The sequence below is a fragment of the Anastrepha ludens genome, chromosome 2, assembly GCF_028408465.1.
Source record: "Anastrepha ludens isolate Willacy chromosome 2, idAnaLude1.1, whole genome shotgun sequence".
NCBI classification, from domain to species: Eukaryota; Metazoa; Arthropoda; class Insecta; order Diptera; family Tephritidae; genus Anastrepha; species Anastrepha ludens.
In genome coordinates, this window is record NC_071498.1 from 30,661,008 (window position 1) to 30,733,096 (window position 72,089).

Genomic DNA, 72,089 nt, shown 5'->3' on the forward strand with positions numbered 1-72,089 from the left:
TCAAGTACTTGATAATCATATTGAAAATTTTCAAAGTTACTCATACGCAACGTCTAACTTCTTTAGTACCATGTGGCCTACCGAATTTTGCTAAACTTGGGCTTTACGAGTACTACACACCAGCAATGGACTTTTTTTTGTTTTTGTTTTTGTAACACGCATCTGATTGCGTTTGATGTGATATATGCACTTTCGAGACATTTTTTTGTTTGTTTTTTTCGTGTTTTTTGTTTTTGCAACACAACTTCAGAACGAGCAAATCGTGTGACAGCCAGAAGTTAGATTTTCCCGCTGCCATTTACCACAAATCTAATATACTGAGTTCCGTTCGTGAATTCTCGCAGCATTGCTTCGGGGAGAATTCAAGTCACGTTGCACACTGACCCATTTCACGCCAAAGCAAAAGCTGTGTCCCGCATTTAAACGGATTTTTCGGCATAGACCCAGCTTAGTTTCGCTTCGTCGAGACTGTGACTGTCCTTAGCATATTCAACGTGTTGCCGCACAAAAAGAATTGAATTTTTTATGTTGGTGCGCAAAATGTGTGCGAAATATGGTAGTCAGTTTTGCATTCTACTAGGCAGTAAAAAATGAACGAAAGCAAATAGAAATTTCACTTGTTTGGAAACAGTTTAACAGATCAAACGCTTCCGTGGGCAAACATGTATGCATGTTTAGCTGTACTCGTAGTCGCCTAGAGGCATATAAATGTATAAATGTCGGTGAATGTGGGGCGTAAAACAATTTCAACCATTGCCCTTGGAATTAATTGACTGATGGTCGTTACTATTTTCAGTACTGAAAGTTTTCAACAAGTCGACGTTGACATTTTGGTTGAAGGTTTTGCGTGATTAGCGGTTGGTAGGGCGTACATATAGAAATTTTAAAAAGAGCGACGTGAACTGGTTTTTCATAATGCATACTTACATAAATACACCTGGCGCTTACACTCTTTTTGGGTGTTTGCTCGAGGGACCTTTAGTTTTAAGCAGCCACCGAACGGCAGATGATTTTTTATAAGGAGATTTTCCATGGCAGAAATACACTCAGAACGAAAGCTGTTCGAAAAAAAAAATTTCGCTCAATTGACTTTTCATGTCCGGTGTTTCGAGCCTGTGCAATTTTGAAAGGTAGTCACGCACCACCTCATTTGGCTACGGCGGTCGCTTTTCGGTGGCACACTCAAATTATGTATTGAAACTATAAATCAAAGAGGTTTATTTAGGCATGCGAATTTTTTTTTATAAGATGGCGCAAAATTAATCACCTTAACGAAAGATTTAAAATGTTTGCAAATGGCATCGTACGTCAATTATATTTGACATTTATGATAAACAGATATGCAGTGGAGCGCTTAAAGGTCCAAATAAATATTCCATCATAAAAAATAAAATTTTCTATTTAATAAAAAGATTCCTCAAAAAATAAAATTGGATGATTAATTTTGTGCCACCTTGTATTTTATACCATATATGCTGCGCGTAATTGTAGAAAAATATATGTACATGTGCACATACCCACTCAAATCTGTTTGCAATACCTTCTTCTGGTTTGGCTTTCATTTAAGCTGGCCATATAAATTCCATAGCATTACGATATGAACCCGATTCAGCCACATACCACCTCATTAGCTTCATTTCGTATCGTAATATTGCATATGTGTGCGGGATTTTTCTATTAAATACTACTTAAACACAAATTGCATCTCCTTAACTAGCATTATTTATGTGTATGTGTGTGTGTGTGTGTGTGTAAATATTTACTTATGCGTAATACTATGCATGCAGAGCGTGTAACTATCGCCTTATGGACATGGTATTCGTTGGAAATTGCGGTTTCATCGAGCCGCTACAGAAGCGTTTGCATGTGAGTCGCCAGAAGGCCGCCCGAAAGTCAACACTGTAAAATGCATAAATGAACGGATTTATGGCGCTATTGAACCATCCCAGCCAGGTGAGTCCCTTCGCCAGTGTCCGGCTAACTTGATGCTCCGCCAGGAAGGGCGTTATCAGATAGTAGATGAAAAATGGCAGCCAACAAGCAATGAAGCCACCTACAACAATACTCAGCGTTTGCGTAGTTTTATTCTCCTTCTTTAGCGAGGTAATGCGATTCGAAAAGGATTTGTGATGATGATGATGTTGCTGCTGCTGTATGCGACTTTGTCGCGTCAGTGCAGCGACTTCGGGCTGCAAATTTGGTGAGGTGGCCACATTGCCAACCGAAGTGTTCGCACTGATGCCAATGCTGCCACCCGAAGTGCCAAAGTGATGATGATGTCGGGCGCTGTGTGTACGTGTGGGCCAATTTTGATCGCTGGCGTTTGTACTGCCAATTGCGGCGACATTCAGAGCTCCGCTGGCGCCGCCACATGTGCCGCTCGTGCCACCACAACCGCTTGTCATGACTGTCAAGGTGGACGACGATGTGGGCGTACGTTTCAATGATGAGGGGCGCGTCAATTCGTAGCAACTATTCTTGGCATTCGCTGTGGACAAAGTCAATAGTGAGTGGCAATATGAAGAGGAACCGCCGCCATTGCCCCCGCTAATTGCTGTTGCTGCATTGGCGGCGCCAGTCTCAGTTTCGGACAGCACCACGTCGTGTAACTCCTTGCCAATGGTTTGATTGGAAAAGGTTCGGGCAGCTGCCTGCTTTCGCTGACCCGAACTGAGCTCCTGCTCAGAGAACTCATGGTCAATGTCATTGTCGACGTCGGCGGCTGTGTAGCGCTTGAATTTCTGCAAAATAGAGTGAATTGCCATATGAAAGAAATTTTGTTTTTATTATTTTTCGTGAAATATTTGGTTGAATTTATGTTGCTCTAAAAATTTTAGTGATTATAAATATGAAATAAGAGATTTACAAATTTTTTTTCATGCGCGTTGGGCGCACAAAGTAAAGTAAATTTTTTTATTAGTGATTTGGTTCACTTTTTCTAATACATTTCGCAATTTTTTTTACTTTTTTATTACTTTTTTGATAACATTTACTTTTACACGACATTTTTAAGAATAATTACCATAAAAAAACAACAAAACTCCGCACATTTTATCGCATATGCACATATATATTTACACTAGGGCGGGTCGATTTTTAATGGAATACATTTTTTTCAACGCCTTTCCAAGAATTTCAGATTCTACAAGAAATTGTAGGAAAAAAGTGCATTGGACCTAGCTCGAAGGACAATTTTGAGCACGCAAAATTTAAAAAGCAGCTACACTTTTGGTGACATAATTAAGCTACTTCATCTTTTCACAATATTCGCAACATTTTTCATGGAAATTTTTTTTTTTTGTAAATTCTTTTTAAAAATACAGTAAACAAGAATATAATAGTAAGTATAATATAAATCTTATAAATGAAAGTTCGAAACTTAGTACAAAATTCACAAAAAAATTAACAAATTTCAAAAATGATCACCAAAATTTTCCACTCTTAATACGAATTCATTATTTATGTATTTAAATGAAAAAAAAAAACAAATTAAAAATTAAATTAAAAATTATGTTGTATCTTTTTTTTTACAGAAAAAGTCGCAAAACGGCGCTAAAAGCAAATTATACGTAATTTTTCAAATTTATAATAGCAAAAATGGCTGTATTTAGTTTTTTATATGTAAATCGAACTCAAACTTAAAAAAAAAAAATGTAATATTAAACCAAAATAGAAAAAAATTAAATTCTTCGTAATTAGAAACTATCAAGCACAACAAATTAACATACAAAATTCCTAAGTAAATATTAATATCCCTAATAACCCTTTAACTGCTTACTGCTTAAGTTTGTTTCGAAAAACTGTCTCTGCCTGCTTAATTCTTTTCCAGCGAAGACGAGTATACTCGACATAAACAGAGTAAAATGTTTATGCCTATAAAAGTTGGCAATTGTCACTAAAAATAAAACGTTGAGTGTTGGCTTTTTAGAAAATATTTATTCTTACTCATTGTTAACAAACAAAATTTATTTCTTTGATGAAAAATATATCACATAAAGATAAAATATTAATGCAATATAAGAAGGAAAACAGAAGCAATAAAAGTCCAAATGAATTTCAAGAAATCTAAGTTACAATTCCTTGTAAAACCAGTACCCAAAGCAATGATACGACGCATTTCATTAACAGTCGATGGAAACCATTTTTTAAATCTTGAATTGCTTTTAAATTGCGAACAACTTTCGAAAATCCTTGTGGCATATACATAAGCCTGATCACCTATTACTTTCATTAGGTCATTAAGCTAAAATTTTCCATACGTTGTAAAATAAAGGGTAAGATGAAGGAATATCGAAGCGCTTCCCAGGATTAGATAAGAACCCAAAACGTTCTCGTTCTCTACCCACAGCAGCCCATGTTGAACTTATTTCTGTTATTTTTACTTTTTATTTTTTTGATTCATTGATTTCTCTTTGAAATTCATCCCTATCGTCTACAACTTGAGCACTGCTTCCTACATCTCCATCGCTACTCTCGTCAGAAAACGACAAAATTACCATTCCTTTGCGTTTTTTTCTGTTTAAAAACATAATTTCATCATTATTATAATAATTCATCTGGTAGGGATAATTAAAATTATGTATTTCACAGCTCCATTCCTCAAAGGAATAAAAGAACTTACTTTTTATGTCAATAAAGTCCACAAGACTCTTATAACCTTTACTTTCGCAGGCTCAACTGAGAAATGAGTTTTTGTTAAAAAAAAAAACAGTTTGTACGGTACGGTACTTTCAAAGAATTTGTTATTTCAGCTGAATATAAGCTATTTTGCATTAAAATAAAAAAGGCTGCCAGACTACCGAATATTCTAAAATAAAAATAAATAAAAAAAAAAATCCCCCCCTGCATCCGAATTTGCGAAGAACGTTGTTAGAAAAAAATTAGCCTACCCTAATGACATACAACTGTGCTAATGTTACTAGCCGCGTGACAAAATTTTCACTAGTTGTTTATTTTTTATTTAATTTTTAAACTTTTTTATAGAAATATAGCTCCTACTACAACAAAAACCATGTAAATTCAAGTTTCAAACTTTGTGCAAATTAAAAACAAACACATCAAAAAATATTAATAAAAATTGTATAATTCTTAATAAGAAATTAAAAAAGTTTTATAAAAATAGAACTCTTACTAATAGGACTATGAATAAGTTCGTGCGGGTTTTTTTCGAAATTTGAAACTTTATTGACGTAAAATGGTTACAAATTTAATATTCAAAATATTGTCCATCGCTTACTACTACTTTTTCCCATCTTTCTGGCAATTCACGGATTCCCTTTGTGAAAAATTCGGTCGGTTTTGCCGCAATCCACGAATCGATCCATTTTTTGACTTCATCGTAATTACGGAAGTGCTGGTCAGCCAGGCCATGTTGCATCGATCGGAAGAGATAGTAATCGGATGGCGCAAGGTCTGGACTATACGGCGGGTGGGGTAGGACATCCCATTTATTATTTTTTTATTTAATTTTTAAACTTTTTTTATACAAATTTGTGCAAATAAAAAAAAACGCATAAATAATGTTCATAAAAATTTTACAGTTTTTGATCAGAAATTTCAACAGTCTTATAAAAATAGAACTCATATTATTTTTTTATTTAATTTTTAAACTTTTCCTTATAAAAATATAGCCCATACTACAATAAAAACCATATAATACCATGTTTCACACTTTGTGCTAATTAAAAAAACATTCCGCAAATTTTCTTCAAAATTTCACGCTTCTTAAGGAGCTCCCCCACTGTGAAAATTCAAAAAAAATTATTTTTTTTTTAATTGTTAGTATATCTATTCAAAAAAATGTGGTAAAAATTTTAAAGCGAAATTCGCTTTATTCCCGAATCTATGTGCACTTCCGTGAGCGCCCGTCGGTTCGGCCCCGTAGCGCTTACGATACGATGCTTTATTTCAAACGCGTTTTTCTTGAAACGACTTTTTTTGATACGGTGGCAATGATTTCTCGAAGACTAACTAAGACCGATTTTAATTTTCTTTTTTTCAAAATTTTTGTTATCGCATTGGCTATGGTTGTACGTAGCCGATTTTCAAAATTTTGAAAATAACAATTTTTTGGGCCTGTTGAAAATCAAAAAAATGGCGAAAAACACACATCGAAATTCAAATCACCACCATTTTGTCAGAAAAAAAACAAAAACAAAAAAACGGCTACGTACAACGATAGCCACTATTGTGTAGATTAATAAAACTTTTGGTTTGTTGATTTCAGATGATTATTCATTGCTGTATCGCTGCCACAAGAAGACGTCGTTTTTTTTAACTCGTTACGTTTATTAACATAAATGTGTCAATTTTCAATATTTTTTAATAAAAATTTGAATCAAGATAGTTTAATACAATATATATATATAATAAATTGCCTTTTGTCCGATCCTCGAATAATCATTCCTACTTACAAAAATAAATTCCCAAAAATCGACTATTTTTTGACCCCACAGAGTGGCGTTCCCCTTAATCAGAAATTAAAAAAAAAAAAATTTATTGTATAAAAATAGAACTGATGCTACAACATTCATTTCTTATCACAATATCAATTTTTTATCAGAATTTTTAAAACATTAAAAAAATTGTGAGCTGTAACTTTATACTCCATTCACTTTCGGTATAATAAAATTCAAGTCTCAAATTTTGTACCCAAACTATAAAAATTTCACAAACTTACTATCCGAATTCCACGCATCGTAGTTAGAATTTTTGGAAAAATGTGTGGTACGGCAGTTCTATAGCTCATTAAATTTTAGTACAATAAAATTCAAGTTTGAAGTTCCTAGAAAATTGCGTTGATTTTTTATCATTTTTTTCTTCCACGGTGTTGCGCATTTTTTTCACATAAAAAACAAATTTCCTTAATTTTCTAAATTTTATTTTAATAGAGTGCAAGCTCCAATTTTCTCAAAAATCTCGTTGATTTTTGATTATTATTACTTTTTTTTTGCTGACAATATTTGGTGCTTTCTTGCAAAAGAAAAACAAAAATGTCGAGCATTTGGTATATGGAGCAAAATGCATAACAACGTTAAAAAAAAATATCTAAACTTGAATGTGCTACCAAACTGCATACTCAGAGTTCTTCTACAAATTTTCACTAAAAAATTTAAATTTTTATTGACAGTTTGCTGAAAATTTTGAAATTTTTTGCACAGTTTGAAACTAAGTTGGTTTCTGCAAAAACAAAAAATAAAAAATGATAAAAAAAATTATTAAAATTAAACAGGAAGCAGTTAAGTAGGCAAAACTTGTCAAAAAGTCCCAGCGCTCTAGGTATTTAATGCAGCGTATAAAAATATAGATTAGCGAAACCAAAGCAAAAGAGGAGTGAGCAAGCAAAAAAAAATTAAGGTATATGTAATATTTATGTAACTGTGGAACATTCAACATTTCCTCACCTGCTGTCACCCACACACACACAACTCTAATTTGCTTACTTCTCACTCACCTTGTTATGCACACTAATGTCAGTCATGTGGTCATGGCGTGATGCAACGACACAAGAAATTCGCGCATAAACATAAATCATAACGGCCATCGGAATGAAAAATGAGCCCATGGCGGAGAAAATCACATATCCTTCATTCTGGTTGTACCGGCATTCATTCAGATCTCGGCGACCCGGCTCATACCTGTGATGCGGAATAAGAAGAAATAGAATGAAATGTTACCTAAATTAATTACATGAAAGGAAAAATGGACGCGAAAACAGAAGTGCATATGTACGGGGTCCTCTAAGTGCGACTTTTTTTTGTCTTTGGTTCTAACTCCATACATATTTTGAAAGGGATTTTTTGTTTATTAAGAAATGTGAAAATGTAATTCTAATCTACATTTCATGTATGATCTTCTTCTCGATTCATTTGGGAAGCAGTTTGATGAAAAAAATATCGGGAATTGTTCATTTGAAAAGCGCGCGTTACACATGTCTAATTTTTTTTTGCTGAAATATTGGTACAACTATCCCCTATAGTGTCACAAAGTTTGAGCGTGATCTGTCAATTAGTTTGTTTTTGGCATTTAATTATATCAGTCAACCGCAGGTGTGCTCTGCGATTTTCACTATGGATGAAAATATCGATGGATGAATTTCTCTTAAATTTTGTGTTTTGAACAGGACTTCGTTTGCCGAATCATCATTGAAAATATTGCAAAACCTATGGCGAGTGTGCTTTATCAAAAATTCGGGTCCCTGAGTGGTATAAGACTTTTCCAGAGGGCCGAGAAGTCGTGGAAGATTTGCTCCGATCTGGTCGCCCATCACATCAACATCTTGAACTGATGAAAACGTCGAAAAATGGTGCTGGAAAACCATCATTTCAGTATGAGGGAGGTAGCTCGTGGCCCTAGCGTGTCTCACGAATCAATTCGCAACATTTTACACCATCAATTGGGCATGAGACGCCAAGACGCGTGGCTGCTCAACTCGTTCCAAGAGAGTTAAATTTCTTTCAAAAAATTGATCGGAAGAAAGTGGCCGAAGGCATGCTTGAGCAAGTGACTTGGGACGCATCATAACAGGTGATGAGACGTAGGTATATGAGTTTGACATGCAAACCAGCCAACAGGCGGCTGAATGGCGCTATCCACATGAGCCGAAACCGAAAAAACCACATCAAAGTCGGTCAAAAGTGAAAGCCATACTACTAGTTTTCTTTAATTATCATGGTGTTGTGCACTCTTCGTTCTAAGTTAGCGACATTTGAGAGAGAATGTGCGTGAGAAACGGTCCAATTTGTGGAAAGTAAACTCATGGACCGTTTCCTAAGGCTCATATTGCGAACACTTTTTTGACCAAAATCTCGACAAATACCATCGAACAACCACCGTACTCACCAGATTTAGCCCCCTGTGACTTTTTCCCTTTACCAAAACTTAAATTTCCACCCCACGGACGCCGCTTTGAATCAACAGAAGCCATTAAGGAGAATATGCTGAAGGAGATAAAGAAGATCTCTTCATATGCGTTTAAAAGGTACTTTGATGACTAGACTAATCGTTGGCATATGTGTATTGCTTCGCATGGAGCCTATTTTGAAGGCGACAAAATAAATGTTGATGATTAAACAATTATTTTGCGTTTTATTCGACAACTCCCGGTACTTTTTTAGCAGAATGTATGAAGATCATTTCCATTCGAATTGCAGACACAATTGGCGTGTTTGGCCATTGGAAAATAAATTCGAAAATAAATGGCAATATATTAAGAAGCCTTTAAATTCCTATTTTTTGGCGCGCTAACAGATTAAAAAAACATAAAATAAATAAAATCAAGCCAGCTGTTCTACTGCCGCAGCCCGCCAAATTTGGCTTAGCTTACTTTGAATTTGTTAAAGAAACTCGAACTTAAAATACCCTGCGACTACTACCGAGATGTCCAAAAAAGTAATTATGGCAATCAATGCACAGCTTCTCAATTTCAATGAAAACTCATTTCCACAAAATAGACCAGCTTTAAAAAAGAATCCAGTTAGTCTGGTGAATTGAGATGAGTTTCGTTGAGCAACACAGGCAATTTGTGAGTTGTTCTATTTTGATGTGGGATTTCATTTATGGCAATTAATTTTGGATCGATTAAGATGATTTAAATATATAAAAGTCGCTGTGTCGCAAAATTAATCATCCAATTTTGTATTTCACATTTTTTTTACTAGTTACTTTTGAGTAATGAAAATCTTTTGATTGATTAATGGAAAATTTTGATTTTTAAGTACTTCTTTACTTATTTGTTTGTATACTGCAGCTGTTGTACACTGCCATTTCCAAAAATTAGATAGGGTGATTGATTTTGCTCTACCTTGCATTTAGGAAAAAAATTCATTAAAGATATCTTCTACTAATCTCGCGCCTTCTTCAAGATTTCAATTTGTTAGTTACAGTTCTTGGGTCAAAAGCGAAATGAAGTCAATAGGCTATAATCAGTGGATTTGCTATACTATGGTAGTAGACTTGAAGTTCGAGTTTCAAAATCAACATTTGAATGGGTTTGTTACATACAAAGGGTGATTAGTTTAGAGGTATCGGATTTTCAAGTGAAATAAGACGACGAAAATTCAAATTGATTGTGTAATCTTTATTATTTTTATGTAGAACCATTCATGATGTTTATTTTTTAATGATAATCCATTTTAAATTTTGGCCGCAACTGCGCCGTAATTCGGCCATTCGTAAACACCAATTTTCAATGACTCGCGACTCGCTGGAGGACTTTGGCCGGTATCTCGTGAGTAACTTAAGCAATATTGGCTTCCAATGCCGCAATCGAAGTTGGGGATTTACACTTTACATACCCATACAAATAAAAGTCCAAATATGTGATATCACACGATCTTGGTGGGCAATCCAATGGTCCGAGACAAGAGGTAAATTGCTCACCGAAACGACAACCCAATGAATTCATGGTTCACGAGCTGTATGGCAATTAGAGTCGGTTTGTTGGAACCAAATGTTGTGGAGATCACAGGTTTCACTTTCTGGCATCAAAAAGTTATCTATCATGGCGCAAGAGCGTTCGCCATTTACCAATCATTATATCTGCACCATCCTCGTCTCTGGAGAAATATGTGCTGATGATTCCTCCAGCCCATAGGCCGCACCAAACGGTTGCTTTCAATGGATGTAATGACTGCAATGGCTGTTCTTGGATGGCTTCGAGTTGCTCTTTAGCCCTAATAGGGCAATTTTGCTTATTGACGTAGCTATTAAGCCAAAAATTGGTCTCATCGCTGAACACCACAAGTTGGCCTGAACGCGCCATAAACAAATTTCACAGATCGTCGATTTTCGTACTAGAATTGCACGATTTGTAGACGTTGTTGAGGCCTTAAACCTTCCATAATGAAATGTCAATGAATACTGCACAAAATAATGTATTTAGTTTGACAGTAGTCACGCGTGATCTGTCAAAAAACCCCTATTGGGAAAAGTACCGCCAATCTCGTCACCCTTTACATTTTAATTTTAATTGCTTACGGTTAAACAAATTTCGCTGACGGTAGGTGACAACATAGAATTAAATGATACATAAATTTAAAAAAATAATCTAATAAAATTTCGCTGGAATTATTCAGTTCTTATCAAACCTCGCTGTACCAGTATTAGTACACAAAATTGTTACGAAAGTCCTTATCAAAAATATTTGCAACTGTATTGAGTAATTTCCATAGCTTTATATTTTGGCTATAGAGTTTGTACAGGCAGCCAACAATGGCCCTCCCACCGCCCAACGTACACGAAGCGCAAAGTCCGCATGAGTAGGCATTATTTTTGTTTTGGCGCCAGGCCAAGTTAGTACTAGAATAAAAATTAAGTGAGTTATTAACGTAGGCAGAAAAATGGTTGTCAGATGAAGGAGCATTTGCGTATAAAAGATTATTCACCGAAGGAACAAAGCTTTTTTTTCTTTTGCGCTTTCACTACCTTTCCCAACTGCCCACGTCAATTACTATTATGGTGGCATTATGTTTGAAAAACAACAATAACAACATAAAAATTAAAAGGCATAATTTAAATAATTCATTGAAGTCATTTAACATCCATAAAATGATTCTCACTTCTTGCGTTCCCTTTGCCTTAATTTGCCATTATTACATTTTTGTGATTTATTTCTTGGGATGATATTTTGATGAAATGCTACAAACGTACACTGTTATGTAGTGCTCCCTTATGATATTTAGCATTTAATGAACCAACTGTTAAATTTTCGTAAAAAGGTGCATACTTACCAACCCAACATCGGCGGACATGTAATGGCCAATGCCAACACCCACACAACCAAAATCATGCAGAAGGCCAAACGCTTTGAACGCCTTTTGCGTGAATATGTCAAAGGTTGCGTAACTGCCAAGTACCTGTGGCGAAAAGGACAGAAAAATATAAAAAAATCACAAATAAATACAGTTAAAGACTAGTGAAAAATGTGTGCACTTTCTGGCAACTGATGCAGGAAATTTAGCTCAGAATTTATTGTTAATTGAAATTATTTTACAGGCGTATTCTTTTCGCATTTTTAGTTATTAAATAAACAACCAAATTTAAATTTGTTAAGAAATTTTCAGCAGCTTTCTGTTGTACTTACCTATCCACGCTAATCGCGCAAAGACTCAAAATGGACGCCGTGCAGAGCAGCACATCGAGAGATATCCAAATGTCGCAGAGCACCCAACCCAGACGCCAGGAGCCTGAAAGGAGAGAAAACGGAAAAGACAAACATTTTCAGATGCCGCCCGTCAAGAAAAGTGTCAATAAAATGAAATTAAGAGTACTCGAATGCGTTTGTGTGTGTGTCCTTGCCGTGCTGCATTTCATAGGAATACAATAATTTTCAGTTGAATAAGCAAATAATAGCAGAGATGATATTGACAAAGTAACGTTTTAAATTCGCTCTAGGGAAAAGCTTTAGAAGGGTTCGTGGTTAGTAAAGCTGCATATTCAAAATATCTTCAGCTAGGTAGATTGGATGGCAAGAGAACCACGGGTACACTGTGAGCAGCGCTAGAGTGTTACCAAGAAATTACCGAAAAGTTACAAAACTTAGAGGAAGAAAAAAATCATCTACAGACATCCAGTGCTGTTGATGTGGTGGAGTAGAGAGGTTCTATGCGGAAGAACTGTCTCAGGCTATCCCCAAAAGGCACACTAAGGAACTTCAAGCGCCTAGCCGCCAGACCCGGATATTTGCAAAGAAAGTGTTCAACAGTCCCTTTATCTGCAGGCTCCTCACAGCTTCTGCAAACGGGTTTGTACGAAAGTTCAAGCTTCTCCGCATGAGCTACGATCACGCAATAATCGGTCAACACCGCCATGAGTTGGGAAATTGATTGGCGGAGGATCCCCAGCACTTAAAGCGTCCTGCTTCTGTTATGCTGAGGCCAAAGTGTTTTCGAGATAGCACACGTTGAGATAGAACTCCACCCTTTAGAAAGAAATTTTGAATTTTTTCTTTAAAAATTTGTCAAGGTGTCCCCCAAGGATATCTAAGATGGGGAGAACTGAAACCGTTTCTGTCGACGTCTTCCTAGCAAGCTCTTCGGCAATTTTATTTCCCTCTATGCTCCTATACCCTGGAATCCAGATAAGAGATATGTTTCCTGCACGTTCGAGACGTTTGATCTCCTCCTTATAGGAGATGACTAGAAGAGAGCTGCTTCAGCTAGCAAAGTATAAAAATTCAAGGCTAATATTAAGTTTTTATTCAGCTGCAAAGGTGAGGTGTTGATTCATTTATAAAATTAAGTTTTAGAGGCGCCAAACTTGATCCAGCGCAGAAACGACCAGCATTGCAAGGTTGCTCTTAAATTTGTGGCCTAAATGGAGCCCTAGACAGAACACATTTCCATTGCCATTAGTTGGTACTAATCGCTGCTGGAGTACTTTTTTACAAAACCTTCAGACATAGCTTAATATTAACGCAGGTTGCACAGACTTCGAGACTACGCGCTTTAATTGGAAGAATTTTCATCCTACAATTGAAGAGGACGAATGGCACGAAGGCATGAAGTCTGGCTGTAGGACTTTTCATATTTACACAGACAACTCTAAAACTTTGTACGGAGTGGGAGCGGATATTTACTGCTCAAACCTACGCACCAGGTAGCCAATCAAGCCACCGTACCAGATCAGTATTTTCCAAGTGGAAGCTTTTGCTGTTGAGAAAGCCGCGGAGCTAGCCTACACAAAAATTTGAAATAGCTCAATAATTAAAAGGTCAGGCCCAAAATAAAAAAGACTGGTTTGTATATACCATATTTCCTATAAATAATAATAATAATAATAAACAAGACTGACGTCATACAAATTTTTTTAATGGCGCCATATTTTTGATGATTTGGTGCGTTGGAAGTTACAGCCCTAGCTGACTTGCAGTGCAAGCTTGATGATATTCGGTCTAGTGGAAGCCAAGTTATTGCGTCTAAAGTGTCAGTATGTTTGTGTCATTGGTACAAAAATGAGTATCGAGCAAAGAGCTAACATCAAATTTTATTTTAAAATCGGTAAAACGTTCACCCAAACATTTGAATTGATGACAAAATTTTATGGCGATGATTGTCTATCTCGTGCCAGACTTCATGAGTGATTTACACGTTTCAGAGATGGTTGTGAGGATATGAATGACAATGAATATACGGACTACCCAAAATCAGTAATCACCGAAAACTCCATCGAAATTGTTCGTAAGTTTACCAAAAATTAACCGAAACCATCGTTGAAGTTCATGGAATCGGGGTTGAATATCTCCAAAACATCGATTTATCGCATTTTGACTGATCATTTGGGCTTACGAAACGTCTGCGCTCGTTTCATTCCGCACAACTTAACTGAGAACGAAAAATTGCTCAGAATTCAACATTCGAAAGGATTCATCAAAGAGGCGAGAAAAGACGAGAACTTCCTTTACAACATTGCAACTGGTGATTAAACGTGGTGTTTCCAACATGAACCTGAAACTAAGCGTCAAAGAGTTGAAAGAAAGGCTCCAGACGAGCCACCACTCAAGAAATTCGTTTGAAGAAGTCAGAAATCAAGTCGATGTTCATTTTGTTTAACGATTCCAAGGGAATTGTCCACAAGGAAGTCGTGCCAACAAACCAAATCGTCAATGCAATTTTGCCCATCCAAAAGATTTGTAACGACATCCCGAGGGATATTCCGGTCAATGACCAGGAACACTCTTTCGAAAGGCTTTTAGATCGCGCAGAACAGTGCATCAAGGACAGAGGGGACTACATATTGCAACTTGCACAGACTTTGTGCGTACTTACAAGATATGTATAGCTAGCAACGACAAATGCAGGAAGTGCATTGGAAACTTTAGAGCACCTTCTGTGTCTTTGTCTGGCGTTACGAAAAACGAGCTCGAACTACCTGGAAGCCCCACAGTTTGAGGCCCTGGAGGATATCTCAAAAATAGATCTTCCAGCGTTGCTTACATTTGGTAAAAGCGTTGACATCCTATGTGATGTCTATTTTAAATCTTAGTAGAGGTCAGTTTCCATCTGGTATCGGAAGGGACGAAAAAGTCTATGCGTGGCTAAATGCCAGCCGGGTTTACCTAACCTAACCTATGTACGTACATATACAGTGCTGGGCATAACTGAATGCGTGAAGGTTATTTTTTTTTTTAAATTTAAACAACTTTTCAAATTCATATTTCTTTCTTATTTTAATTAAAAAATATTGCTCGTTTGGAAATTAAATAAAATTTCTTTTTGTTCTGTATTTTAAGTCTGAAATTTTAGAAAAAATTCGGGTATGCATTGATATGGCCCATACGATTTTAGTAAAATAAGTGCAAATTTTAGTGGCTTAGATATTTAATATTTTTTTCTAACCACACTTTGCAAATTCTTCATATAAAACCGAAGCAAATGCTACAAAACCGCATACTTTTTTAATACAAATTTTTCTGAAAGTTCACATTAAAAAGTTCAAAATTTAGATGTTTTTTTTTAATTTTTCTAAATTCTGTATTAAGTTTGAAAGCTCTACTTAAGGAATGCACAATATCTTTTAAATAAAATAACAAATAATTTTAACTGGAAAAGCAAATCATTACGCACTCTGGTATGCTTGCCACTACGTATTTATAAATATAATATTAGAAACGGGTGAATTATGGCCGATAATTGCTGTTTGCAGCTTTCCCATTTGGGAAGCAAACTTTCTAACTGAAAACATTTTAGTTGACTAAGACTAAATGTTGATGAGCTGAGATGTATAAAACTTGCGCGCCAACTGGTGAAGGGCTGCTGCCTCACTTCCCAAACATACACAACGCAAGTGCCAGTTGTCGAAATGAACTCGTAATAAGCGCATCGCCAGTAATTCGCAGCTAAACTTAGCCAATTAGACAATAGCTATTGTATACATTCTACTCTTGGATATTAAGAAAAACGCTCTCGATTATATTTTTTATTTACCTTTTTTCTTGTAGGAACTTCTCTATTTAAACATTTACTAAAGGATTGTAATACTTATTCCATTATTTTAGGCTAATTGCCTGCAAGTTTCAGATTAAGTTTGTGTTATTCTTTTATATTTACAAATGGTTGAAAAAACATACTCGAAGAACAAAAAATAAAAAATAATAACAGATCAAATAAATTATTACTATGTCAAGGTAGGTAGGATGAATGTCGCAATGACACACTTAGACCCTTCGTAGGTCCATTGTGATACCACTGGAAGTTATCCTTACCCTATGGAGTCCTTTTCAAACCAACCGGTAGCTTTAAAAAACGATCAAAGCTTCGTTTGTTTTAGATGCGCTATGTCCGCTACATCAAATGCCATGTCAAGAGTGCGGAGCCTTCTTGTCCTCTTCGTCTGTATTAAGACAGCTTCTACAGGAATCGAAGTACGGGAGCCCTAACCTTCTAGCGTGGCTGCCTATCAGACAATGACCTGTTAATACCCCTATCAATTTTCTTATAGCTTCTCTGTTAAATCTTAAAAAGCTTTTTGATCGACCGCTGTTCCATTTCGGCCATGTTTTGGGCAGGTTTTGCCAGGTAAATACCTTGTTGATGGTTTTCCTATCTACAAGTAGCTTACAAGTGACTATAGGCATAGATATCACCGTCTTATCCACTTGGAGATCAAGCGTTGTACCAGTTCGAGCAATTTCATCTGCCTTGGAGTTCCCTGCTATATTCCTGTGGCCTGGCACCCAAATAAGGGGTACTTTGTATGATAGTATTTAGATACGTCATTTAGAAGCTTAAAACATTCTATGACTGTTTTTGTCGCGTGTGTTTTAAATTCTGCTGCTTGACTCTCCAAGTATATGAAGACTTGTGGATAATACTCTCGGTTTTATTACCGTAAGTCTTTCTTTTATAGCAGTGACTTCCGCCTGAAATACTCTGCAATGATCAGGTACGCGAAATGATTGGCTAACCCCGAGCTTATCGGAGTAAGCCCCTCCACCAACTCTGTTGTCTAGCTTTGAGCCATCTGCGCATTTTCCTCTAACAATAAGCCCGTTATCCTATTCTTCTTTGGAAGGAAATACTGTGACGAAGGATTTATTTAAGTTGATATCCTTGGCCTTACAGAAATCCATTGTACCAGGAATGTAGGGGAATTTTTCAAAATTGAAGAGTGCCATCTCTGGTTCGTTCTGAGTAGACCGATTTTTCTTAATCTGAGAGCTGCCTTGGCAGCTGTTTTCTTACCGAATTTCTCTATTGGTAAGAGGTTAAGCATAATATTTATTTAGTGCCCCTGTGGGTGTAGTCCTGAGGGCTTCGCAGAAGCGAAGACTGGCCATTCTTTGTACATGTACCATGGTTTGTTTGATATATAACTTATCTAAAGCCGGCCACAATACTAGTACCCCGTGTGTTAGGATTGGTCTTACAATTGCTGTGTAAGGACAATATAACAGTTTTTTTATTCTTAAGATTGTCTAAAAACGACAAGAATGCGTCACAGGCTTGACTTGGCAAAAAAAAAAAACAATACCGCAAGACAAAGTACATATCCACTCGGAGTGTATGTAGATATTGCGGATGCAAATCTATTTCGAATTGAGTCATGTAATTGTGTAAGTGTTTGGCGGCAAAAAATTTATTTTTTTAATAAAGAGACGTAGAAGTCTCTCAACTGAGTCGTATCCATCGACAACTTGCGCGTCATAAGAAATCATCGACCTTGAGCACGCATCATCGATTTTTAGTTTATTTGAAGTGCAGATTCGAGAATTATTAATGTAATTATTTAAGCCAAGTAGCATTGATAGCGGATTTAGAATCAGCGAGCTGGAGATTTAAGTGTTTCGTATAAGAGAGTTTGTAGCGATGACGCTTATGTATCATATTTGAGCCGAAAAAAGCCTCTTCGCATTATGCTAGAAATAAGTTTTTCGTTGCATTTCAAAGTCAGTTTAAATGTGAAACAATTGACGTCGTATCAAAAATTGCCTTAAGGAAATTTCTTCTCTTCAAATTGCCTTCAAGGGAGCTTGTTGCCTTCTAATTCAAAAGTTCCATTTTGACAGAAAGCCTTTTTTCGAAATTCATTAATATAAAATTATTGTAATAAATGTGATTTAACTAAAAATTATGCACTTAAGAAAGGTTAGCTAACATTTTTTAGGTATAAAAATAAATAATAAATACTTTGGGCGAGCTCCTCCTCTTATCTGTGGCGCGCGTTTTGATGTTATTCCACTAATGGAGAAGCCTACACTTTCATGCCATCTCCGAGCGGCAGATATTTTTTATGAGGAACTTTGTCGTGGCAGAAATACACTTGGAGGTTTGTCATTGCCTGCCGAGTAGAGACCGCTATTAGAAAAAACTGTTTCTATCATTTGGTATTTCGTGCACGGGGATTCGAATTTACGCACTCCCGAATGATAGTCACACACCAACTCACTCGGCTTATTTGTTTTCTTACCAACGTTAAAAGAATTGTTGTTAAGTTCATCAAGGTCAGCTTCACACTCGGGACTTTCTTTAACATGAGTTTTAAAGCTTTTTATGCTGCGCCACCGTTCTCTTGAGGGCAGTGATGGATGAAGTTTTAAGTATCTATTATAGCGTGGGCCACGAAAAATATGCTTTTTGAATCGGCTATAAAAAAAACTAATGAATATTTTTTCTAACTTTTTTTTTATTTTGAAGATTTCGTGTTTTAAAGCATCAATCGTCTCTGGATGGTTCACATAGCTTTTGTCCTTAACGGCTCCCCACAAAACATAGTCCAACGGGCTTAAATCACAGCTCCGAGGCGGCCAATTGAATTGGAATTTCGGCTGATTATTCGGTTTTCAAAAACGGTAGCCAAAAGTTCGAGTGTAACTTTGGCAGTGTGACAAGTTGCACCGTCTTGTTGAAACCAAGTGGCGTCCATGTCATCCTCTTCAATTTTTGGACACAACTCGTTGAGCATGTCAGGGTAACGCTCGCCATTTACTGTAACCGCGGCTCCTCGCTCATTTTCGAAAAAAAAGGCCTGATGATGCCGCCAGACCAAAAACCGCACCTAACAGTGACTCGTTGTGGATGCATTGGCTTCTCTACAGTAACGTGTGGATTTCCTGAGCCCCAAATCCGACAATTTTGCTTATTGACGTAGCCACCGATGTGAAAATCAGAAAAGAAGACGAAGACTCACCACTTTGGACATAGGTTTTCAATATTTCCCAACTTTGTTTAAGCGTATAGTGTCCCATTTCGTAAATGTCAAACCTTTAAGTAAATTATGAATACATTTGACATGTCATTGGTGTTACCATTCTCAAAAAAATAGGTGGTTTAGAAAGCAAACGCTATATCCCAGCCTGTACAACGCTTCGTTTCCCTTATTATACCAGTAGTTTCGTTTCGGATTTTCTTGTACCGGTGCCAAGAAGTATCCGTCTCCAGAAATATTTTTCTCAATTTAGCATAAAATTTGTTGCGTTTTCTAATGGCAGATCAAACAAATTAAAACATTTACACAACAAAGTGGGTCATACACGTTGAATACCGAGGACAATTTATAGTTGAGGAAGTCAAGTTTATTAGCAACAGTACTAAGAAGCCAATATTCATTAAAACTCATAAAACTCATATTTGAATACAGAGAATTAACATTCAACGATAGCACATCTCGACACTTGTAACTGGCACCTAAATCTGAACGATTCATCACAATATCTAAAGTACAAATTATTAAGTCGTGGTCGGTGATAAAACCAACTCATTTCACTTCTTTAGGGTTATCTATATTTTATACTTAAATAATAATACGATATTGAAAGTCTTCAGGCGCATATATACACAGCACAAAACAAATATAAAACATTTTGTCTGTACAAATTCGTTTTGGGAAGGGAAAAGTTAAGTTGCCCATTTACTAGTCAAATTTTAAGTACAAACTTTTCTACTCGATTGTCAGTTGCACTACTTGAACATTTCGCCGGCAACACTGAATAATTACATACATACATATACGTATATACATGTATGTATGTGTGTACACTTTATACTTATATATTATTAACTCAGCGCCGGCTCGCACGTTTTCGTCACAAGCCTTAAAAAGTTTCCTTCAGTGGATGACACCCTCGAGAAAAACATTGGAAATAATTAAACGCAAACTTATTTATTTGTATACACAGCAAGTTTTGCAAAGTTTTACACTTTCTTGTAGTGCAAACCATGGCTATTATATTCGTATTTACATATTTTGTTATAGGAATCTTCCGGCGACGGTCCAATCAGTACACTTCACGTGTAATTTCTCTGCAGTGTGGAAGTGTAGTGCAGCCCAATAAATGAGTTGCCTGGAGGAGCAAACTAGAAAAAAATTCAAACATGTTTAATAATTTTGCTGTTGGTATTTTGACAGCTAAAATCTATTGTGATTTTGTCTAACTTGGAGTGGTTTACGCTGTTAGCGCTTGCTTGTTTGCAACAACAAATTTATATCGACTTACGTTTCGTGCTGAGTAGTAGATTACTTGCGTTTCTTTATTCATTATTTTGTCTTGGTGGTATAAGACACGACCTTGAAGTATTAAAAGTTTATGAATGGAATATGAAATTCGAGCTTTTGCTTTAAGTATGCCTTGGCAGCGATTCGATTGGAATGCCGCCCATTCATTTCATATACGAGCACAAGCTGACAATTTAGCGGAGCAAAGGATTGCAAGCACTGAAGCACTGAGTGGGCCATCGGCATTTGAATTGCTGCTCTGCAACATGAAACCACTTTGTAGTGATGTAGTGATGATGGAGTGCTCTCATTTGGCATTTAAACTTAGTGCTAAGTTGATTGATGGGTCACACAGTTGTCACAGAGTTTTTAATTTTCCTTAAAGGTTGCACCTTTCCGTTTAAACAACCTTGCTGTTGTTTTTGGCTAACGAAATCTTCTATTTACGTATTTTGCTTAAAGACTTGTACAAAAGGAAATTTATAAAACAAAATACCGAACCTAGACAGACATCTTTTTTTCTAAATAAGAAATATATAATATACCGCCATAATTAGTTAGAGAATTAGGACGTATTGACAAGTTTTATAAATTCATTTCCTTTTTGTTTAAATCTAATAATTTTTTTCTTGAAAATATAAACCCATCTTCCCACAAAAACTATGTATATATAATCAAGTTTCAAATTTTGTGCAAATTAAAAAAAAAATCAACAAATTCTAATCAAAATTTCACGTTATTTAAATAAGAATTTTAAGAAAATTTTCGAATATGTAGCTTTATAACCCACTAAATTTTAATATATTATAAAAAAGTGCAAGTTTCAAGTGTCTCAAAAATCGCATTGATTTTTAATCATTTTTTCGCTGGAGGTCTCGTGCATTTTCTCCATATAACAACTGCTCGGCATTTATTTTATATGAAAGAAAGCATCAGCAGCAAAAAAAAATTCTTAAAAATCAACGCGAATTTTAAGCTACTTGAAACTTGCACTTTGTTAAACTCAACAAACTCAATGATCTATCAAACTGCATACTCAAAAGTTTTCTTAAAATTCTTATTTAAAAAAGTGCAAATGTGAACTTTTGTTGAAAATTTGTAGATTTTTTTTTTATTTTCAAAAAGTTAGCTTTTGTAGGAGAATAAACTACATTTTCATAAAAAATGGTTAAAATTAAATCAGCAATAAATACCTTGTCAAAACTTATCAATGAGTTCTTGCGTTACAGTTATTTAACGCGGTGCATTCATTGCATATTCCGCAATACTCTGCGCTCGTAGATACTGGACAGCACTTCGATGCAGGACGAAGAGTAAGGGACCCGGTATAAGCCGCTATAAAACTGAACTAATTATCTTTATAAAGAAGCAAGGCTTCCTATGATCTCCCCTTATTCAGATTTCATGGAAAGCAACTACCATTCCCGTCTGCCATAACCTTACTGATTCCATGCCGAAACATATGGTTCAGATTTAAACCATCGAGAATTCTCAACAAAGTACTAAATAATTCATAAGTGGAAATAAATTTCAAGTAATAAGTGCCAGCCAACTGAAGAAGAGCTTAGGTAGAAGGAAACAAAGGGTTGAGACTGACAATGGCGCACTCGATACATAAAAAAATCAAAAACAAGAATAAATAATTCGCGCGTGCACTTCTGTTAGTTGTTTGGCCGAGCTGCTCCTCCTATTTGGGGTGTGCGTTTTAATGTTTTTCCACAAATGGAGAGACCTACAGTTTCAAGCTGACTCAGAGCGACAAATGATTTTTTATGAGGACGTTTTTCATGGCATAATACAGTCGGAGGCTTGCCATTGCCTGCCGAGATTCTATGGTTTGGTATTTTGTGCTCGGACATTCGGAAGTATACGTACGTTTCCGCTACACACCAGCCGTTATATTAAAAAATGAACCAGCACTAAGAGGCGTAAGCTGAATGCCCAACAGTCGCCATCTCGCTACGGATGGAAAAGCAACAACTTGACCGCAAGGTGAACTGTAAATGGTTGATCCCGGTTGCTTACTCTGGACACATATGCAATGAATTCAATCATCCGGTCAGACTCGGAAAACGGTATGTGAAACCATTGGTTGGCTAAAGGCTTCAGAGAGAAATATAAGCGATTTCCTCATGCATCATTTCATAACTAACTTCAAAATTTATATCTCCTCTATACCTGCAAAGTTTCTCCTTCAATCTTTCATTAAACGGACCAGTGTGGAAATAATAATTTTGTCAGCTCTTTCGGGGTCAATTTCGTTTGTTCTTCTTTCACAGCTTTTTGTTTCTTTGGTCCATCTGGCTCGCTTGTTTTGGGTGAATGCGGAATTCTCTTGCAGGCGCCCGGTTCACACTTTCTTGGCCACAATAGATGAATCCAAATCATTTTTTATATTTTTTCAAGTTATGTATCCCAAATATAGTAAGCTTTGGATAACCAAAGTGGTGTGATCTAAGAAAGCGATAAAAAATAGTAGCCAAACATGGCACTTAAAGGAAGAATCGGTAAGAAAACTACAGTCATTTGTATTTGTCATTTCGGCATTTGGTGGCCTCGAACCATTTATAACCAACGTCTATTGTAATTAACCAAACCGGAACCAATTGAAAAGGAAATAATGCGCAGAAAGAGCAATTGGAAAAGGGCACACCCTGCGCAAAAGCCCGGACGAAATAGCTCATTCAGCTTTGTAGTGGAGTCCACAAGGCGCCAAAAATAGGGGCAGCCCTAAATTGACTAGAAGAAGGTGTATTAATGAGGAGATTAGCAAATCAGTCAAAGAACACAAAAATATGTAGCAAGAAACCGTGATTTGTGGAAATCTTTTGTGGATAGACTAAGTTCTTAATTACAACGTGGATTGCAATATTGGATATTGCAATATCTTCATCTTCCTGTATATTTTGTATATGCCGCTTTTAATGATCTTCAGACAGTTTTTTCGTGAACGTTTAATGCATTCTCAAGGAACCCAGCTTTAATAAACTTCCAAAAGTCACAACCATAGTGCAAGCCCAATTAGTTTGCTATCCTGGCAGCCTACACATTTATGCCTCAAATACCAAGAAAGCTCACGTACATTATTAATATTTAACTACATACATAGGTACATATATTTATACCATTTCAACTATTCTGTTCAACAACTGATTCCTTTGATTAACAGCTGTAAGGCATTGAGAATGAAAGCCACTTGAGATGCTTCATTGAACTCACACAAAGAATGATTCAGCACAGCCGCCAAGCTGACAATCGGTTTAGAATTGTCTATGGTCAACTGTTCTGTATTGAATATTCCTTTCACGCTTCAAGTGCTAAAAGATTACACTGTACGAAAAAATTAAACTTTTTACAAAATAAGCAAAAAATACTGGCGATTTCAGAGTTTACTTCATTCTCCGAAGTGCCAAAGATTTCATCGCTTTGCACATTCTTTGGGTAAATCGGCACAGAAAACAATGAGATCCTTAGATTCTAGTTCTATGATGTGTTCGGGAGTTTAATGCAAAAAATAACAAGGAACATTTTTGTGCAATATTTTAACCCTCTAACTCCTCAATAAGGGGGACCTTTTTACCTCTTTCTAGGAAATGAGTCAAAAATACCCATAACAGTGGTATATAACGGGTTAAAATGTACTACAAAAATATTTGTCATAAAATTCTACTATAAGTCTCTAAATAAATCAAAGCGCAAAATTCAACACAAATGCCAGAAATAAGTCGAAACGGAAAGTGTGAGTTAATTGTTTTATTTTGGTAAATCATGATACTAATTAAAGGGTGGTTAAATTTCAAGGGCCGATGTTGAATGTGAACCACATCTAAACGACAACGACACCGTTTGACTTCGTTCTTTGGAGTTATTTGAAAAAAAAAAAGTGGACGTCGATAAGCCAGCAACAATTCAAGATCTAAAGGATGAGATAATTCGGCACATTAACGGCATAGAACCTCAATTATGCCTCAGCGTCATCGAAAATTTGGACCATCGGATGGAGGTGTGCCGCCAAGGCCGCAACGGCAATTTGGCCGATATTTTGTTCCATACGTAATTGAGCCATACCAATATTATCATAATAAAGAGAAGTGATAATAATTTCCTAAAAAAATTCGATTTTATTCAAAATCAACACCGGCACTTAAAACTTAACCACCCTTTATAAAAGGTAATGAAGCAGCCACCGTAGTCGAGTGAGCTTATGCATGCGTAGGTTCATACTCTTCCTTTTCCGGATCTCTTAAGATTCATCAATGAATCTAAAATGTTCACGAAAGAGTGACCTCAAACCAATTTTTCCGTCTTAACCCCCATATTGTATCTATCCTGTCTCTTTTTTATTTCCATGTAATCTATTCGGTTGTAGTACTATGGTCTTCTTGACTGAGTGCTTGTACTTGTCTGACCCCCAAAAATCTAATTTTATCTAATTTACCATTCGGTACGATATGAGTTCGAAACCGGTTCTGGTCGTTCGGAGGCGGTATGGAACTGTAGGTTCCTATATTTGTGGAAGATCATCTAGACGCGCAACACAAATTGGAGGAGGACCTTCGCCAAATACCTAACGAAGGATGAACCCACCATATACACGCTGAAGTTGCGATCTGAATTCGTATGCTGTAAGTGACATACGAGGGTCGTTTGAAAAGTACATGCAAAGTCACAGAGATTGCACTATTGGCGCGTACCGAGGTTATGTTTAGTTAGTAGCATCTCTTGGGAGAGCACACGCCAAGTTTCAGCCATATCGGACTATGTATTTCTTTGTGCTTGGCGTTCGTTTGAATCGAGGAAGTCGAGTGATTTTCGTTGTCCTTCGCGACAATGCACCAGCTCACGTCTAAGCAGTAGTGGTCGCAAAATTAATGGAAATAGGGTTCAAACTCATTGCACATTCCGTTTCTCTTCAGCCTTGGTTCCCAAGGTCTACATTTGTCCTACAATTTGAAGAGATAACTGGCGGGAAAGCAATTTTATTCAAACGATCAGGTAATTGCGGTAATGAATGGCTATTTTCCAGACGTGGACAAATCCTATTATTCTAAAGTGGTCAACAAACTAGAACAGTGTTGGACGATGTGTATAAGCCTAAACGGAGACTGTGTCGAAAAATAAAAAGAACAATACGACGGGCTTTGGATGGGCTTTTCAAACGACCCTCGTTCATACCTTTATTGAGTTATCAATACTATCACTTACCTATCAAGTGAACGGCAACCGCTGGCGGCATCACAAATATCCCCACCAATAAATCAGCTACGGCCAAACTCATCACAAAACAGTTCGTGACCGTCTTAAGGCGGCGCGTTGTTATAACGGCCAATATGACGAGCGTGTTGCCAATAATGGTGACCACAATGAATGTGCTGAAGACAGCAATTAGACAAATGCCCTGCCACGACAGCATTAAATCGTAAAAACGCACCCATTCCTCGTCCGCATCGATGGCAGTCGTAATGTTATTCGTGGTATTGGCCATAAGCAACGATGGCGGAATGTGAATGATGTTGCTGGGCGGCGTTGCGTTGTCACTGACAGCTGTTGTCAACAACAATGAGCGATTGATGACATCCAATTCGGTGTCACCATACACGAGCGAGCTGTTCGATCTCGAATAAGTTGAATCTACACCAGCTATGGGAGTGCGTGACTGCGACTCTGACCCATTGTTGCTATTTTCTATTTGATTATTGTTATTGTTGGCGCTGTAATACATCCCATATGGCATTTTTAGAGCTGTTTTATTGAAAATTGTATTCCGCACATTTGCTGCTTGAGAACTATTCACACTTTTGTGCGATGAGTTGATGATGCCGGCATTCTTAATTCCAGCTGATATTGTCCAGACGGTGGCGTATAAGTCGTCGTCGGAATTTATAACGGAAGGTCGAACAATCATCATTGAATATCATTGGTGAGCTTTTGAAGCTGTCACTTATCGATTTATCTGCTATACTGCAGCACTTATTGTAATTGTGAACCGCTTTACTGATTGAGGCTGAAAGTAAAAGAGAAATCATTAACAATTTCAAATGATTTTAAGATGGAGATCAGCGTGTGCATTGAATAACGGTAGTTATGTTTGTGGGTAACACCTCCAAAAAAATCAAAAATTCGTTTGTATTACTTTTATAGAAATATTTGAAAAATTATCAAAGTGGGCTCAAGAACATTACCAGGTCCTACCACCTGCGGACTGGACTGGTTAATATTCTGTATAAAAGCGGGAAAATTTTGCGAAAGGTTCCTAAACCGCCAGAATATTTGTTCTTGTATACTTAAAATCACCCAACGGCAGTCTCCAAGACGGAGACTATATCGGCCGTAGCTTACAAAAAAAAAGTGCCCTAATTGTCAACTTATAATATTTTATACAAGTACGCCGCTTTCACTTTTGTTTTATGGAAAAAGAAACACGGCAGTTGTATAGCAAACGAGGAGAGCACATCAAATGCTCCAGAATCGAGGCCAACAGGTAGATAGTGGGCTATTCTAAATATTGTAAACTTTGTAAATCGGAGCTTCAAATTCAGTAAAAATTACAAAATTGAAAAGAAACTTACTTTATAATACAGTTATACAGTATAAAATATACAAATTTTTAACCAGTATTTTAGAAACCCTCTGGATATGCAATTCTATATATTGTCCATTCAATTTTAGTACACTGAGGTGTAACGTCTTCGATAGGTAGGACAAGTATCATACCTCGAATGGAAGACAACATAATTGCAAAGAAGACTTTTAACTCTCGCTCTGTGGGCAGCAGAAAGCACTGATGGCCGCCAAGAAGGCTGATGTGGAAGACGATCTGCGTAGAATGAACCTAACAAGAAGGCAAGCAATGAACTGAGTCGTATGGACTGCAATAGTAAAGGAAGCATTGGCTCAGCCCCAAACTGTACGAATGTCATTCAATAAGTTCAGAGAGATGGTACTGCTGGCGTATATTGAGATTATGTTTAGTTAGTAGCATATCTTAGAAGAACACACACCAAGCTTCTGCCAAATTGGTCTATTTATTTGGCATTCGTTTGAATCGAGGAAGTCGAGCGATTTAAAAAAAAAAGGGGCGAAAAGTATTTCATGTGTGGAATTTCACGCCTCAGTTGTTGTGGTGGTAAAATTAATGGAAATAGGGTTTCAACTCGTTTCACATCCCCCCTATCCTCTTTGGCTCCCTCAGATCTCTCGGTCTACTATTTGTTCCACAATTTGAAGAAATGGCTGGCGGGAAAAAGATTTTATTCAAACGACCAGGTGATTGCAGAAACGAATGGCTGTTTTTCTGACTTGAACAAGCCCTATTGTGTAGAAGAGATCAACAAATTATAATAACAAACAGCGTTGGAAGAAGTGTATAAGCGTAAAAAGATAGTATATCGAAAAATAAGAAAGATAAAGTTTTTATTTTTCGATTAACTTTTCAAACCACCCTCGTAAATGCTATTTTGGTGATGATGATGAAGAAGGTGCAAGTTTGAAGTAGCTCAAAAATCGTGTTGATTTTTAACATTTTTTTTCAAGCGATGCTGAGCATTTTCTTCTATATCCAAGACCTCCTCGGAATTGTGAACTAGACAGCTAAATAATACAAACTGGTAAGCAATGGAGCGCATAAAGCCCAAAATAAAGATTTCCATCATTCAATATATTTTTTTTTTATTCAGAGACTCCTAACTGCGCTGTTAGATTTCTCAGTGTGCTTTTTAAAGCAATTCCTGAAGTTGGCCACTTTCCTTCTCAATGGAAAAAATCGACCATATAATGATACCGAAGCCAGAAAAAATAAAGCCAAGGCAGCTTCATACAGACCTATAAGTCTGCTGCCATCTCTCTCCAAACTATTTAAAAAGTTGCTAAAACGAAAACTGATACCGCATCTGCAGCAAAACAATATTGTTCCAGCTCATCAGTTCGGTTTTTGTGAGAAGCACGACACAATTGAGCAAGTCAATCGTATCAGCTCCGAAATAAGCAGTGCTTTTCAATGACGGTAATATTGCTCAGTCATATTTCTTGATGTAGCTAAAGCGTTCGACAGAGTATGGCACGAGGGACTTGTCTACAAAATCCAACGCACACTGCCACAAAGCTCACACAAAGTATTAGAATCGTATCTTACAAATCGGTTGTTTATGATAAGATACCTAACTGATCAAGTCGCTATTAAAGCCGGCGTACCACAAGGCAGTGTACTGGGTCCGCTTTTATATGCAATATGCACGGCTGACCTTCCAACGAATATTTACATCCACGTTTGCTGATGACACTGCAATCTTTTTTCGAAAGATCTTCATTGGCTAATCAATTCCCCTTCCGGGCCCATAGCCTTGATCACAGAGTCCTTCTCTACAATACCATCATCAAACCAATCTGAACGAATGCGTCACAACTGTGGAGTAATGCAAGTGCCAGCAATATTGCAATTATACAACGAAGTCAATCTAAAATATTAAAAATGGTTACTGGAGCTCCGCGGTACATAGCCAATGAAAATATTCATCGAAACCTAAATGCAGAAATATCAGTAATCCGACAAAACTGCTACCAAATCTGAGGCACCACCCAAATTCATTGGCTCGGTCGCTGTTGCATACCGTCAATTCGTCACATCTCAGAAGAATTGACCTTTCAACCCTGTGATGCTTATTTGAGGCCCCCATAGCAACCTTAACCTTCTTCAAGAAGCTGTAGGCACTATAATTTGGGTTAAGAGTCGAAAGCTTATTGTTAGTATTAAAATTAATTAATAGGTTAGGTTAGGTCAGCCTGGTAGGCAACAAGCCACGCATAGACCTTTTGGTCCCTAGCGATACCAGATGGAGACCGACCTCTATGAATACCGAAAGTAGACATCACGTAGGATGTCAGCGCTGGGAGATCTGCTTTTGAGACGTCCTCCAGACCCTCAAACAATGGGGCTCCCAAGCATTTTAAACGCGTTTTTAATAATGCCGGACAGACGCACAGAATGTGTTCTAAGGTTTGCTAAACATCCTCTCTGCATTTTCTGCATTTGTCCGTGTTAGCAATCCCTATCTTGTACGCATGTGCAGCCAATATATTATGACCTGTTAGCATACCTATGATAGTTCTGCAGTCCTTTCGCGAGAGCGTAAGTACGAATATATATGTACCTATTAAAACAAATTACTAAGAAAGTTATTAAAAAAAAGAAAAAAAAATGGATGATTAATTTTAATTTAAAGTGATTGAGGTAATGTGCGTAGGCATGTATGCTCATTTTTTGCTATTTACGAGTATTAATAAAAATACGAATTTTAAAAAATCATTGCTTGTTTATTACTTGGGCCCTTGATAATGCTCGATTCGGAGCGACCTAAAAAATCGCTGTTCGGTCGTTCTCTACTTTTAATGTAACCTCGAGTTCTTGGCCATCATGACGAAATGTAACTTTATTAAATTCAGGTTTTTGGTCGTTAAAAAGTGGACATTTTGTAATTTTAATTCATGCGAATTTTCATTCAATAGATTCTAATTTTTTTTACGCTTCCATAAAAACAAAAATAGTAATTACCAGTTAATTAGTTGACATAAGCATCGGTGCTTTTCGGTGCTTAAAAACACACAAGTCCTCATACTGGTCTTTCTAGCACATCTGGCATATGAACGCGTGAATTTTACTCTCCGCTTCATTCCCCTATCACTTCAAAAATATTTGCAATTACGAATGCGTTTCGAGGTCATTGCGTTCTAAATATTCCAAATTACAAAAAAAACTTACGTGATTCATATGTGCATGGGCAGAATGCACATTGTACATGCATACATACACACATCCATACATACATGCATAAATACACACGGGTTCATACACATATATGTACATACTCTTGTATATTTAGCTGAATAGCAATGCAACGGCTGCTTATGCCATAGGTTCGGTAATAAGTTGCATAAGTATGCGTGTATGTATGTGTGTAGTGCAGTTTATGAAGCAGAAATCGGAAAAGCGTGCATTTAACGCATTTGTAACTTCTCACCTGCCTGCCACGACTAATTGCATTTAAAAGAGCACAGCCCTGGTTCAAGGCGTTAATGCGCAAACAAGGGTGCCGCCACGATAGGGCCGCATCGAGTCACTTCGGGCTGTGGGGTTTTCAGTTGCGGGAATTCGCTACCAACTTTCTGCTTTGAGGACTGACTAATGTTATTTATACCAAAGAGCTCTCATTTTCAAATCACTTTGATGTGGAGTATCGCAAAAGTATCACTGCAAATACATTTTTTTTTTAAGCTTTCACAAATTTGGTTCAAAATTTCGACTGCAAATTTCTGCACAGTTTCTAATATTACTAAAGTAATGCACTATAGCACCTGCAGTTTCCACTTTGCGTGATTAGTTGTCACATAAGCGAAAAATCGTATTTCCCCAGTGTAAAGTATTCGCACAAATGATGGGCACATCGCTCATTCACTTCAATAAAGTCCTAATCCAAAAGAAATTTTTTCAAGGCAAGTAAGCAAAAATTACCACAAACTCTTCTTTTACGCCGTCTAAAAAATGCATGGCTATATCTGTCCACTGTATCGGATTAGAAGAAAATATGTCTTCACTATTCCTTGGGGAGGCAGAGTAAATTGCAAGCGTCACAACCATTTTTCTCCCCATTTCGGTTTATGGGCTTATGATACTCTTGCAGTAAATGCGCGAAGTGCATTTAAAATTCTGACTAAATCATTTTTTAGCTGCCTGCTTATGTATGTATTCTCGAATGCACCCCATAATTCGAAACAAGGTGTGTTCCAAAATAAACAGTCTTTTTTTAATAAGAGCAAGGAAAAATTTTGGTTTAAAAAAAATTACACAGGTCTACAAAAACTCTTTTTTTTTGTGGTTTTTTATGGGACAAATCGCCTGAAATCAACGCTATGTTTTAGTAATTTGACACTTGAGCTGTGGGCTATAAAACTGCATACTTAGAAAATGTTTTTAAAAATTTGTTTCTGTGTATTTATTTGCTAAGTTTTTTAAATCTAATTTAGCTGCTGAAGGACTTGATCTTCCGTGCGACTTTTCTTCTGTCATAAATTATACCTTGAACTTTGAAACTCTATGTCTTTCTCCTGAGGATATTATGTAGTAATACTTTACTTAAACTGAAATTTTCCTCTCAAAGTGATGCTGATGGACATTCAGCAGTTTTGAACTGTCTACTACAGGGTCCGACACTCGAAGTGTAACCAACTTCAGACCACTTACGCAGCTAATTCACAGCCCATGGACGTTTCAGCAGGACTCGGCACCGTCTCACAAAGCTCGAGTGAACCAGGAATGGGTAAAAAACAACGTGTCGAACTTCATAATGTCCACACAATGGCTCTCAATCTCAGCAGAAGTGAATCCGATTTATTATTCTCTTTGGGACATTTTGGAGAACAAGCTCCGAACTAAAAGATTCAACAGTCTCGAGGCGCTAAAAAAAGCCATTGTCCGCGAGTGGGCCAAAATACCTGCAAGTCACATTTGGGCAGCTTGCGATTCGTTTCTAGATCGTCTCAAGGCCATAGTCAAGGCAAAAGATGATCATATCGAGAAAAAGCAAATTGATTCTTAATTTTGTATTACTTTCACACATTTTTTACTTTTAATTGAATAAAAGTAATTATCCAAACTAAATGTATGGCCTTTTTAATTGGTTACACTTCCAGAGTCGAACCCTCTATTCAGGTACGCTTATGCGCTAGGCTGATTTTAAGCTTATATAGCAGGCCTTTGTGCCCTACCTTATCGAAGGCTTGCGCAATATCTGAAAAGGCTGCAGTACAGTATTCCTTTTTTTCGAGTGCTTCTCCAGCGAATTTGTATACACAATTAACCTGCTCTGTAGCGGAGTGAGGTTTGCCGAATCCAAATTGGTGTCTGGGAATGAGTTTTCTTTGCTAAATTATCGGATGAAGTCTTTTGAGAAGCAGCTTTTCAAAAGTTTAGAAATAAGAGGCAGCAGACTTATTGTCCTATGGTTGAAAACAACGTTCGGAGGTCTGCCAAGCTTTGGAATAAGTACAATTTTAGCAACTTTCCACTGAATGGATACTCGTTTTTGACCATCGCATTAAACATGTAAATGAAGTATTTATAGCCACTTGTGGGTAGGTAGTTAGGTAGGTTAGATGGCAAGAGTACCCCAGGTACACCACAGGTAGCACTTACGTGCCGTTTTGATACCATAACGTGGACCAATACCTGGAAAAAATAAATTCAGGGAAGAAAAAAACCCGTCTACAGCTATCCAGCGCTGTTGATGTAGTGGAGCAGAGAAAAGGGATCTAGGCTGGAGAATTTATTCAAGTCATCCCCAAAGGACACGCTAAGGAATCTAAAGCCGCCAGAGCCGGACATTTGCAGAAAAAGTGTTCAACAGTCTCCTTCTCTGCAGGATCGCCACAGCTTCTGCAATAGGGGTTGTACGGATTTCCAAGCTTCTCCGCATGAGTACCGACCACCTAGTGACCAGTGAACACCGCAGTGAGTTTGGAAATTGAATGGCGGGGGTCTCCCATTACCTTACGCGTTCTGTTTATACCGTATTGAGGCCATACTGTTTTCGAAATAGCACACGATGAGGCCAACCTCCAGCTGTCTTGCGCTTTTTTTAGAAAGAAATTGTTTCCCTTTAACAACAGTCAAGGGGACACCGATGTCTGAGAAGGGGACAACTGAATCTGGTTCAGTCGACCCCTTCCTGGCTAGCTCGTCAGCAATTTCATTTCCCTCTATATTCCTATGCCCAGGAACCCAGATAAGAGAAATGTTTCCTGCACGTTCGAGACGTTTGAGTTCCTCCTCACAGGAGTTAACCAAAAGAGAGCTGCAATACGGCGACGACAGGGCCTTGATCGCAGCTTGACTATGGGAAAAAATATTAATGCCTCCCTCCTAACAGCGATCCCTACGCATTTTGCATGCTTGCAGGATCGCGAAGACCTACTCGTTTCCGGCAGCTGGAAGGGGACCGAAATGCTGGCTTATTCAGAGAAAACCCCCGCTCCCACTCCAGTTTCCATCTTGAATCCGTCAGTAAAACCAGAGGTGCCTATGTCAGTGCCGACTCTCCCCTTTTTCCAATCTTGTCTGCTCGGAAAGATAGCCCTAGCGCACCTCTCAAAACCCCTGTTTGCGGATGGAGAGATCAGTATGAAGTATAGAGAAGGAAGGGGAGATCTGCCTCAAGATGCTACTGTGTCCTACAGTAAGTTGCCTCCAGAGACTAATCTCCTTCAACCTAATAGCGCTCTGAGCAGCAGCTACTGACCTACACTCAGTAGCTCTTTTAAAATCTTACTTGTTATGAGATCGTATCCTGGCGCCTTTTTTTTGTTCTAGGGTCTTTGCTTTTTGTGTGTTTTACCAGTTTCCAAGTAAATCGTGGAATCGGGAAATCCATTTGAAATGGTGTTCTTCCGCATTTTGTCTCGGAAATGGTGCAAAAACCTTTGAAATGTGTTTCGAAAACTCGATAGCTTTTCCTTGTCAGTTTTTGTTTCGGTGGGCAAATAAATGGATTATTTTTTCCACGAATAAATCACTTCATTGTTTTCTACGGATTTCTACTTTGACGTAACATTCTGAGGTACAAAATGTTGTTGTTGGCTTTGTGTCACCAACTTTAAGAAATTCAATTTGTTAAACAATATTAATAAAAATTTAAAAACTTGAAGCGTTTCATTAAGCAAATTGATAAAATACGGTCCATGAATTTTCAATATCTCTACTGCGTATCCTGCACACCCCTCATTTCAGTATTCAACTCTCCCTGACTGTATATCAGGGTTGGGCATTTTACACTACCATTAAATTGTTCTATCACTAATTTTCCAGTGGTAGTTAAAACGAAGGTTTCTTTATCACCAAGTCTTCAGTTGTTCAGAGTTTTAACTATCCGCTTATTGCATTAATTATTTAGTTCACTATGCCCAACTCTGCTGACTAATAGACGTAGAGTAATTGTGATTGTGATTGCTGTGATTTTTTGTGCATTACTCGAGGAATGCGAATTTTAGTAACGCATCGGCCACAGTAAAGCACAGTAAAGCACAGTAAAGCATTTGTAAAGCATCCTCCTCTGCGATGCGCTGCCCGATGTTCGATCACTTAATTCCATTTCAATAAATTTCAATCAATGAAGATTTTGACAGTTACTGAGGTTGATCTTTTATGCATCCACGAACAGTTTTGGACCTTTTTTTATTTCTATATTTTATTCGTACATTTAATTCCCTGAAACCGGTTATTTTTAAAAAGAGCGCTTCACTTTGGAAAGCGTCGTGTCTGTATATTCTATTGGGCACACACACGTATATAATAATGCATACTTACTAAGAGCATATGCACACACATTCAATATGTACACTCATACGCACATACATATCCTGTGATATGCTGCTTAATAGTAATGCACTTGAAGTATTTGTGAAGTGGGACGGCAGCGCAAAGGTGTAGGCACCACAACTGAAATGCAAGCAAATGGTAATTAATTACGGGTACTGGATCTGCAACTGTGTAGTCGGTGGGGGCTCTACCAGCCCAAGGGAGCTCAAAACTTCTTACATACATATATATTCACTTATAAAAGGTCTTTCAGAAGACGCGTTTGATGTTGTTTTAAAAGTTAGATTCTTCCGGTTTTCACTATTTTTATTCAAAATACGGCTCTTAGCAATTATATGTAAAAAATTACATCATTTAAGGGGGCAGCTCCTCCAGACAATGACTTTTTCAATCGTTTTTTGCGAAGAACTGAGAGTATTTATCATATTAAAGTAAATTATTGGGTTGTTCGGAAAGTAATTTCGTTTTTTTTGTGGTGAAAATGAAAGACAATCTTCGTATAATGAATAAATATTTAATTAAATTATATATTAGCCATTCTGATCCAACACCTTTTGCCATATTTCTGGTAGCACCATGATTTCACGCTCATAAAATGTTTGGTCTTTGCTGGCAAAAAACTGATCTAGTTGATTTTTGACGTGTGCATTTGGGATAAAGGTCCAAAAAATTTTGCAGTGACCGGAACAAATAATAGTCCGCAGGGACCAGGTCTGGAGAATATAGTGGGGGTGGCAGTACAAGGTGTAAACGCTTTTGGCGAGTGACCAAACTTGTATGAGGTCTCGCATTATCTTGGTGGAACACTACACCTTTTCTGTTGATTAATTCTGGCCTTTTCTGTTGAAGTGCATTACTCAGTTTGCCCAGCTGATGACAGTAGACTTCCGAATTAATTGTTGTGTTATCCGGCAAAAGCTCAAAAAAAGTGACCAAAAATCCCACCAAACAAATAGCATCACCTTTTTTTGATGCATGTCGGCTTTTGAAATGCTTTGAGCCGGTTCATCTTTTTTGCTCCATGATCTCTTGCGTTTGACATGGTTATATACAACCCATTTAATAATGCGCTTCAAAAATTGATCATTTTTGTAACATTTGAGGAGTGAAGCACAGACGTCAACGTCAAATTTCCCTCCGTGAGGACATGGGGAGCCCATACATCGAGCTTCGACGTTAAACCCAGGCTTTTCAGTTGGTCATGAACAGTTGAATTTGATAAATTTAACCTCTCGCCGATCTTACGTGAAGTTATTCGCCGGTTTGCATCAACTAATGCTTTTGTCGTGTCTTTATTAGCTTTAACCGGCCTTCCAGAACGTGGTGCATCTTCAACATCAAAATTGCCGGATCGAAATTTTGCAAACCAGTTCTAGCACTGGTATATTGTCAACACATCTTCTCCATACACATCGGTTAATTTCTTTCTGTAGTAAAAAAGTAAAATATGACAGAAATGCTGCTTATTGCTCTTCATATTTTAAAAGGACACTAACCAGAAACTACTACGTAAAATCAATTGAACTTATTCACACACAAGCTTTGCTATATCAGCTGTCAAAACATATAATGACAATGCGCCTTAAGTGTGAAGTTAGCTGTGTAAAAATACAATTAAATCCTCTGCCGGGAAAAACGAAATTGCTTTCCGAACAACCCAATGCATATTAATAATCATGCTTAAATTACAATAATATACAAAAAAAAATTTTTAAATAAAAAAAATGGCGGCGCTACAGACGCTCAAACGTGGTACCTTTAATTTGCCTCGTGGAATGTACAGCCTCTTGTAATCAACTGAAATCAACCAAGCAAATTGATCATTAAAATAAGTTACGCCGCTGTGCACTTACCTGTTTTTAACAAAACCAAATGAAAATTTGAAGTGAAAAAGAAAAAAATTATACTTTTTTATAAAAGAATTGATCAAAACCATATTTTTAGTGATAATTAAAAAATATTATAATTTTAGGTACATTCAAAGGCCAATATGTCAAAGAATATCCCTATAGAATTTAAGTTGACATCTTTAATAATTTTTGAGTTACATTCGACGGCGCCAAAAAAACGCGATTAAAGTTTTCATTCTTACTCATCTTTCGTTTGACGCTCATCTCTTCACTGACTTTATAAGGACTTTTAAAACTTTCTGTTAAACTTAAAACATTTGAAAGGATATTCTTCAGTTTGTAAATGTTAAGCAAGACAAATGGAAAATTTGAAAGTGCTGGAAGAGCTGCCCCTTAAGGGGTTAAGGGTAGTAAGAATTTTCAAAAAATTAGATTTTTTTGCATGTTCCTTAAGTACAATATCTGAGAAATATTGTGTGAAAATTTGAACTGAGTTTGACATATACTTTTCGAGTTATTCAACATTTAACAAAGGGCGCTTGGAACGTTCGAGAGAAAGTTGCTAGCAGCAGCTGCAAGCAACCGACTTCTCGGGTTTTATTGTCGACAAGGTAGAATGCTACGTAGGCAACAGCAAATCGATATTCTGGAAGCTGCTATGAGGGCTGAAGAACCATTATATGGTCCAGGAATAGATGGCACAGTGTAAGTAATTAAATAATTCGTATAACTCTACATAGGCGGCCGCCGTAGCCGAATGGGTTGGTGCGTGACTACCATTCGCAACCTCGGTGAAACACCAAAATTAAGAAAAACATTTTTCTAATAGCGGTCGCCCCTCGGCAGGCAATGGCAAACCTCCGAGTGTATTTCTGCCATGAAAAAGCTCCTCATAAAAATATCTGCCGTTCGGAGTCGGCTTGAAACTGTAGGTCCCTCCATTTGTGGGTCCCTTCTCTTGTTCGATTGGTTTTAAATAGATGAATCTCCAAGGATTTGTGATGATCACCGCTAGGGACTTCTGGAGAAACGGACTCACAAACAGCGATAACTTTCACAATTATATATTTTTTTTTTAATTTAGCTAAAGTCAAGTCGAAACATGATGTATTAGGCTATGTTTTTATTTTTGTAAAATAAAGCAATTGGCTAGCAAAAAAAAAATATTGAAAATCATCATTTTCTCGGGCCTCCGACTACCCCTACCCCCAAAAAAGTCCACCACGCGCACGTCTGCAGGTAAAATTCGCCAAACTGTAGATTCATGAATGCCTAATTGTTGAGAACGTCGAGATGTCGATCTTGAAGGTGGTTCAGCAACACTTTGATCTACAGCTGCACAACAGAACGCCAGTTTCTGGTCTGCTGCGAATGGTTCCGTTTCTATACCCGATACTCGTACAACCAGGTTCTTGAAATTGTTCACGAGCCTTTGAAATATCAACTCCTTCGGATGATTATTTCCACCAAAAAACTCACGAATTTTTCTATATATTGTGCTTAAAGGGCGTCTATTTTTTTATATTAATAATTTTCAATAAACTTAATGCATTGCTCATCGTGTAAAATTTTAAAACTGTCTACTTGACAAATGCCAAAGATGATTATGTCATCGTTACCGCCTAGGAATTATTCACTACTGACCTCCAGGCGTTACTTTGGATAGACCGTTTACATACAGGGTTACCAGGAATGTAGTGATAGATATCTTAGACATCATTGTTGATTAATTTGGTTATATGGCATGCTGCCCAAAACTTCACTGTTCTCGACCTATGCGATTTTAAAGACTATTTAAAAAAATTGTTTTATTTTGCTGTACGTCCACTTTGTTAAATGTTTGTTTATTTATTTACTTATTCATCTCCACATTAAGTTTTAACTTAAAAGTCTCTCGACAATCAGAGAATATAGTGTGTCTGAATTTTATGGGATGCGTAGGACGAAAATTGGTTTTGTAAATGGTGAGGTAAATGGAATATATTGCTGAGCCTAAGGTTGTGAGTGAAATTAAAAAGTATTAGCTCCAGTTAAGAGTGGAATTTGATATGATTCGGGGATATGATGGAGAGATAAACGTGGAGATAAATATTACCGATGAAATTTTTCTTCACATTTCTACGGTTGGGAGTGTTAACAAAAGGCATCTACTTTTTTATGCAGGCAAACTATGTACAAGAGGACGAAAGGAATGAAATGAATGGCAAATCTAGTGAAACGTTTCTGAACGTTCTCATTTCTTAAAGATTTTTTTGTTTTTTGTTTTTTCGTTTTTAGTAAACTTTATTTTGTTTTCTGTCTATACTTATAATTAAGAAGACATTTTAAAAATATTTGATTACATTTAAAAGTGACTTTGATTGTATTGCTAAAGGTATATTTCCTGTGAAATTCTTAAAGATGAACTCAAATAGAATGGATCCCAGATAATGCTGTAATATTCGAGGTTTGATCTAAAAAAAGAAAAATACAAATTCTTCAGCGTAGAGAGATCCTGTAATTCCTTTGAGTTCCTTACTACAAAGCCGAGCATAAATCTACACTTGACACTCATAAAGTCTCTATTTTTATAAAACGAAATTTTCGATGTTGTTGGTGTCCAACTTGCAATCGAAATCAATCTCAACTTTGCAAGGATAAGTTCTGGCATTTACCAGCATTAAGGGATAAGGAATTATCATCACTCCAAGCTGCCAATCTTGTTAAGTCTTCTTGAAGTTGCATGCAGTCAGCTACGTCCTCTATACGACTGTCATCTGCAAAAATCAGACAACGCGATGTCTCAAAAACGTCTAGAAAGTCATTAGCAAAGATTAAGAACAATAATGGCCTGAAATGGCTACCTTGAGCTACATCTGAGGTTCACCTGAGGTAACTTTGATGGCATCAGATTTTATATTGTGTATACGATCGCGTTTCGAAAAGTCAATGAATATGACATAACATCGTTGGCCTGTTTCAAATTGTTTCAAGATCAAAGTTGGGAATAAGGTGATAGCTTCGGTTGGTGCTAACTTCGTGTGCTGTCATCTATCAATCGACGGCAAAACAAATTTCAGACTGATTGATAGGTTCGTTTGGATTTGGCAGCAATTCGAGTAAGACGTGTTTCGTAATTTTTGCTAAGATGGAAAAAGAGCAGCATCGTTCGGTGATTCGCTTTTTGTTTTTGGATGGGATAAAATGCGAAGGCAAAGTTGGATGCTGTCCATAGGGACGCGTCGCCATCTATGACCACAGTTAGATATTGGTTCGACGAATTTAACATCCGTTTTTGTTGAGGAGCGACCAGAACGCCCGGCAGACGAGGTTACCGAGAAAATCATTGGAAATCATTCAAATAGTCCATAGAAATGGTTCTCGCTGATCAACGAATGAAAGTGCGCAAAGTAACAGAGACCATAGGTGTGTCGACTGGAGCGGAAATTAATATTTTACATGACAATTTGGCGATGAAAAAATTGTCGGCCTGATAGGTGCCGCGATTGCTCACCGTGGACAACAAGCGGATGCGGCTGTTAACTTCGAAGCAGTGTTTAGAGCAATTTAAGCGAGATTCGAAGGACTTTTTGCGTCGAGTTGTCACCGTTGATGAAACTAAACAACAATCAAAACAATGGATTTCTGCCAATGAATCTGTTCCAAAGAAGGCGAAGACAGTCCCATCGGTCGGAGAGGTCATGGCGACGATTTTTAGGGTGCGAACGGCGTCATCCTCATGGATGGTTTAGAAAAAGGAATAACGTTGACTGGACAATACTACAGGAGTTATTGAACCGCATTCACAAAAATTGAAGGAACATGAAGAAATGGCTAGCGGAGGAAAAAATGTGGTGCAAACGAGGAAGTCATCGCCTAGACAGAGGCGTATTTAGGATAGCTCGAAAACTCCTATTTTTTGGAGGGGTTAAAAAATGGCCAGGGAAGTGTGTCTTTCTAAAAGGGAACTATGTTGAAATAAAAAATTAAAAAAAAAATGGTGTCTTCATTTCTAACACGGGTACATATCGAATCTCCCTCGTATATCTAGCCTTCACAAAGCTGAGCTGATATGGTGATAAGAGATAACTAACAGATCTTATAACACCGTATCAGTCTCTGATTTATTTTTAGTTAAAGGGTTTGTCCACCCTCATAGTTAAAACTAGCTTCTGCTAACGTTTTCAGTGTACGACTTTCACTAAGTGTTTCGTACCACTTATCATTAAAAGCAACAAAAAAACTAATTTCGTCTGACAACTTTTCTACAAATTATTCTCAAAACTATTGTCGTTTTAGTTATCCAAAAAGTTATAATATTCTTGGATTAATGTGATTAAATAAACTCGGGGGAGAAGCCAATATAACGAAATATCGATTCCAAACGATTTTAGTGCCTGGCATAATTTAAGTTAGAATTTTCAAAAAATCAATTTTTTTGTTTTATTTTCTTAACGTATGGTACATAAGGCGTTTTTCAATAGGTGCGCTTCAACTTTTTTCCGATAGGGAGAGCGAACGACGCAATATTTTTTATTTTTCGCTTTCATGGAACGCTACACACTTGAGCAACGATTGCAAATCGTGCAAATGTTTTATGAAAATAATCGTTCTGTTGCTGCTACTTTAAGAGCATTACGGCCATTTTACGGTCCATTTAACAAGCCGTCCCGTTTTGGGGTTATGTGAAGTCATTGGTCTACAGTAACAAGCCGGCGACGATTTGTGAGCTCAGAGCCAATATTGAACGCGAAATTGCTGGAATTTCGGCCGATTTATGCAAAAGAGTGGTCGAAAATTGGGTTCAACGATTGGACTTCGTAAAACGTGCACGCGGTGGTCATGCAAAAGAAATCGAATGTATATGTTCAAACTCGATAATAAAAAAAAAGAATTAGTTAAAAAAGTCAAACCGTTTGTGTTTTATTCAAAAAAAAAAGTTGAAGCGCTCTTACTGAAAAACGCTTTATATTATATTTAAGAATACACACAGAAAATTGAATATCGATCCGGTGAATATTTTCGAAGTTACACGCAAATTTGAAAAGGCGTTTCAGAGTGCTTGAAAGTGCTTTTCAAACTTTAAACGCGTTTTTCTCAAAATGGTATTTTCAAAGTCGACGACCAACATCACTTCAAAACAGCTAAACCGATTAGTCTCAAATTTTAAATCTTTTTAACTTCTTTTAAATATATTTTTTAGTAATTAATCGAAGATTTTTCCTTACCATTAAGTAAGTAGTTTTTTTTATAAACAAATTTTAGTCAAAAATCGATTTTTTTTTTGGGAATCCGCCACTTTGTCAAAAAAATTTATTATGCTTATTCCTACGGTTAGTTTCTAGATTTAACATTACTTTAACGAAATCTGTTTGGTTTTTTAATTTCAGAGGATCTAGTTCAGAGATACCTATAATGGGCACCGCAAAACGTCGTTTTTAAGAGGAGCTCCTGGAGATCAGCTGTAACTCCGTTCTAAATAAATATTTTTACTAATAATAAGTCTTAAAATACAGTTAGAAGATAACATAATATGTGTACAAATTTTTAAAACAATAAATTTAAAAGTTTTCCCAGAAAAAAATCTGCAAAATTCGCTTTTTCCGGCCTTCTAACTGCATACGAGTATAACCCCTTAAGTAATTATTGATATTTTTTTCTTATATACTTTTATTTTTTCCTTAGCTGGTACAAGCGATTCGTCTATGGCAGTTATGCTCCACTTTGCTCTTGGAAAATGTCTATAAAAACGTGACTAGGCTTGGAATTGTTGGCTGTTTCTTCTTCTGACTGTGTGACTTGGCTTGAGGATTGGATTTTGATTTCTACTTGTAAATGAGTAACCAAATTAATTATAAATTAGCTGATTAATAATACCCTTATACATATGTCTAGGAAGACTTTCCCAGTAACCCTGTATATGAATGAATGTAAAATATTTACGAAAAAACTCACAGTGAGTTTGTTTTATGACACCTTCGCATGCAATTAGTTTTATGCGAAAATTTTTTTCCGAAAAACGGGCGTTCTACACTTGGAGGGGCCAACTGTTGTATGGGAACTGCATTTATGGAAATGCACTTGTAGAAAGACGTTTGATGCTTTATGTCCCCAGTGGTCATTGAGGCTGGAACCAACCGAGTGAAGGTCACCTACAATGGCGGCCACCTTATCAAGTTATTAAATCGGCCTGCGGCATGCACATCTAATAACTGTACAATTATTCATATGTAGCGCAGTGACATTTCCAATTTTTTTTTTCATTTTCTCTGCTAAATCTGCGTATGTATGCATGTAACTACATTTATTGTAGGAGTATACAATTATTCCCACGAGTATTACGACTTCAGTGAAATCAATTGTGCTCAAAATGGAGCAAAACTTCTACGAGTGCTAGCTGCGGGCTCTAAATGTAGCTGGTCATGATAAGTTCTCGTGTTTTATTTATATATTTTTTCTTTACACTCCGTTCGTTCAGAGCCCTTGCATCACTGTGCTCCGCGAGTGCGGGAAGTGGCCGGTATTTAGTTTTTGTTCCATGTGGCAATACGTGTGCATGCAGTTCCTGCCACTTCATAATTTGAATTGAATATGCGGGCGTGCAATTGCGGCCATTAGCATCACGATTGCCCGACGGACGGAGCTGCAATTACGCATTGAAATGGAGGCAGCGCTGCTACCGCGAAAATTGCTGCTGTGAAATCTAACACCTCTCGCCGATCTATGTATGCATTCATGTTTATGTATGAGCACATGTCTATGTGTGCGTGGCGATAAGTGTACATGCATATGTATGTGTGCATGTAAATCGAGGTTCTAATGCGCTTAGTCCTTTTCGCTCACGCAAACCTGCTACTGCATTGCCGCGAAATTCATGACAAGCCGGTGCCATCGTTGTGGTAGTAATTTATGCGCATACTGAAATTAAGTTGCCACCGCACAAAGCTATTGGGAGCGGACTAGAGGCGGGGAGCCGTTTCGTGCGAACAGCAGGTGTGGCAATCGCAAACGAGCCCTTTTTAAAATTAATTCAAAGCTGGACGCCAGACAAGTTTTTGTGCTGTGTGCTTTAGAATTAGTTTCTTTTGACTGCGAAGATCGGTTAATTAAAAGCACTGGAGGAATAGTACATACACATATCGTTCCGTTTGAATGCGCCTTTGGACGCTTTGAAGCTCACATGGAAACTTGTGCGAACAAAGATTCACGCCTTATTTGAGTGTTACTCGCACACTTTTATGTTTTCTGAAATTGAACAATTTGAAAATTTAATTAATAAGCAGCAAGCAATTTTTTTCACACACAGACAGATGCTGTCATCTGGCATTCGGCGTTTGTAAAGGGTGGTTAAATTTCAAGGGACGGTGTTGATTTTGAATAAAATACAATTTTTTTAGAAAATTATTGTCATTACACTTGGTATGGCTCAATTACGTATGAAACAAAATATCGGCAAAATGGCCGCCACAAATGGCAGCACACCTCCATCCGATGCTCCAAATTTTCGATGACGCTAAGGCATAATTGAGGTTCTATGCCGTTAATGTGCCGAATTATCTCATCCTTTAGATCTTGAATTGTTACTGGCTTATCGACGTATACCTTTTCTTTCAAATAACCCCAAAGAAAGAAGTCCAACGGTGTCGTTGACGTTTAGGTGTGGTTCACATTCAACATCGGCACTTGAAATTTAACCACCCTTTACAATTTCGTTTGCAGATGTAATGCAATATGAAAAAGTTTTATACAATTTGGGTATCTAAGAAATTATTTGAAAAATCATATCTAAAAAAATATACAAAAAATAATAAATATTTTTAAAAAGTTCCATACGATTGCGAGCTGCAGCAAAATCGGTCAGTCCCACAATCATTCCATTACAGAAGATTTATTCACGGCGACCATATTTTCCGGCTATTTGCATTTTACTTGTCCAGTCTACGGGATAGCTTTACGGAATATTTCTAATTTAAGAGAGTGAATAAACCTAATTAATGGTAATGTGCATGCATCAGCTCGTATGCAAAATATGGTCGGATGAAAGCATGACTGCTGATTAGAATTTAAGTGTGCACTGCCCAACCCATAAGGAGAGGGATTCTGCAATGTATGCCAATTACCAAGGGATTAGTATTCTAAGTATTGCATAATAGAAAAAGTAAGGCTCTATCGAGCGTATTTTGTGAAAGGCTGAAGCCTACCATCAACCAACTGATTGAACTCATTGGACCTTATCAGTGTGGCTATAGACCTAGAAAATCTACAAGAGATCAGATACTCACATTAAGCAAAGTCTTGGAAAATACCCATTAAAGGGTATTCGACAGTACGGAAAGGAGTTCCTTGTATGCCGGCATGTCTGAATTTGGTATCCCCGCAAAACTAATACGGCTAGGCAAAATGGCGTTGCTCGATACCAGCAGAGCCATCAGAATTGGGAAGGATCTCTCCGAGCTGTTTGGTACCAAACGAGGTTTGAGACAGTGTGCCTCACTATCGTATGACTTCTTTAAACTGATGTTCGATAGAATCGTACGAGCCGCAGAATTTAATCGCTCATACACAATTTTTTATAAGAGCGTATGGCGAAATATGGACAGCGTCGACCTTAACAACCGCGCTGTTAGGTCTTCCTTTTCCAACCTGGATAAAGAGGCAAAAGGAATGGGTCTGGTGGTGAACGAGGACAAAACAAATCAACTCCTGTCGTCAAACAAACAGTCGGCACACTCGCGTATCGGCACCCACGCCACTATTGACAGTTATGATTTTGAGCTTGTAAAAGACTTCGAATACTTAGGAACCAGCATTAACACCGATAACAATGTCAACCTTGAAATCCAACGTAGAATCTCTCTTGCCAACAAGTGCTACTTCGGACTAAGTCCTCTCTCGACGAACAAAACTAACACTTTATAAGGCTCTCATCATGCCCGTCCTATCATATGGCGCAGAAGAGTGGACGATGACAACATGTGATGAAGCGACGCTTTGGACCAAGATTCTGCGCAAGATTTTTGGACCTTTGCACGTTGGCAACGGCGAATATCGCAGGCGATGGAACGATGATCCAGCGGCTCCGCTGACTGCGTCATGTCCTCCAAATGGATACAAACGCTCCGCCTCTGGAAGTATTCAAAGCGGTACCAGCTGCTGGTAGCAGAAGAAGAGGAAGGCCTTCGCTGCGTTGGAAAGATGAGGTGGAGAACTTGGACTAGACTTCACTTGGTGTGTCCAACTGGCGTCAGTTAGCACGAGAAAAATGACTAGCCGAATCTAACCAAAGTGGAATTATGCAAAATCTATATATAAAATCTATAAGTTACTGCATAGACGTATACTCCTAGCAATTGGTTCATTGTAGCCATAATTAATTCTATGCCATAATTAGTTCGTCAAGCAATTGAGAAAGGTATTTAGGTAAGAGAATATAGCTATGGCTACTGTGGACTCAAGTTACACTGAGAGATGGTCAAATGCTGTATATGTACACAGTGAAACCTCTTAGGCGGACGCTCAAGAGAGGTGTCCACGCAAAAGTGGGTAACTTCTTCCGCTATATAAGATTTACCGTAGAAAAAATGTCCGCTCAAGGTAGATACTCAGCTAATAGAGGTCTCCGTTACGAGAGGTTGCACAAGGAGAGTGAATAACGGACTCATGCACGCGCTACCAAACGTTGGAGGACCACAAGGAGGTAGAAGAAAGACGCTTTGGCTACTTCAATTTTATAAGGATACGCCGAATAGTAAGGATTCCACACTAGACAAGAATAATCAAGGTGGCTCCTTACTAATGAATTGTAAAGAGACTCTAATGACATTTTCAGCATAGAAAAAGCTTTGGAAACAACAAAGTCGACATGCTTGATGGAGGTTAGTTTAAACGTCACACCAATATGCTTAATTTAAACAGTGCTGACTTAAAATAACATTTCTCATGGAATGTTTATGGTGAGTACTTTGTGGTATCCCATTCCATGCATTGATGGCAAAGTCACAAAATGAAAAAGATATCTGTTTTACTTATATATATATATACAATTGACGCGTACAATTTTTTGGGTGTTTGGCCGAGCTCCTCCTCCTATTTGTGGTGTGCGTTTTGATGTTGTTCCACAAATGGAGGGACCTACAGTTTCAAGCCGACTCCGAACGGCAAATATTTTTATGAGGAGCTTTTTCATGGCAGAAATACACTCGGAGGTTTGCCATTGCCTGCCGAGGGGCGACCGCTATTAGAAACAACTTTTTTTTCTTAATTTTAGTGTTTCACCGAGATTTGAACTGACGTTCTCTCTGTGAATTCCGAATGGTAGTCACGCACCAACCCATTCGGCTACGGCGGTGGCTCGGTTTTACTTATTACAACATTTTTTTTCATCCGCAGTATTTTTTTAAATTTTATAACTAACAAATAAAGAAGGCGATGCACATTTTAGCAAAATTAAATTTAAAAAAATTTTTCAAAACTCAATTGAAACTTTCAAATTAAAAAAAAAATTTATAGTTTTTTGGGGTATGCAGTTTTATAGAACAAAGCTTAAGTTTCAAATTGCTAAAAATACCTATAATTTTTGGCAATTATTTTTTTTGGACAGTGCTAGGCTTTTTCTTGCATATAAAGGGTGGTTATATTTCAAGGGCCGATGTTGAATGTGAACCACACCTAAACGTCAAGTTTTTCTGCATTTCATTTGACATTTTTCAATTTCAGACTAATTCGATTTGAACCATGGAAAGATACACAATCGAGCAATGCGTTAAAGTAATTCAGGCTTATTATGAAAACGGGCGTTCAAATCAAAATGCATATCGCTCACTTCGTGATTTTTTTGGTCAATTTAATCGTCCAAATGTGCGTACAATCGGAAAAATTGTGCAAAAGTTTGAGCAAACCGGGTCTGTAGCAGATATGTAAACACCAGTGCATGCTCGTACAGCTCGTACAGCTCGTACTGTAGAAAATATTGCTGCTGTTCGCGATAGTGTAGTTGAAGAGCCGTCCACCTCAACTCGTCGTCGTGCCCAACAATTGCACCTCTCACGCTCGTCGTTGATGAACATTATGCATAAAAACTTGCATTTACACGCTTACCAGGTGCAATTGACTCAAGAACTAAAGCCTCTTGACCATTTCAAGCGTCGTCAATGGTCAGAATGGTGGCAGGAAATGGCAACAGTGAAAGACCAATTTTCGAAGAAAATCATTTTCAGTGATGAGGCACATTTTCACTTCAATGGATTCGTCAATAAGCAGAATTGCCGCATTTGCGCAAATGATAATCCAAGAGTGATTGCCGAAAAACCAATGCACCCACAAAGAGTGACTGTTCGGTGCGGTATATGGGCCGGCGGCATCATTTGGGCCGTATTTCTTTCCAAAATGAGGCCGGTCAGGCAGTTACTGTGAATGGTGCTCGCTATCGTGAGATGATAACGAACTTTTTATGGACCGAATTGGAAGATATGGATGTGGACGCTATGTGGTTTCAACAGGACGGTGCCATTTGTCACACAGCTAACGAAACAATGGCTCTTTTGCGCGAAAAATTTGATGGCCGAATAATCTCACATCGCGGCTATGTCAATTGGCCGGCAGGATCATGTGATTTAACACCGTTGGACTTCTTTCTTTGGGGTTATTTGAAAAAAAAGGTGTATGTCGATAAGGCAGCAATAATTCAAGAGCTAAAGGGTGAGATAGTTCGGCACATTAACGGCATAGAACCTCAATTATGCCTAATCGTCAACGAAAATTTGGACCATCGGATGGAGGTGTGCCGCCGAGGCCGCGGCGGCAATTTGGCTGATATTTTGTTCTATGCGTAATTGAGCTATACCAATATTATCATAAAAAAGAGAAATGATAATAATTTCTTAAAAAAAATGAATTTTATTTAAAACCAACACCGGCCTTTGAAACTTAACCACCCTTTAGAAAAATTCGAGTATCTACTTTGTATGGTGGGAGAAAAGACGTGACACTTCAACTTGAAAAAATTGCGAAAAATCAACGGTAATTTGTAGTCACTTAAAATTTACGCGGTGTGTTTATAATTTTGTAACGGAGTGTTTATGGGAAAAAATAGTAGGTGCAAGAGTTAATAAAGCAAGTTATTTGTCTATGTCTATATCCGTTACATACTCGTACAAGCGTTATGTGAACAAAATTATAATAAAAAGGTATTAGCTAAGGCGCTGCTTTTCATTTTCGTAAATATGAGATGTGGCATCTAATGACTCGGCAGTAGTTCCAACACAAATGTTCGAGTTGGAAGCTTATTCCCAAAAGTGGAAAAGAGGTATGCATGCAGTTGGTATTTAATTAATATATGTACGCGTGTATGTAAAGTATGAATGATATACCATAAAATTATATGTTTAGTCAGCCGGCTGCTAATGACAAATTATCAGATATGCCTTTTAGCTATTTGAGTGGATATTAACTTTGCATGCATTCACTTGTAATTCCGCATTTGCTATACGTGTATATATGTATGGTTATGTGTGTATGTATATGTATATATGTAGATATATAAGTATATATGGCTATTTGTCTGAATGTACAATTGGTAATATTTGCGAGCACTTTTGTGCATCTGTGTGTGCATCATATCTGGTGGATATGTTTGGTAATCTCATTGCAATTTTCATTAAATAAATATACAATCTTGAAAATTTTCTAAAATAATAAAGGTTTTGCCTTCAGTCTCGCCTCACACAATGTGGATGTCTTTTAGCGCTGCAGTGCATAAAACAACATTATGATGAAATTTAACAATTCATAGTTACATAAACAGTTTCAGCAAATTAAATTTAAAAATCTCTTTTTGATATGCATTTTTTTCGAGTCCAACAAAATATTTCTTTTCTGTTAATTTAAAATGCAATTTCAATTTTATGGAATTTACTATAATATAATTCGAAGCGGACCAAAAGATAAACTTGAATAAAAACATTTATCCGCACTACCCCTTCACTTTTATGCACTGAATTATTTTCGAAGATATTGTTCATCCTTTTACAAAAGCCGTATAATTTCAAGTTTCAGAAATGGTGTTTTTTGGGTGTTTCTTTAAGGGGGGAAACCGGTTTAGATCGATCAAAAAATCGATTTTTTTTTATTGCATAATCGTTAGTATAAATACTCAAGAATATGTGGTAAAAATTTTTAAACGAAATTCGCATTATTCTCGATTCTATGAGCACTTAAGTGACTGCCCGTCGGTTCCGCACCGTGGCGCGCATTGGTTAGAACGACGTTTTTTCTCGAAACCACTTTTTTCAACTAGTGGGAATTCTTGAGTTGCCTGAGCTGATCAAATTGCAGGGCAATATGAGTTGGATCGGAAGTCTAATAAATTGTGGAAAAAAGTTTTTACCGATTGTTAGTGATATCAGTAGGAAATTGTTGGGTAATCAGTTCGCAACTTTCACGGAAACAAAAACCACTTATAGACTTTATGATAGAGCTGGCGGAATACATGATTGCTGAATGGAAGGAAAGAGCAGCTGTTCAACGCAGTGGCACGTCAGGAAGAAAGAGGAAGCTAGCCGCAGGTCACCTACCCATTCCAATTCCCAATTGAAGACGTTGCACAGGCTGTGCAGAACAAAAAAAAGAGAAGAGAACAAAAACGTTTTGCGAAGAATGTCAGATTCCTCTCTGCAAAGATTGCTTCCTCCGTACCATAAATAAAGGCCAAACTTTTTTATGTTAAAAATATTGCTTTTGCATTATTTTCTATTATATTCATTACCGAAACAATTAATTGAATTCCAAATAAAATTAGTTTCATATAAAACCAAAGTGCAATTATATATGAGGTACCGGATCATAAACTACTAATCGGGACATATAAGTCCCATTCAGAAACACTGTCGGGACATATATGTCCCAGCCCCTCCCACCAACCCTTTTTAGCCGATTCAAATCCTGAAGTGATGGAATGCTTTTATTTTTCCTATTGTAACGATTGAACACATAAAACAAGTTCCCTTTACCTCAGCGGCTTTTCGACTCGAAAGGGTTAAAAAGTTGTCTACCAATCGTTCTAAAATTTTCTGGGATTTTTTCTTTATTCAATTCTAATCTATATCTAATTCTGGGATTATATTATTAATTAAAATATGTTTTTTTTAAACAGGTGTTTTTTAAACAAAATAAATGAAAAAATATGGTATAAAAAAACTACTTTGTGTTCAAGCGCCTCAAAAGCAGGCAATTTTCAATATTTTTGTAACACAATTAGGTTCATATTCTTAGGAAATATGTTGTTAATAAAAAAAAAATTGCTGTTGATTTCAGAGAAAAATTATTTCAGAGGAATTCCCACAGGCAAGACACTCGGATGGCGATCGACCATGGACTGCACGCTCTAACGCCACTATCACCCGCGGAAATAGCTTTAAAAAAATTTAAAGGTGTACCTAAAAATATAAATAAAATATCCTCTAAACTTAAATAATTTCTGGTTATTGCTTCTTTGTTCGAAAAATTCTCGAAAAAAATCAAAATTTTGGCTTCCTAAGCCGGTTTCCCCCCTTAAAAGCGTGTAAAACAGAAACGAACAATGATTTTTCATTTTTGTTTTGAGTATTTTAGTTTCTGATCCCGTGTTACAAAATAAAAATTTAATTTTAGCCACACGAAACATCGAGTTCAAAAAGTTATAAGCCTTGCAAAAATGTTCTTCTAAAAACAGGTATGTCGGCTTGATTTCAGACCCTTGTGGGGTCAAGATTCAAAAAGACAAAAGATTCTTGTTCAGTATGAATGTCGGTATCGTGCGAATTACGATCTTTAAAACAAAAATAAAATTGGACATAATGGCGGACGTTCAAAAGTGGGAAAGAACTCGCCTCGAATTATCTCATAGTAGGTAGGTCCTTTTTCCCTAAAAAACATCATTTTTGCTTTCCATAGTATTTTGTTTTATAGTTATTATTATTTATTATAATAAATAAGCCCAGGCAGCTAGTGCTCCTTTTATTGTAAAATAATAATTTATTGTTATTTTTCATATATTAAATAAATAAATAAAATAATTATCATTTTTTTTTATTATTATTTTCTGTCTTTTTAGATTTATAAACATTCTCTAAAATTACTGTTATAATTATCAAGAACCCAATATGGATAAGAAAAGGTCACTGAATTAAAGTGAAATTGAGTACAACGCAAATCTAAGTGATTCAGAAGATGATTTCAAACGCTGGTGGATTTATTTTTCTCGGATGAGTTTCTTGCATTACTGGTAGAACAAACTAATTTATATGCTGAGCAAGAAATTGCAACATTGGAAAATGGGAATCAAAATGCTATAAAAAAATCTAAAAGGATATCAAATTGGCAAGACGTAAGTGCTACAGAGATGAAAGTTTTTATTGCACTTTTATTGCAAATGGGGCCTTGTACTTTTCCAACAATAGAACATTACTGGAGCACAAACAAGCTATATAATGTAAACTTTTGGCGCACACATATGAGCCGCAATCGATTCCAGTTGATACTTCGTTATTTGGTTGATAACTCACAACCATCTACCGACAGATTATACCAGTCCTAAATCATTTCAACGATGTTATGCGTGAAAACTATGTACCAAGTAAAAATATTTGTATTGACGAATCCATGATGCTATCGCGGGGAAGATTGCTTTTCCACCAATACATAAAAAATAAAAAACACAAATATGGTGTCAAACTATATGAACTATGTGAGTCCGACGGTCTTGTAATAAAAATAAAAATTTACAGCGGAACATCTGAGGAAACTACCCATAATGTAGGTCACACTGCTGACGTTGTTTTACATTTACTTGAGGACTATCTCGATAAAGGCTACGCGCTTTACGTGGATAATTTTTATAATCCAGTTAGTCTTACAAAACTGTTATATACACAATGTGTGGAACCCTTCGAAGTAACAGAAAAGGTGGTAAATCGTAATCTAAAAAGAGGGGTTGTTTTTGGCAGAAAAATGGTCCTGTTACTGTATGCAAATGGAAAGACAAACGAGAAGTCCTTTCCATTTCAAACATGCACGCTATTGAAATGGTAGAGGTGCCCAATCGGGATGGAAGAATTTCTATGAAACCGAATATAATTCGAGATTACAATAATGGAATGTCCGGCATTGACCGATCAGATCAAATGATTTCGTACTATTCATCTCTAAGAAAGACTATTAGATGGCGCAAAAAGATTTCACTTCATATTATAGAGATATATATACAAAATGCTCACAGAATTTACCAAAAAGTAACTTCATCTAAAATAAAACTGATAAAGTTCAGAGAAGAATTCGTCTTGGCGTTGATTGGAGATTTTCAACCAGTTTTTAAAAAAAATAGATCTAAAGAGTGTTTACCACCAACGGAAAAAAACAGCGTCCGACAAAGCCATGTCGTGTATGTACCCAAGAAAAAAAAAGCCGAGAAACGCGTTACTTCTGTCCAGCCTGTCCAGAGAAGCCAGCCCTTTGTGTGGAAAATTGTTTTAAAAACTTCCACAAACAATAATACAATATATTACTTTATTTCTTGTATTTGAGTTAATTTTTCCATTATATTGAATGAATTTTTGCATTATATTGAATAAATTTTTTTTTGTAATAAAAAAAAAAGCTCACGGAAGCCAAATCCGAAATTGTTTTCTTTTCCCAGAAGCCATTTATCGATACTAACACTATTATAATACGGTTTTACTCGTAGCTACACAAAAAGTGGTAGTTTTAGGTAGTACGAGATAACGCGTAGTTGGCTTCCTGGAAGGGAAAGAAGACTATCGGAAAAATATTAATGTCTTCCTCACAACAGCGATCCCGAAGCATTTTGCATGCCTGCGGGATCGCGAAGACCTCTGCTTGAAAAACGCTGCCTGTTTTCAGCAGTTTAAAGGGGAAAACAGAATAAAATCCCGAAATTTTCGGGATTAGCCAAATTGTCAAGATATACCGTATAAGTATGTAGAAATTTTGTTAATTTTGTTCAAATCCGTAGGGGACATTTTCAGGATACAGGGAAAACAAAATAAAATCTCGAAATTTCCGGAACTAGAGAAACCCGAAAAGTGGAATTCCTTATGAGTATGTATTGATATTTGTCAGAAATTTTTAGCGCTCAAATTCAGAAATGTGTTAACGTTTATCAAGCGCGGCATTCAAATACGAAAAAATACAACGAAATCTTGTTACACAATTATCTGACTCACGTACATATATTTGTGCTCGATTATCAGTTCATTTACTAAATTTATTGCAATAGTAGCAAAATGTACGCATTTGTTATTTATGACAACATTTCTATAGATTTCCCGCAATTATGCAACTACTACAGACTACACTATTTTCCCATTTAATGGGATAAATTACTTTTATATTAGACTGCTTTACATTTATTACACTGGCCAACAGTGGGGCTTTTGGATGAAGGCGCTATAGCGGGTGATTTCGCTTTTATATTTAAGTACGAAATTACAAATATTTTAGCTGGAGTAGATGGCAAAGCTTGCGGTATTAGTCACTAAAATTTCAGCCTACCTCAACTGTCTCTGCGATCAATTTTGTGAGACTTTTTTAGCGTAATCGCCGAATTTTGGCTTACGAATCGTAAATTATTACTGGTAAAGATATTACTGGGTAAAGATTCACGATTCATGTCATATGACCTCGTCGGCTGGTACACAAGTTTTTTAAAAATGTTTCAGTCCCCAGAATTTGTCGTAAATTACTGGGTGAATACTCCGATTTCTAGGGCATGTGCAGATTTAAATTTGTTTTTCAATTTTTCTGGTGCTGATTTTACATGGCCGGATGGCATCCCAGTCAACCATCTTAAATCGTTTTTTTCTTAGTAGTTACTAAACTATTGTTCATTAGCTTCAAAGACAAATAAATAGATGGCATCACATAATATTAAGGTACATGTAGCCTTCTGAAAAAGTTCGAACCAATGATATGTCTGACATGCAATGCATATTCCAGGTATGTCAGTGGTCGATAAGCCAACTTTGTTGTAAAACTGGATGTAATTCTAAACTAAAGATGAAGAAGAAGATATAACCGTGAACAGAAGGATCTCGCGACTTTGCACGTTTGTACACTAAGTCAGCGCTCACTGAGTTGACGTGAAATCCATCTTTCCTGGAGCAAACCACAGGATTTTAAGGTGACTAGGAACCTAAACGAGCCTAATCGACTGCAGTCGAGAGCGAAGTTAAACATTCCCTGAATAAATTCCCAAATAACCAAGAAGGAATCTAAGGTTCAAAGTGGCTCTTCGCTATTTGGCACATTGGTTGGGTGGTTGGTTAGAGTGGTGATTCATCCACAATCCAACTAGCGCTTCTGCACCATTTTGTTACCACATCCTCGTTACCAACTTGTTTAATTGCTACTTACAGCCTCACTATATCCAGTCTGTGCGGTTTAGGAACCTTATTAGGTTGTTGACGTCTAAGCCATACAGTTCTTCGAGACTCCCGAACAGCGGTTTGCCCAGGGTTAACATTCTGTCCTTCCATAGGGCAGGGCATTCACAGAGAAAATGGAAGATTGTTTCCTTTTTCTCCGGTTGTTCACAACTGCAACAGTAGTTGTTGTGAGGGATGCCCATTTTGGCTGCTTGTTCTCCGATAGACCAGAAGCCAGTTATGACTGGCGTTAGTCTACAGGTGTCCCATCGTTTCATGTTTATCAATGTCGACGATTGCTTGAGATTGTAGGTGGGTCATAACGTCCTGCCGATTTTGCAATTGTTCTGGTCTCTCCGTCTATAATCTGCGATTCGAAGGTATTTTAGGGAAATTGCGTTCTTGACTGCACCTAATGATGTGAATACCGGTACCCCTCTTGCCAGTTCATCTGCTTTTTCATTACCTTCAATTTTCCGAGACCCAGATTAAGGTTACTTTATGGTTTTCACTCAAGGTGGTATGGCTATTCCTAATTTGCTCCACCACTTTAGAGGTTATTGTAGCCGAATCCAGTGCCTGGATTGCAGCTTGGCTATCCGAAAGAATAGCGATATTGCCCTTAAAAAAGAAATCAGCGATTTGTAGCCTACAGGCTTCCCCAATTGCCAGTACTTCCACCTGGAAGACACTGCTCGTATTAGCGAGACGCACAAATTTCTCAATTTTAAGTCTGTGAGAATATATACCAGCTCCAACACCACAATCCATTTTACTACCATCGGTATAGACAGTAGTATCGAAGTTGTTTAGTGAGTGTCCCTTATTCCATTCCTCCTTAGATGGAAAGAGAGTGGCAAAATTCCTATTGAAACTTCCCGTTGGGACGATGTAATCAGTCCTCTCCGAGGTTAACTGAGTTTGTCGCAATAATAGACTTGCGTGACTATACGTTTTTTCTTTCCAACGACCCGCTTCATTTAACCTAAATGCACTCATTGTTGCCGTCTTCTTAATATGTAGGTATATTGGAATAACGGTGTCAGTGCATTGAGAGCCTCTCTAGGATTTGCTCTGATTGCACCGACCGTTATGGCACAGACTGATCTTTGTATTCTGCCGAGTAATTTGGTATTGTAATCTCTCCCTAGAGCTTTCCACCAAACTACCGAACCATACGATAAAATAGGTCGTATAATCGCTTTATACAACCATAATGTAAGCTTAGGTTGAAGACCCCATCTTCTTCCAAGCATGAAGTACGAAGAAAGTCGCCGTTGCTTTTCATCTTACACACGACCAGCTGAACTTGGCTTTCTCGCATATTGGCTCTCGAGGACTCAAACAGCTTTCTGTGCATGTGCAGTACGTACCACAAGTCCTTAAAAAAGCTTTAGTTTTTTTCTCTTAAGCGGACAACCCTACCATAACACCTTAACATTCTCATAACATATTATTAACTTTCTTAACACTTTTCCCAATAAGCGGACAAAATGTTCAGTCCCTTAAGTGTCCGTTTAAGAAAGAGTACTCTGTACTTTAATTGTGATACTCAAGGCACGTTCATTAAGTTATTCTTACAATGACTGAAATGTACCTTCTATACCTCATATACTGCATCTTCTTCTGCCAGCACTACAGCTTTCAGAAAAACTAAATTTATTACCAGTTAAGCTAATTGTAAATATAAAGGCAAATTTTCAACTACCCAACAACCAAGGCGCATTCATTAAAGGTGGCGGCACTAGACCAACAACACTGTTCTGTACATTTGATTGTCAAAGCAAAGTATTGAGAAAGCAGAAAACAAATAATGAATTCGCCTTGTTTCATTCATGGCTACGGCGAAAAAAAAAACAACTCAGCTGATTTACCAACACCACCTTTAATAGATTCACCTTGCCAACAACAAACAATTTCAGAAATTAATTAAATACAACTCACACTACAAGGTGGCACAAAATTAATCAAAATCTTGTTTTCTCATAACTTTTTTATAAAATAAGAAAAAATGATTTTGAGTGATAAAAATTATCATTCTTTATGCGCTCCATTGTTCGTACTCCACAGCCGCTTAGTTCACAAGTGTGCACAAAATTTTTAAAATTCTCTAATTCCATCCCTCTAATTTCTAATTAACTTAAAATATAATTTCTAATTAACTTAAAACCTCTAGAAAATAAAAGGTTGTTGTTGTTGTATAATAAACAGCAGCATAAACATTCCCCATACATATACGTGGAATACTGCCCTTGGTGGCCCTTGGCCGGATATAAATCTGGGTCGTTCCTGTTACATACAAGGTGAAGTTCAAAATAAACAAGACTGGGGTCATAAAATTAAAATTAAAATTAAAAAAACATTAACCTGAAACTAAGCGTCAAAGTGCCGAATGGAAGGCCCCAGACAAGCCACCAAAAATCGAGTTTGGAGAAGTCAAAAATCAAGTCGATGCTCATTTGATTTTATGATACCAAGGGAATTGTCCACAAGGAGTTCACGCCAACGGGCCAAAGCGTCAATGCAATTTTCTATTTTGGCGTTTTGAAGCGTTTGTTGCATCGCATTCGTCGAATTCGCCCTGAATACCGCGAAGGAGAAAGCCGGCGCTTATTGCATGTTAGTTCACCATCTCATCGATCCACTCTTGTGACTGATTTTGTGATTTTAAAAATCGCATTTCAACCATCAATCACTCACCGTATGCGCCTGATATATATTAGCTCCCTGCGACTTCTACTTATTCGGAAAATTGCATTTGGTCATGAAAGGAAAACGTTTTGCGTCCGTAGAGGCTATCCAAAAGGCTTATACCGACAACCTGAAGGACATTTCGGTCAATGATCTGAAACACCCTTTCGATAAGCTTTAAGATCCCGCAAAACAGTGTATCTAGGCCAGAGGGGACTATTTTGAATAAATAAACTCGAAGTTATCAGAACAAAGCGTGTTTTTTTATTTTGGACTTCACCTTGTAGAATCGACTGTCGTGGGAACGACATCCGACATCATAGAAGGCCTATGCTCTAACTGTCTTTTATTTTTTGTGTAATTAAAGGAGAAATTGATTATTTATCTCTATTACGGAGTATTCACTTTGATATTCCTACTAGAACTCTACGCAACGCTTTCCCATTCCATCTTCACGAATTATGCTCGCAATGCTGCTATTGCCCGCGATCTAAGCGAATTCAATGAGATCTCGAGTTCTATTCCGTTTGACTTTCGCTGTGAAAGAATGAATTTTATAAATTTCTTAGCTCTTTTTTTAATTTATTTATTTAACTATTTGTAGTAATTTAAGTTCTAAGACTCTCTCTTGACTTTAATTAAGCCAAAACAAAAGCGTCAAATATGTTTGACGCACGACGCCATTTGCAAAAATTATACACTTTCCGATGGGGTGATTAATGTTGTGCCACCTTGTATTTTCTTAGCCAAGCAAAAAGTCTCAATTTTATTAATATTTTACTTGCATGAGTAGATTTTCGATTTCTCGAGTTGAGGGAAAAAATGTTCAAACCGCATCTGTGAATCAGCATAATAAAAATATGTTTGCCCTATTTTTGCTGAGTTATGTGAAAAGAAAAAAGTAATTTATTATATCACTGCTATGTATGGCGCACATAACATACACACATACATTAAATAGCCGTATGTAGGTATCGCATTTTGTATAAATAACTGGTAGGCTGTGCGAAAATTCATCCGCCTTACGTAATAAATTCCTGTAAATCTTATTAAAATGTGTAAAACTTTGCAACGAAATCAATTGCAACAATACATACACATGCATACCTTTGTACATATATACATACACAAGCGCATATTAATTTCCTGTGGCTTGAAATAACGCATATTTGTATAAAAACATACATAAAATATTTTACATCTGCCACCAAAGCAAATAAAGGTTCGAATTTAGTGCTGCCGTGAAGCACTCGATAACTTCTTAATTGAATTTATTAAAATTTTATCAGTTTCTAGGAAAGTTGCAAAAGTCAATTAAGAATCACTGCTCACTATTTCGATACACTGCTTTTTAAATATTTTTAATTTAGTTATTTTTTGTTTCAGGTATGCCAGGTGGGCATTAATGCATAAAAAACTCTCAGTGCGTTTCTGATAATCCATTTGTATACAAGAAAAAAAAAAACAAGTAAGGAAGTGCTGAACGCGGTTCGGAACGAACGCGCACATTTTATTAAATTTTAATTTTGGCTGGCTGTTCATTTTTGGAATCAAATGGAATTATAGAAAAAGTGAGTTATAACTTGTAACATCAGACGGAGGGCTGGAGATTTAGTTTTAACATTCTGAGCTTTTTTGTATATATGGAAGTTAACAGCAGCATTCGCGTTTCCGGTCAACATTTCGGTGCCACTGAAAATGCTGACGGTCACAAACAAATAAACTTCAATAGTAAACAATCATGGAGTCAGCAGTGAAAACATAACAGCAGGGCGCTAGGACAAGCTGTGTTCTGCCGAATTGCAAAGTGTTCACACAAACAAACGTGCGTAGCAACTAGCAGGGTTTATTGCTGCAAAAAGTTCAGGTATTTAGACTTAGTCCTCGCAATACTTTGTTAGTAAAATTCAGCTGGATTGACTCACCTGTAAGGAAATAAATAATTTAACGGAATATGTTTTGTTTAAATAAAATAATTTATACCTACAAGTCTACATCCATCTCGATTTTCATATGCTGTAGATCATTCAGTAGTGTCCGGGTAGGAACGCACGACACGAAAATTATGAAAAAGGTCGCCCACGGCAGACAATGGTAAACCTCTGGGTGTCTTTCTGGCATGAAAAACCTGCTCATAATTAACCATTTGCCATTCGGGGGAGGCATAAAACTGCAGATCCTCCATTTGTCGAAGAAAATCAAGACGCACATCACAAAATATGGAGAATTCGAGACAAGGAAAGGATTCGCAAGACGCTATTAAAAAATCCAAAAATCAAAGCAAGTTTTATGTTGCGCCGGACTCGCACTTTGTTGTATCAAATTTAATGGGCTATAAAACGACATACTCGAAATTTTTCTAAAAGTTCTGACTAAAAAGTGTGAAATTTTCATGAACCTTGTTTTAATTTTTTTTATTTTTTTATATTGTTTTTACAAAATTTGCAAATTGGATTCATATAGTTTTTGTAGTAGGGCAAACATATTGCGTTCTAGAGGCATACCATCATTATCAGCTCAGTGCTGTCGCAAGCGAAGTTGACCTTAAAATAAATAAATAAATTTCAAATTTTACGCAAAACCGGATCCCCCGGTTTGCTGTGTACGGAAAAGAAATCAGTCTTAAGACGGAATTTCGCAACCTCGGGTTTAAAATAACACCAACTTGCTGTTTTCCAGTGGGCCAGCATATGGGTTTCAATTTCCATATCAGTTAAAACTAAGCTATGAATTTTAATTCCAACGCGGTAAAAGCGCTACATGGCTGCGAACCCTGGTCGCTTACATTCGTGCTTATCCGAAGGCTGCAAACATTCGTCAACTCCTGTTTGTGCAAAATTTTTAGAATGTAGTGGCCTCGTGTTATTTCAAATCAGAAGTTGCTTAATTCGACCCATGAACTCCCAATCAAGCTCATCATTGAACGCAGACAATTTGGCTGGATAGGCCACACTTAGCGCAAAGATGCCGGCGAAGTATGCAGCGATGCCTTATGCTGGAATCCGCAAGGTGTTAGGAACCAGATGTGTGCATTTGAAATAAGCAAACTAATGAAAATAGAGTGCCGCGTGTTAAATTTTGATAAGAATTAAAGATTATAACTCAAATTGGAAAACATAGAAGAGAAATATGTATTATATTCCGGTGCATGAACTCAAAAGGTGTGATGTTGTTAAGTCAGTAAAAAATTGATCTTTACCACTTAGGAGATGAGAATGGGTGGGTAACGTATCGCCTATTTTAAAGCGGCGAATATGACGGGGGTTGTGAAGTTCCAATATTTACCTTCTTAAATTCTACTGACTTCCTGCTACTTATTAGAACCACATCAGTTTTGTGCTCTGCTAATTCCAGATTCATGGACGTCGGCCAAGCTTTGATCCTATCTACTGATTCGCTGACGACTCTTTCAATATGATATCATCCTCAATATGATATCATCCGCGAATCCAATGACTTTCTTCTAAAGTAAACCTAGGTTGCTGATTGATAAACATAAAACGACGGGATGCCTGGAGACTAACGCCAGTCATAACTGGCTTCTGGTTTGTCGGAGAACAAGCAGCCAAAATGGGCATCCCTCACAGCACGTACTGTTGCAGTTGTAAACAACTAGAGAAAGGGGAAACAATCTTCCATTTCGTCTGTGAATGAACTGCCCTATGGAAGGACAGTATATTAAACCTGGGCAAACCGCTGTTCGAGTGTCTGGCTTAGATGTCAACAACCTAATGAGGTTTGTGAACCGCACAGACTGGGTATAGTCATACGGTAAATAACTGTTAAACAAGTTGGTAATGAGGATGTGGCAATAAAATGGTGCGGAAGCGCTAGTTGGATTAGGGATGAATCACCACTTTAACCAACCAACAAATCAAGCCTAAGTCCTTCATGAGAACGTCATCTAAAATAGCCATGTATGTATTTATATTAATAAGGAGGTCAGGTAAGCCTAGCTGGCTAAAAGCCAGCATATATGTACATCTCTTGGCCCGTAGTGGGGTCAGATAGAGCTTGACCTTTACGGTTCTCTGTAGTAGACTTCTTGTAATAAGCCTGCGTCCTTTGCGAATTTAAGTAAGCCCTGAAGCTCACACCTCGAGAGACATTCTAACTTCTCATAATGTACAGCTCCTAGGCGTTTCCTGCCTGCGCCCAGTCTTTCTATGGCTTCCTTGCTCTTAAGACCATTTTGAGATGAACTCTCATATGAGTTTATTGCCGCTCGATGAGCAAAAACTTCTACTTGAAAGTTACTGCAGTGGTCAGGGAGCTCAAATGGCCGCTTGCTGGCTTGTTTTGCGCAACAAATCCCTGTACCTACTCCGCCCAACCTTTTCGAGCGGTCAGTAAATATTTCAAGTGTATTACAGCTAGGTTTCATGCCTCTTTTCCATCCTTCTTCTTCCATTGTTGTGTGGAATCTCTTCATCCAGTTGCATTTCAAAGTCATATAATCCTTATTGGCCATATAACTCTCGCCTATGAGCTATGTCTGCTATTAAGGAATACAAGAATAACAAAAAATAAAAAGTTTTGCTGCCTTAGTGCGTACACGCAATGCAACGCTTATAGTGAAGAGAGTTTAAATTTTCGTTTATTTCTGGCTCCAAATATTTCCATTTTTTTATTTAGAGTAAAGCAGAGATAAATAAAAAATGGTGGTACTACAATATGTATAGACTGAACTACTATTCACATAGCGTTAGGGCTCACAGTACCCACTCATCGGTATTTCTATGCAAATATTTCCCCCTGCCTATACTTGCAAACATAGTAGACGTGCCATAAAACTCGACACCACTGCAAAGTACCATTCCAACCGCTGATTTGCCGACATTGCACGCACTACATGTCGGTGGTTGTGCTTTCTTTTCTACTTTCTGCCAAAGTCGGTGTATACGCAACGTTGCATATGGATGTGTCAGGCGTTCGTTGAATGCCAAAGTTGGCCAATTGATGGAAAAGGAGTCTTGTTTCGGGCAGCAATCCAGCAACGCGGCTAATGTGGCATTTGCTACTTTGTTATTTCTCTATGCAATGCGCGTTTAGCTCCGGTTTACCAACGCATACCAGGATAACAATCAGCACAATGCATTTACCGTTACGTTTGAATATGCTGTGCCAACTGTGTACGAGTAAATCCATACAGACTGGAGCTACATTCTGTGCATACCATTGGCTGCCTTTCCCTGTGAAAAATACACCCATACATACATACACACACACATATATTCAAATTAGGATCATATTGCAATTGAATTTTGACGAGATTTCGTGCGTAATTCGATTTTCATTCATTGAATGTCAAATGGGAAAAATGAATCACAAAGTGGTGATTTAAAGCGCTCGAATTGAATTTAGAAAACAAAGCAACAACATCTAGGAAACTTGTTTTCATATTCGAGCTGAGTAAATTTGCAGTTTGTTTACTTGGAATTAACCAAAAAAGGCTGTTTGCAAACAGGAGCAAGGTTTATTTTAGTATAAATGTATGTTCGAGGGTTGTTTGAAAAGCCCATGCGATGGTCAGAGAGATGGCACAACTGGCGGGTATCGAAGTATTGTTGAGTTAGTGATATCTCTTGGAAGAATACACACCAAGTGTTAGCCAAATCGGTGTAAATATCACCGTTGATATTGTTCCTCCAAAAATCGCCTGGTCTGGTGTCAAAGAAGTTGTTGAGCCAGGTTTTAAGGACCTCTTTATTATCGAAGGTAACGCCCTTCATATGGTTTGACAGGGAGCGAGAAAGATGGTAATCGGTCGGTGCAAGGTCCGGAGAATTCGGCGGATCCTGAAAGTCCTCCTATTCGAGCACTTGGAGTGACCACCACCATCCCCTTATTATCCACATTTGGCTTCCTCGGATACCTCGGTTGGAAAATGGAAATGGTTGGCAGGAAAAAGATTTTATTTAAACGAGAAGGTGACATTGGACAAAGTGTAAAAGCAGACTATGTCGAAAAATAAAAAAGGTTTATCCCAAACAATTTATCATCATCATTGGGTCCCGGTTCTGCCACTGAGTATAAGGCCTCAGTAAAACTCCTTATGGGACTGTTCTCCTCCAAGATATTTGTGGACGGCCTACCTTGCGAACACCTTGTGGACTCCAATCTAGTGCTTGACGAGAGGTTTTATTTGACGAGATTTGCGTCCTTGCGAAGCGTATGCCCAATACATCTCCACTTTCGTAGTCTTACCATATTAGCTACCGGCTAGTTCAAGTTGTTTGTGAACCAGGTTTCCGATCCGAGGACTGATAGTACATTTGACATGAACATCCCTAATTTTGTGTGTACGCTGAGGATGTTCGACGACTAAATAGATCGGAGCTGTGCATACGTGTCGCTCGTTTTATTTATTCTGACGATAACGTCTTGTTTCGCACTATCTTGAGCGGTAATAAGACTACCCAGGTAAGCAAAAGTGTCTACATTCTTAATTTGATCACCATTAAAGATGAACGGGTGGTTGCTTGTGGAGCGAATGTGCATTGCTTCATTTTTTCATGATTTATTTTTAGTCCTACATTCAATGAGGTTGAGAACAGATCGTCAATTTTGTTCCGCATGTCGATGTGTTTGACGGGAGACGGTATATGTCATCCGCGTAGGTAGGGTCTTCGAGATGTTCATAGAAGTTCGAATAGATGCCTCTTCTTTTCCCCTCAATGCCGCTTTTTACCATATCATCAATAACAATTAATAATTAAAAGTAATAAAGGAGACAATAGGCAGCATTACCGTACGCCCGCACTGGCGGGATTGCTTTCCGACAGATTACCATATAGAATGGGGCCCATAATACTGCCTTGACAAACATCATCTGATCGCCTTTCATCGCCTTTTTTGACAAAGAACTACCGATTTTCGCGGTAGGGCTTAATAAGTGTGTAAAAATTTATTGGTAGAGTGTCTTTTATTTTATAGAGTAAACCATCAGCCAAACGCGGTCAAAGGCCTGTGATATATCGAGAAAAGCCACTGTGCAATATTTTTTTTTTTTCAAATGCTTCGTGTATGCTGTTCATGTATGCCTTCAATTATAGACATCATCCTTTTGAGAAATAGGACTTCCATTACTTTAGATGCAATAGGCAATAGGCTGATGGGCCGATATGATTCGACTTGTTCAGCGGTTTTTCCTGGTTTGAGGATCATTTTTACTTGATCTCCTTTCCATTGAGGTGGAACAAAACCAGATAATACTGGTATATTAGAATTATATATTTGTATGTTCCTAAGGAAAGAGATTTCTTTTTCTTAGAGTTGTTTCAGTACTTCTCCTGTTATAAGGTCATATACAGGGACCTTCTTTCTTTAAGTTTTTTTATCACTTCTTTAACTTTATTTTTCAAGAAATTTTTTATGGAAGGGTCCATCTGGTGGTGTGTGTCCTGCAATCTATTAGTTTCCCCAAACAATTATATAGTTTTTATTTTTGCGCAAACTTTTCAAACATACCTATAATGGCTCTTACACCCTTTATTGGTTATTTCATGTCCGTAGATTTGAACTTCCGCACTTCCGAATGGTAACCACGCACCAACCTATTCGACTATGACGGCCGGTTATATTTTTTATAAGAGAATTAAATTTCTACAACGTGAATAAGTAAACTTATATTTCCTATGGATTTCCTTATGGATTTTAATACCACGCCATACCTACCATAAATACTCGTAAAAGTTCATTAACATTTTTGTTAAGCAACTTAAATTTTTACCATCATATTTTGCTTTATAAAATAGTAAGATTTTTTAAATTAAATTTTGTGTACAAAAATGCATTTTACAGCATTTAAACAATTTTCATGATTTTTTTCCACTCCATTGACTTCTGTCGCAGCTGCTGGTACAAGAAGGAGAGGAAGAGCGTTTATTTTTTTCTTTACCACTACCCCACTCTTGCTAAAATGCGAAACCGGTGTCTCAGCTCTAACTTCTTTGGATGTCTAGCAGACTTGGAATGGGCAGCCAACCACCGTATTTTATCGCTTGTCCGAAAGGTGAAGTGGTTCTACCCCATTGGGAATCAGAGGCGAGAGTTGAGCTCGAACTAGAGGCATCGGAATGGGCCTCTAGGTCTACAAGGAGCCTCCCCCATGTCCTCATGCAGAGTAGCAACCACCCTACAGCAAACTAACTTACAGACATTCATATGATCAAAAAGTACCCGGAAGGTGGTGTTGACTGTTTTCCTCGATTGTGAAGGCGTAGTGCACCATGAGTACCTTCCATCGGGCCAGACAGTCAATAAAGAACATTATTTATCCGTTTTGAAGCGTTTGAGAGATGCTGTACATCGCAAACGGCCGGAAATGTGGGCAAACAATTCATGGATTTTGCATAATGATAACGCGCCATCGCACCGAGCCCAAATTGTGCTGGATTATTTGACCAAACACAAAGTAAATACCTTCGCGCAAGCACCGTATTCACCTGATATGTCCCCGTGCGACTTCTTTTTGTTTCCAAAGTTGAAGTGGAAGGAGATTTCAGTCGTTTAGAGGAGATCAAAGAGAATTCGACAAAGTAGCTGAAGACCATCCCTTCGTCGGCCTACCAGGGGTGCATGGAGGACTGAGTTAAAGTTGGCACATATTTGTTGCTTCAGACGGGTCATATTTTGAAGGAGATCAAATAAGTTTGCGGGAAATTTAATTCAGTTTTGTTTTATTTACTTACTGATCATAGGGTATCATTCAATTTATATTATTTGTTTTAATATCTCACAGTTGACAGTTCTTCCGCAACGCTGCTTATAAAAAAATACAAAGTGCAAATATACAAAAAACGTATACATATGTATGTATTTACATATACATATAAAATATCAGATAAAACTAAAAATAATAAACTTCCGGATATGCCTGCTATAAAATGTTTATATTTATATCTAAGTATTAGCAGAAGGTTTCGCTATAAACAATGGAAATTAGATGAAATTAGGGATTTCCTGTGTCTGCTACAAATAAGCCAGCTCTTTTAAGATACTTCAACTTTTTAATAGGTGGACAAATTGAAATTTTTTTTATATACACATTTTAACGTTCGTCACTCGTAATCTGATTTTCTTACATTTGAAAGTTTCGCGCATCGTAAAAAGGTTAAGTAACACAAAGCGAACGCCAAAGCAACATTTTGTAGGAATTCAAAGAAAAATCCACATTCATCCTTAGACGAAAGAGATATGCAGGAGAAGAGTTTAAACAGGCATACGGATAGATATTAAAAATAAATAAAAAATGTGCTTTTGCTTATACAAGGTGGCGCAAAATTAATCATCCGAAATTCGATAACTTTTTTTTTTTAATAACTTTTCTACTAAATTAAAAAAAAATGATTTTGAATGATGAAAATCTTTATTTTGAACTTTGCGCACTCCATTGCTTGTACGTTTCATTAATTCAGCTGTCTAATTCACAAATGTCATATATGATTGACGTACGACGCCATTTGCAAAAATTAAAATCTTCCAGTAGGATGATTAATTTTGCGCCACCGTATATATATTTACTTTGCTGTGCTATAGTGGAACCTGTAATAAAAAATGTTGGCTAGTTTAATGCTTGGCCTTACTCTGCAGTTTAAGCCTAGTGTTAAAAAATGTTGAAGCAATGCAAATCTAATAACAAAATTACAATCCATTGGGATTTAGAGATTTGGCGTAAGATCTCTTATAATAGGCGTCTTCAATTCGTCACTTCTCTGCTCGCTTGACGAAAAATTTACATGCGAAAGCAACAACAAAGTTATCGAGCAAGATTCACCACCAGCGAGTATGTTTATGCCCCATAAGATGAGTATACCTCACTATATTCATTACTGTTAACACTTTTTTCTGATATTAGGCAAGTCTCATTAGACTGAATTCAGGCACGGCAAATTTTTTTGTGGCAACTCCAAACTTTTGGTAGAGAGGTTGGCAGGAAGGACGAACGGTTCCGACTCGTTAGTGCTCGGGTAACACGCTTTGTGTTCTCGTCCTTCGCAACGCTGTTGTCAACTTGCAGACTAAAAAAAACAAAAATAAATGCAAGCAACTGGATTAGCCGTGTCTGAACGCAGTCTTACTAATGCTCATTAGGTGTTTCCAAAAAAGAGTAATTTTTGGCAGCTCTTGTCCAGTGGTGTCAAGGAATGATTATTTATGGCATTTTTTTTTCATCTATTCAGCACTCGCTTAGGGATTATGAATCGAAGAGAGCTAATGTCTGCTCCAATTGCAGTAAATGGCGATAGGTTAAAGAGTAGCTGAAGAGCGTGTGCCAGAAGCAAAGCGAATCTATTAAAGTTAATATCAGTAAATCAGCTGATTTGTGTATTAGTTTTTATTTCGTCGTGTAATTAAGGATGTCCATAGTTGCTTGCTTATAGCTCCAACTGCAAGACACTTGATCGACGTAGTTGGCCCCTTTCCTTTCTACTCTCTGTTTTCGTGACATTGTTGGTTAGCATTAGACTTACCCTATATTAAATTCGCCTTGGCCAGAAGAAACTGTACGCAGTAACGTCAGATTGTGGAAAATTTCCCTATTTTAGCCAAAAAAAAAGTCTCCATTTTGATTTTAACGCCTCTATTACTTGTCTGCTGTAAACCGCAACAGGTTAGATTACAAGTGTCAAATATGATTAACATGCGACGCCATTTGCAAAAAGTGCAAATCTTTCGGCAAGGTGATTAATTTTCCGTGGCGGATTGTATTAAGTATGAACAAACAACTCAATGCCGTACTTTGTCAACCAATCAAGTTTTTACATTATATTCTTTTCGATGCTAGCATTTCGTGCAAAAAATTTTCATCAAAATTTCTTACTTTATCCTTTCGAAAACACTTTCAATATGTTTTTTTTTTTTCATTGTTAGCGAATGCGCCACCCTATACGTCAGTCAAAATATTGCTCACACTGCCCAATGAGATGCCTAGAGCTTCTACTAAATCTCATTCAGTCACTCGAGGATTTTCCAATACGATTTGCTGTATTTTTTCTACGTTTTCTGGTACTGTTACTGTTTTTGGACGTCCTTGACGTGGATGGTCTTTAAGCCTTGTACGACCACATTTAAATTCAGTAGCTCATCTTTCTACTGTACTAATTGATGGCGAAAAGTCCTTATCCACTTTCAACATTCGTTCATAAATTTCCGTTGCTTTTAAACCTTCCGAAAATAAAAATTCAATCACTGCTGCATAATTGATTTTTTCCATTTTAGAAAATACTGAGACACGTCAATATTAAATGGCTTGCAAAAAAAAATAATTGACAGATACAAAATGAAACTTCACTTACGTTCATATGAACCAACATAACAAAAAAAATGAGCTAGTAGCAATTCACTTTCTTATCGAAGCGCAAAATTTTCTTAACAACCTAGGAGATACATATATAAATAAAAAAGGAAATCCGATCAAAGGAACTCCCATAAAGGCATTAGTTCAGCAGTAAATTTGTATTTCACAACGCAAACTTATCATATCATTAACATTGATGGCTCATATCTGCGCATACCAACATGCATACTAGCTAGTAAATACATACATACATACATACACACCTACACAAGCGAGTATACTGTGTGCCTTCTTCTGAGTCCTTGTCGCAGATTCTTGTCTTTTAGCACCACTTGCTTTGTGGACAATCTTGTTGGCCGCAAATGCGCTACTCGTCCTTAATTATCATCACAAGTACAATCTTTGCACGCACAGCATCGCCCAACACCTTTTCCTAGCTCAAGTGCACACACTACAGCCACACAACTACAACACAAAGCCCACTAGAGTAGCATTAACGGTGAAAGCAGAAAAACTAGTGAGCGCTGCTGCTGCTGCTGTATTTTTAAATGTTAAACACTGTTGATGTCTTCACTTGAACGACAGGAGTAATAATCAGCGCCAACATCCCCATTGAAGACAGCTAGCAGACCAATGAGTAAAACAATTACTGCTGTAAGTTGCTGTCAGTTGGTGAAGAGGTTTGTATGCACCGAACAAGAACAAATACTCGTACTATAGCTTACCGGTCTGATACTAATTGTGCGCGCCTAACAAGCAGAGGCGAGGAAAGCAGCGCAACGAGGAAAGTGTTGACGAAGGACTCTTAGTTGTAATTGTTGTTGATGATTATGCACTTAAGAGAACGCATAAAAATTACATAAAAATTACGTAAAAGTGGCAGCGGACACCACAGACGTCAGTGTAACTGCAGCGAAAGGCGAATCTATGAAAATACTTATGGGCTCTAAAAGGCCGGTGGCCGACGGTGGCCGATTCAACATTAATGCGTATATTTTCTTTTTAGCAGCACTTAGACGCGGAAGTACACAGCGCGGTAATTGTTTCCGTCTCGTTTACGGATTATTTATATTTTCATTTTAGACTTGCATTAATTAAAATCATAATTTTATTTAACTTTTTCAAATTCTTAAGGCAAATACCTTTATGCGTCACTTGGGCTCAAACTTCCGCTTCCGGTAGGCGTTAGAAATTTTGGGCTAATTAACATTTTAGTCACACTTTATTGCCACTCACGCACAAATAGTTTATTAAACGCACTCAGCACAGCAATAATTTAAATACGGCAATTTAATTAGATCACCAACGGTTTTTTTTTCACATAATTTATGGTATAAAATGTACATACATACATATGTTCGTGCATATTTTCCAGCTTGTTAACACTTCTCCACACAGCATCACCATATGGGCACAGAACGTTTTAAATATTTTGTATTTTATTTTTATTTTATTTTTTTCTGATTTTTTGTTTATTTTCAAATACTTTGTTATTCAAATGGAGTATTTTGCGCTTGCAACAACCGATTCAATAGAGCGTTTCGTACGGACTGTTCCCAACATTCGCCAACATTTGAATAGCTCTGTTGCTTGTATGGCCGCTGTTGTTCGTAACATTTCTGCCATTGGTATGCATTTAATCAGAGCAGAGAATGTTAATGAAATCAGAGAATGTTAATGAAATGAGAACAGAGAATGTTAATGAAATGAGGAGGCGGATATGTTACATGAGATTTTCTAGTACTGTATTGAAATTCGCTTGCAGAGAATTTCAGATTTTTACTGCTTGTGGTAAGCTGGAAGAGGTTTACTGCAGATTCAACACATCGTTATGGCGAATCGAATTAATGAGCGATTTAGACAGAGTGGTGAGGAATTAGGTAATAGCACAAGCATGAAAGACAAATTGTCAAGACGCTTTGGCTCAGGTTCAAGTCCTGTACACATTTTTCTTTGTTCGATACTTTTATTTTATTTTTTCTATCAGCTCAGTCCATAAGTTCGTGCGTATTTTACCCATAATTTCATTTTTGTACGATTTTTGCATACAAAAAATTATTCGCGGAATATAACGGAACTATTTGTATTTCCTTTTATATATTTTGCATTCAACAAGTGATTTTAATCGCGGATAGAAGCACGTGTTGTTAAAAAATAAAATGGAGCCCTCGAACGCGTATAAGAGGCATATTTTGTATTTTTTTTAAAAAAGTGGTAAATATGCAACAATTGCTGTTGCAGAAATAAACACTGTTCACGGAGAGGATACCGTGAGTGTAAGGACTGCGCAAAAGTGGTTTTCAAAATTCCCAAATGGTAACTGTGAAGTGGAGGATGCCCCGCGCGCTGGTCGTTCTGAAGTTTTTAACTCCGACGCCTTGTTCGAACTCGTGAAAGCTGAGCCACATTTGACAGTCGATATGATAGCTCAGAGGCTGAATTCATCACATGGACTAGTTCAAAGGCACCTGGTTCAGTTGGGAAAGGTTTCAAAGCTGGGAAAATGGGTTCCGCATAGACTTTCTGTCGCCAACCTTCAGCAGAGTGTGAATGTGTGTTATCAGCTGCTACAACGGCTTGAAATTGAAAGTTTTTTGAACCGTATCGTTACTGGTGATTAAAAATGGGTCCTTCACTATAATACTGTTCGCAAACGCCAATGGTTAGATAAAGATGAAACACCAGAACCGACCCCTAGAGATGGCCTTCACCCCAAGAAGATTCTCCTGTCTCTTTGGTGGGATATGACCGGTATTGTTTAATATGAACTTCTGGAACCAAATCAGACGATAACTGCAGATTATTATTCCCATCAGCTATAAACCCTGAATAAGGTACTTAACAAAAATCGACCGTCTTTAGTGAATAGACGCAAAGTTTTGTTTCACCACGACAACGCAAGACCTCATATCGCAAGGCAAACAATAGGCAAGCTGAACGAGCTCGGATAGGAGCTAATGCCGCATCCACCATACTCTCCGGATATTGCATATTGTAATTATCACCTTTTCCGTGGACTTCAATCCCATATGAGTAACAAGAACTACTCCTCAAAAGAA

General features: G+C 37.3%; 1 protein-coding gene across 1 annotated transcript; it reads right to left on the reverse strand.

Moving 5' to 3' along the window:
- Nucleotides 1–1,796: 1,796 nt before the first annotated feature.
- On the reverse strand, nt 1,797–26,419 carry LOC128857061 (dopamine receptor 2). The gene is made up of 5 exons (XM_054092611.1): nt 25,636–26,419; nt 12,083–12,185; nt 11,730–11,855; nt 7,454–7,637; nt 1,797–2,741 (listed from the first exon to the last, which is right to left on the reverse strand). Exons 1-5 carry the CDS (start codon nt 26,336–26,338, stop codon nt 1,797–1,799), a joined length of 2,061 nt encoding a protein of 686 aa, XP_053948586.1. The 5' UTR covers nt 26,339–26,419.
- Nucleotides 26,420–72,089: the final 45,670 nt, after the last annotated feature.

Excerpts from the sequence above, each read along its gene's own strand:
- LOC128857061 (XM_054092611.1), bottom strand. The coding sequence starts at position 26,338 with ATGATGATTGTTCGACCTTCCGTTATAAATTCCGACGACGACTTATAC. Across the intron at positions 12,186-25,635 it reads GGTTGCCGTTCACTTGATAG|GCTCCTGGCGTCTGGGTTGG; the intron begins GTAAGTGATAGT and ends CTCTCCTTTCAG. Across the intron at positions 2,742-7,453 it reads ACATTAGTGTGCATAACAAG|AAATTCAAGCGCTACACAGC; the intron begins GTGAGTGAGAAG and ends TCTATTTTGCAG.